Source organism: Engraulis encrasicolus, chromosome 15 (assembly GCF_034702125.1).
Source record: "Engraulis encrasicolus isolate BLACKSEA-1 chromosome 15, IST_EnEncr_1.0, whole genome shotgun sequence".
In the NCBI taxonomy this organism is placed as follows: Eukaryota; Metazoa; Chordata; class Actinopteri; order Clupeiformes; family Engraulidae; genus Engraulis; species Engraulis encrasicolus.
Window position 1 is genome coordinate 44,285,564 of NC_085871.1, and position 72,089 is coordinate 44,357,652.

At 42.7% G+C, this 72,089-nt stretch overlaps 3 protein-coding genes across 5 annotated transcripts in view; 2 read left to right on the forward strand and 1 right to left on the reverse strand.

Moving 5' to 3' along the window:
- Positions 1 to 1,172: 1,172 nt before the first annotated feature.
- thoc1 (THO complex 1) lies at positions 1,173 to 43,976 on the reverse strand. 3 transcript variants are annotated; one of them, XM_063217542.1, is made up of 23 exons: positions 43,913 to 43,976; positions 43,434 to 43,507; positions 41,789 to 41,849; positions 38,583 to 38,649; positions 34,937 to 35,055; positions 34,120 to 34,168; positions 32,766 to 32,861; positions 22,654 to 22,736; positions 20,326 to 20,405; positions 19,201 to 19,312; positions 18,128 to 18,249; positions 17,849 to 17,861; positions 15,627 to 15,727; positions 14,632 to 14,698; positions 13,645 to 13,695; positions 12,478 to 12,548; positions 10,645 to 10,740; positions 10,143 to 10,208; positions 8,925 to 9,008; positions 6,555 to 6,702; positions 5,123 to 5,210; positions 3,379 to 3,476; positions 1,173 to 2,960 (listed from the first exon to the last, which is right to left on the reverse strand). In XM_063217542.1, exons 1-23 carry the CDS (start codon positions 43,943 to 43,945, stop codon positions 2,775 to 2,777), a joined length of 1,965 nt encoding a protein of 654 aa, XP_063073612.1. In that variant the 5' UTR covers positions 43,946 to 43,976; the 3' UTR covers positions 1,173 to 2,774. The 3 variants fall into 3 exon arrangements, with proteins under 3 accessions (XP_063073612.1, XP_063073613.1, XP_063073611.1); XM_063217543.1 differs by lacking the exon at positions 17,849 to 17,861 and adding an exon at positions 7,176 to 7,226 and having other exon boundaries at positions 6,555 to 6,651; positions 18,115 to 18,249; XM_063217541.1 differs by lacking the exon at positions 17,849 to 17,861 and having other exon boundaries at positions 18,115 to 18,249.
- Positions 43,977 to 44,261: 285 nt separating this feature from the next.
- Positions 44,262 to 60,178, forward strand: angel2 (angel homolog 2 (Drosophila)). Its single transcript, XM_063218106.1, has 10 exons — positions 44,262 to 44,698; positions 45,163 to 45,389; positions 46,512 to 46,581; positions 52,240 to 52,411; positions 54,121 to 54,370; positions 54,955 to 55,069; positions 55,861 to 55,894; positions 57,120 to 57,268; positions 58,310 to 58,510; positions 60,060 to 60,178. The coding sequence occupies exons 1-10, from the start codon at positions 44,353 to 44,355 to the stop codon at positions 60,071 to 60,073; spliced, it is 1,578 nt and encodes a 525-aa protein (XP_063074176.1). The 5' UTR covers positions 44,262 to 44,352; the 3' UTR covers positions 60,074 to 60,178.
- Positions 60,179 to 71,240: 11,062 nt separating this feature from the next.
- The window catches only part of LOC134464761 (uncharacterized), a 3,194-nt gene continuing 2,345 nt past the window's right edge, over positions 71,241 to 72,089 (forward strand). The window contains exon 1 of the mRNA XM_063218107.1: positions 71,241 to 71,515. The gene's annotated coding sequence lies outside the window, so the exon portion shown is untranslated. The remainder of the gene's footprint in view (positions 71,516 to 72,089) is intronic.

Genomic DNA, 72,089 nt, shown 5'->3' on the forward strand with positions numbered 1-72,089 from the left:
ACACACACACACACACACACACACACACACACACACACACACCTGCTGGTGTACTTGACAGACCTATTTTAATTTATTTTATTTTTTTTCAAAATGCTACTTTTACTATGTCAGAACGCCATAAAGGATTTTTAGGAAAAGCACAACAATTACCTCCTCCTAATGTATGTTCTCTACAAGTCTTCTGTTGTCCAGTCTTGCACTTTAAATGTCTGTATGAGCACTGTCTATGTCCATACTGTCTTATGCCCATGTATAAGTACTGTCTATGTCTATACTGTCTATGTCCTTACCTAGATTAGTCTATGTCTGAATGGGAAAGCAAGAAATGTAATTTCAAATTCTTTGTATGACCAGTGCATGTAAAGAAATTGACAATAAAACCTACTTGACTTGACTTGACTACAGCCATTGGGGGTCATTAGTCTATTTCTTTTTTTAATACTAAAGGGGGGAGTTGGAAGGCTTATGATGAAGTCAAGGGGCCGGTGGGAGGCTTATGATGTGGTCCAGGGGGCGTGTATACAAAAAAGGTTGAGAACCACCTACGTATCCAAGCATTAAGACGACCAGGTGTTGGATTAGATGTGAAATTTGGAAGAGAATCAGTGATGATCTGAGGGTGCTTCAGCAAGGCTGTAGGCTAGTCAGGCAGATTCATTTTACATTACATTACATTACACTTAGCTGACGGTTGCTTTTATTCAAAGCGACTTACAGTTATTATTTGTTCAGGGTATTGGTTACAGTCCCTGGAGCAATGTGGGGTTAAGTGCCTTGCTCAAGGGCACATACAGTAAGCCATGCATGGAGATGTAAGGAGAGGTCTGGGAGATTCGAACCTGCAACCCCTAGATTGAAAGATCAGCTCTCTAACCGCTAGGCCACGGCTGCCCCATCTTGTGTGGACAGGACAGGAGACTGAAGCTACTACAGTGTTAGCTAGGAAGAAACTCGGAGGTTTGTTTTCTCTTTTTTTCCCCAGCAGTACAACGCTCCAGACAGCGCTGTATTATGAACCTCGTCAGTAGGGCTGGTGACCAGGGGCCTAAGGGTGTGTGTGTGTGTGTGTGTGTGTGTGTGTGTGTGTGTGTGTGTGTGTGTGTGTGTGTGTGTGTGTGTGTGTGCATGCTTTGCAAAATCAAGGCAGATGCAGAGTAATAAGACGTATGTTAAGAAATGAGCATGGTACTCAACCCTTTATTTCAGAAAAACAAACAATTATTCTAAAATAAAAAGCATTTTTATAAAACACATTATTTAAATCAGGAAACGCATTTCAAATGTACAGTGCTGCTCAAAAATCAGACTCAAACCTTTTCTCAATTCATCTTTTTTTTGCATTTGGTTTTGGTCATACAACATACGGTCATATTGTTTAACAACAGAAAAAAAACCCACACACATCCATCTCAAAGTTGCTGGACTAGCAAAGTTAAAATAAAATAGTGGAAAAAAAATAAGTCTGCGACACCCAAGCTCACGTTTCTCTTTTAAAATTGTAATCTTTCTGGCCGCATAGCCTCCAGACAACATGTTACACATTAAAGGTGGGGTTGCAGGTTAATCATTTTAAGAAAATGTACTATTATGACATCACGTTGGGGGTTCCGCAGGCTCATAGGAGTCTATGTAGAACCTTAGAATCCTGGGGGAGTTCCCCCAACGTGATGTCATACCTGCAACCCCACCTTCTAAACAAGAGACACGGGAGCTTGGTGTTGCGGAATTTATTGTTTTGCTATTCACCGTCATACATGCCAGATTGAATACCACAACGGACATCACAGCATTATTGTTTTTCCATTTACCAAAAACAAAATTATGAGCAAGGTCTTGAAATGAGTCGCTGATCTTAAGGGAAGGTAACAAAAAAACAAAAAAAAACGAATGCAATCTAATACAAATAATCTCTCCCTCCCGCCCTCTATATATAAAAAAACAACAACAAAAAACCCTCCTGCTAACTAACATTAGCCATTATGCATCGGAAGTGAACACTTGGTGATGGTGTGAAAGACGTGGGGTGCATCCCAATATGTGACCTTGCCTCCTCCACTTGCTTCTCGTCATGATGACATCACTGACAACAGCATTATATTTCAATATCTTGCAAAAGCTCAATTGTAAAGTCTTTTTCTCATTTGCAATTGGGATGGTGAATGAAAAACAGTCCCTCAAAAGTTGTTGTGGCGAGGCTGACAGCTGGGAAACTTTATCGTTTTCTCCACGGAGGAGGGGCCAGGAGGCGGGACGAGGAGACAAGCACAAGTGGAGGAGGCAAGGACACATATTGGGATGCACTCGTGGTGACGGGGTTAGCGTTAGCCGTTCCGTTATGCATCGGAAGTGAACACCTCCGCCAAAGAATCGTCTAGCAGAGAAAGATGATTCAAACTCCGCCCACCCAATGCAAAGGAGTGTGCTCAAGTTTGGACTCCTAAGGGCGCGCTGTCCCCTCCTTCTTCTCTGCGCGACCGCTAGCTACAGCGCTACGGGAACTCCATTAATTCTCAACTGTAAGACTCCAAAAGGTCTCCGAATTCCTAAAGGGGCGTTCACCTGACATCACATGGATCCCGGAAAAGTACACAGTAAATTCTGCAGTGTTCATTTAACACTTAGAGAGTTGATATGATATAATTTGGCCTTAAATGAACTCTTTAAGTGTTGAATTAACACCGCAACATTTACTGTGTACGAGCCTGAAGTATCTTACTCTAAATAGACGATTCTTCGCCACGGCGATGTTAGCATTAGCATTACCCGTTCCGTTACTCGTCGGAACTGAGCATGTCCGCGGCGATGGATTCGAAGCCGGCGTTGTTGAGCGCGGCGACGAGGCTCTCCACGGTTGCCTGGTTACCCGCCTGGTCCTGCCACGCCAACAGCAGCATCTTGGCCTGGGTCTCCACATCCTCATTCTCACCCTCGATCTCACGAAGCTCCATCGCCTTCACCTGGTGTGGAGAGAGAAAGATGACTAAAAATTAAAAAAATCAAGTGTGCAGGGAGGGAGGGATATTAGGGTGAGGTCATCTGTGCGTGTGTGTGTGTGTGTGTGTGTGTGTGTGTGTGTGTGTGTGTGTGTGTGTGTGTGTGTGTGTGTGTGTGTGTCTGTGTTACCTCTAGGTGTGTGACTAGGGTCTTCCACTGATCGCCCAGCTTTGGTGTGTGTGTGTGTGCGCGTGTGTGTGTGTGTGTGTGTGTGTGTGTGTGTGTGTGTGTGTGTGTGTGTGTGTGTGTGTGTGTGTGTGTGTGTGTGTGTGTGTGTGTGTGTGTGTGTGTGTGTTACCTCTAGGTGTGTGTGTGTGTGTGTGTGTGTGTGTGTGTGTGTGTGTGTGTGTGTGTGTGTGTGTGTGTGTGTGTGTGTGTTACCTCTAGGTGTGTGGCCAGGGTCTTCCATTGGTCGCCCAGCTTCGCTGCCACCTCGTCCATCTGTTCATTGGACACCAACTTGCTCTGCATGTCCGGGCCTGACAATCAAATACACAACACACACACACGGTTAGAAAGACGCAGTCCGCACACACACACACACAAAGTAAGTAAGCTGCAGCACGCATACACACTAGTGGTGTGGATCGGCACTGCCTACGATCCGATTCGATCACGATTCAGGAGGTAGCGATTCGATTCGATTCTATGCGATTCGATTCAATTCCACAATGCATTGCAATGCATTACATTTCTACTGACAGCAAAGCAAATGTTTAATCAGTCATGATGAGGCAATACAAGTAGTCAGACACTGAGCAACAATTTATTGGCTGTTTTCTGTATCAGTCTGTTTCTGTCTTGCAATGTTTTGCTTTTATTTAATTTAACATCCATTTGCTCCCAAAATATCCATGGAAGTAATTGAAACGTAAAAAAATTGGCGGATCGATTTTGGAACTTGCCGGAATCGATTCTGGATCGTCCATGCCCCGCATTGGATTGCATCGCCGGATCGATCATTGTTGACACCACAAACACACACCCACACACACAGTAAGTAAGATGCAGGATGCACAACTACTTAAAGTCATGTATGAAAAGAGAAAGTTCTAGAACTCACTGTCGTTGCTTTCTTTCATCTTAAAGTCATGTATGAAAAGAGAATGTTCTCGAACTCACTGTCATTGCTTTCTTTCATCTTAAAGTCATGTATGAAAAGAGACAGTTCTCGAACTCACTGTCGTTGCTTTCTTTCATCTTAAAGTCATGTATGAAAAGAGAATGTTCTAGAACTCACTGTCATTGCTTTCTTTCATCTTAAAGTCATGTATGAAAAGAGAATGTTCTCGAACTCACTGTCGTTGCTTCCTTTCATCTTAAAGTCATGTATGAAAAGAGAACGTTCTAGAACTCACTGTCGTTGCTTTCTTTCATCTTAAAGTCATGTATGAAAAGAGAACGTTCTAGAACTCACTGTCGTTGCTTTCTTTCATCTTAAAGTCATGTATGAAAAGAGAAAGTTCTAGAACTCACTGTCGTTGCTTTCTTTCATCTTAAAGTCATGTATGAAAAGAGAATGTTCTCGAACTCACTGTCATTGCTTTCTTTCATCTTAAAGTCATGTATGAAAAGAGAACGTTCTAGAACTCACTGTCGTTGCTTTCTTTCATCTTAAAGTCATGTATGAAAAGAGACAGTTCTCGAACTCACTGTCGTTGCTTTCTTTCATCTTAAAGTCATGTATGAAAAGAGAAAGTTCTCGAACTCACTGTCGTTGCTTTCTTTCATCTTAAAGTCATGTATGAAAAGAGACAGTTCTCGAACTCACTGTCGTTGCTTTCTTTCATCTTAAAGTCATGTATGAAAAGAGACAGTTCTCGAACTCACTGTCGTTGCTTTCTTTCATCTTAAAATCATGTATGAAAAGAGAAAGTTCTAGAACTCACTGTCGTTGCTTTCTTTCATCTTAAAATCATGTATGAAAAGAGAAAGTTCTAGAACTCACTGTCGTTGCTTTCCTTCATCTTAAAGTCATGTATGAAAAGAGAAAGTTCTAGAACTCACTGTCGTTGCTTTCTTTCATCTTAAAGTCATGTATGAAAAGAGAATGTTCTCGAACTCACTGTCGTTGCTTTCTTTCATCTTAAAGTCATGTATGAAAAGAGAATGTTCTCGAACTCACTGTCATTGCTTTCCTTCAGGAGGTTGTCACCGCTCTCGTCCTCGTCGTCCTCCTCTCCCGTCTTGATCTCCTCTGATGGGAGGTCCTTCTGTTTAGGCAGAGAGAGAGAGAGAGAGAGAGAGAGAGAGAGAGAGAGAGAGAGAGAGAGAGAGAGAGAGAGAGAGAGAGAGAGACAGAGAGAGAGAGAGACAGAGAGAGAGAGAGAGAGACAGACAGACAGACAGAGAGAGAGAGAGAGCATTGCATTACACAACAACCAGAACTCTGAATTCACTTTTTTCATACTTGGTCCAGGTAGACAAATGCTGAGGCACTCAAGGTTGCATTTTTTTTTTTATTTGGCTTCAACTCGAACCTGCAACCAGCACCACCAACATTAACCTCACTTAGGTCATCTGGCCACGTTCACCAACTACACACGGGGCGTTCTCTGTATCTTGATACCAGATGGCGGAAGTAAGGTAACACCAACATTATGCATTACACTACAATACTACTATTTGATTACATTTGGCAGACGCCTTTATCCACCATTGTCCTTCTGTTCGGGCAGAGACAGCACCAACATTGGATTACGCTACAGTAATATTAATATATAAATAATAATACACCACAATAACATTAATAATGTTCTACTGACCGGAAGTTCTTTGGCCAGCTTGATGAAGCAATCCTCATGAGTAAATAATAATAATAATTATAATAATAACAATAATAATAATTTACTCACTGGCCAGTTCTATAACCATGCTCTCCAGATAGTCCTCATTAGTCAATAATAATAATAATAATAATAATAACAATAATAATAATAATAATAATAATAATAATAATAACAATAACAACAACAACAACAACATTCCACTAACGGGCAGTTCTTTCGCCAGCTTGATGAACATGTTCTCCAGATAATCCTCATTAGTCAATAATAATGATAATAATAATAATAATAATAATACCGGATCCTACGAAAGGGTTGAAACACATAGCCTACTCACAAACGCGGGCCCTTTTTATCATGTTGGCTCAAACTATTTTGACTGAAAAGCCTCGGCTACCGGATCCTGGATCCTGGAACTGGATCCGAATCCTGTGAAAAACCCTATTATCCTGCCAGATCCGGAACCGGATCTTGGATCCGGTGCATCAATAATAATAATAATAATGTTCTACTAACGGGCAGTTCTTTCGCCAGCTTGATGACCATGTTCTCCAGATAATCCTCATTAGTCAATAATAATAATAATAATAATAATAATAATAATAATAATAATAATAATAATAATATTCCACTAACGGGCAGTTCTTTCGCCAGCTTGATGACCATGTTCTCCAGATAATCCTCATTAGTCAATAATAATAATAATAATAATAATAATAATAATAATAATAATAATAATAATAATAATAATAATAATAATGTTCTACTAACGGGCAGTTCTTTGGCCAGCTTGATGACCATGTTCTCCAGATAGTCCTCCAGGTTCTTGAACTGCTGGTTGGTTGGCTGGAAGAAGTGAGGGCTGCGCCTGGACAGCAAGCGCAGCGCACGCCAGCCGTAGTTGGAGTTTCGCACCACCCTGCAATGGGACAACACAAGAGCAAACCAGTCAGAGCACGCCAGCCGTAGTTGGAGAGATATTTTCCGTTGACTTATTTTTTTAATTTGTCGGCCAAAATACGCCAGCCGTAGTTGGAGTTTCGCACCACCCTGCAATGGAACAACACAAGAGCAAACCAACTCAGTCAGATCTGGCAACCGGTAGAGCAAGCGCAGAGCACGCCAGCCGTAGTTGGAGTTTCGCACCATCCTGCAATGGGACAACAAGAGCAACCAACTCAGTCAGATCTGGCAACCGGTAGAGCAAGCGCAGAGCACGCCAGCCGTAGTTGGAGTTTCGCACCACCCTGCAATGGAACAACAAGAGCAACCAACTCAGTCAGATCTGGCAACCTGGACAGCAAGCGCAGCGCACGCCAGCCGTAGTTGGAGTTTCGCACCACCCTGCAATGGGACAACACAAGAGCAAACCACTCAGTCAGATCTGGCAACCTGGACAACAAGCGCAGCGCACGCCAGCCGTAGTTGGAGTTTCGCACCACCCTGCAATGGAACAACACAAGAGCAACCACTCAGTCAGATCTGGCAACCGGTAGCCTGGCCAGGGCCAAAATACACAGCCGTAGTTGGAGTTTCGCACCATCCTGCAATGGGACAACAAGAGCAACCAACTCAGTCAGATCTGGCAACCGGTAGAGCAAGCGCAGAGCACGCCAGCCGTAGTTGGAGTTTCGCACCACCCTGCAATGGGACAACACAAGAGCTAAGAAGGTTGGCGTCTGTGCCTTAACTTAGAATCAATCGCTTGTTGCTTGTTGCTTGTTGCGACTGCTCACCAAAAATAGTGATACTAGGACAGTCAAAAAAAGATGAGGCGCACACAAGGCTTGCAGGTTCAAAAAGTGTATTGTGGCCGACAAATTAACAAAATTAGTCAACGGAAAATATCTGGAGCCACAAACGTTTCGGACTTAGTCCATAATCCAAACGTTTGTAGCTCCAGATATTTTCCGTTGACTTCTTTTTTTAATTTGTCGGCCAAAATACACAGCCGTAGTTGGAGTTTCGCACCACCCTGCAATGGAACAACAAGAGCAACCACTCAGTCAGATCTGGCAACCGGTAGCCTGGCCAGGGCTAGTTGCAGGTGTGTGTGTGTGTGTGTGTGTGTGTGTGTGTGTGTGTGGTTGGGTCAAAGACGTCCAAAAAGGAATTGTCATTCAGTGTAACGGATACCTTCTGCTGACTGTAACTGTAAAAAAAACATGATTTTTAAATTGTTTCAAGTGAATGGATGACAGCCGAGGCTTTCATGGATTCACTGGAAAAAAAATAAAAAATAAAAAAAGAGTCATGTTTCTTAGTTACAGTCAGCAGAAGGTATCCGTTACACTGAATGAGAATTCCTTTTTGGACGTCTTTGACCAGCGTGTGTGTGTGTGTGTGTGTGTGTGTACACGTGTGTGTGTGTGTGCGGAACCATTAGGAACAGTAATACAATCTGCAGAAAACTCATCGGATCAAAAGTGCCTGTCTGACATTTATAGAAAACCCCACACATGTACTGTCACTAACGCTGAACACACAATGGCAGAGATAGGTTAAAAGGATACATTACTCAAAACCTAGCGCCACATGTTTCGATTTAATTGCACTAGGACTGTAAAGATATTGTATCGAACCGAGAAATCGTGATACAAAGACTCACAATACTGTATCGTGATACAAGGAGGCAGTATCGTGATACACCCTTTCAAAGTTTTGACACCCATCAGTCCAGAAAACTACCACATGATATGAAGTGATGGTGCTTCGAAAATTGTGTGCAGCCTCTTGTAACCTATTCTACCTACAACTTGTCATAGTTTTATTCATAATCTTATTTTATAACATTGGCAAATGTGAAATCGTGGGGTGTATCGTGGGGTGTATCGAACCGTAGGTCAAAAATCGTGATACGAACCGAATCGTGAGTTGAGTGTATCGTTACAGCCCTAAATTGCACAGATAAAAATGAGGTAATTTGCAATATGTGGCACTGGATTGTAAACAATTTGTCAGTTGCACAACTTTTTTGGGAATCGAGGCGATTTCTTGCTGAATCGGGGGTCAATCATGAGTCTTGCATCGTGTAGTGTATATGGCAGGGCCGGCCTAAGCCTTTATGGCAAAACAAACAAATAGCCAAAACAAACAGAAAATCATCCATTTCACAGCAAGACAATAAGAATTGTGACATACTTGTACTCATCTTCCACCATGTTGGCTGGATCGGCTTGTTCGATGGCCTCCTCGAAGAAGTCCTCCAGAGATGGCACAAACTCCCTGAGGGAAGAGCAAAGCCTCATTACATCCACAAACTACCTGGGTCTATAAAAACAAAGGAAATACGCCTTCCGAGCTTCTAATTTGACAATCCGATGCAACCAGAGCAGGACTAAATAATAAGTGCAAAGGGAAAAGAATCTGGTGCCACACGGATGTCTATTTTCTGTTATTTTATTTTTTCAGTGCAGGAGGACTCTGATGAAGACGCATGTCGAAACGTTAGTCTTACTGCACTGAAAAAATAAAATAACAGAAAATAGACATCCGTGTGGCACCAGATTCTTTTCCCGTTGTACCTGGGTCTATACTAAGAATCTGGTTCAGGATTAAACCAGGATAAGTTAAGTGGTAAATCATCTAATAGAGCCTGGAATCCTTTCGAGAAGAGCCTGGAGTCCTCATTTCCTGAACTTGCTACAAAAGGCTTATTATATCATACATCTGCACTACGTTGTTACATCGGCATACAAGTAGGGCTGGAATAAATAACAATACTAACAAAACTTAACAATTCAATTTAATTCAACCCCCCCACTCCCCATTTAAATAATTGGTCCCTGTTCGTACATAATCAACAAAAACGCAAGGGTTTGTAAGGGATTTTATATCAAAGTTATAGCAAAACGAAAGCGGAAGCCCAACTGGGAAACTCCCACTCCCATTGTCATTGTGACTCAGCACTCAACGAAGTTGCATTTATGCCTCACCCGTGCAAGGGGGCATCCCCCAATGGTGCCCCAAGGGAGCAGAGCGGCCGGACAGTACCATGCTCAGGGTACCACAGTCATGGAGGAGGATGGTTGAGAGCACTGGTTAATTACTCCCCCCACCAACCTGGCGGGTCGGGAGTCGAACCGGCAACCTTTGGGATACTAGTCTGCCGCCCTAACCGTTTACCCATGACTTCCCAAGACATGCACTAATAGTAAACATCCCTACAAAATGAGTGTGTACTGTGTAATTTGCATCCAAATTAAGCTGTATGGGGCAGGCGATAAAGAAAATAAATTGAAAAAAAAAAATCTCAGCAGTTATTCCGAATTACCAGTGGTCCACAAGTTATAAAAGTACTGTGCAAATCGGGCTTAAGTGTGTTCGATTAATGTAATAATAATAACTTAGAGATCCTACCGGTTATCAGACTTGCAGGCTTCCATGTTGTCGTGGCTGAGGTTCCATAATCTTGTCAGTTCATCACTACAAAGAGCACAAAAAACAACAATCAACATGACAAATAACACAAAAAAAAACCCAACAGTTGTTTACAAATGACACATCAACACCAAACAGCTGTTTAAAAATAACACAAAAGAGAAAAAATAAACACCCAACAGTTGGTTGAAGGACAACAAAAATACAACTGAGAGAATAGGCTCAGAGGAACATTTGAAATTACAGTTGTTTGCATTTGACCATTTGTTCTCACTTCCCCATAAAGATCTTGGTCCTAGGTGCCTTGCCCAAGAAAACAAACACACATGCACGCGCACACACACACACACACACACACACTTTGAGGGGAGTGTGTTACTTTCCCATGAAGATCTTGCTGCCAGGGGCCTTACCCAGGAAAACATGCACGCACGCACGCACACACGCACGCACACACACGGGGTGTGAGGGGTGTTCTTACTTTCCCATGAAGATCTTGCTGCCAGGTGCCTTGCCCAGGAAGTCCTTAGGTGAGGGCCTCTTCCTTGTGGGCCGAGTCGGCTTGGTCTCTGGGGGCCTGACAAGGAGACATCCAAGATGACGGACAATATACAGGAAACTTGTCTAACAGCGGCCAATATTACATTACATTACGTTTCACTTAGCTGACGCTTTCATTTGTTCAAAGCGACTTACAACTATTATTTTTCAGGGTATTGGTTACAGTCCCTGGTGCAATGTGGGGTTAGGTGCCTTGCTCAAGGGCACTTCAGCCATGGATGGAGATGTAGGGAGAGGTCAGCGGGGATTTGAACCGGCAACCCCTAGATTGAAAGACCAACTCTCTAACCACTAGGCCACGGCCAGAGACATGACATGACGATATACAGTACAACCGTCTAATGGCAGACTATATCAGTGGCAGACAATGTCAAGTAATCATACACCACAGTCGTCTCATCTAATGGACTACTAGCGAACAAGATCAGTAGACAATATCAAGTTGTCTAGTCAGGCCAAGAGCAATGTAAATATTGTTTCTGATTTCCCGAAAAACAGGAACTCCACCCACTTTGTTGGACACCAGTCAACCAGTCGCAAACCTAGGGAGGCGGGTCAATCATGGCATTTGGGAAACGTTAAAGGCCAACTTCCGATAAAACTCACTTTTACTCACTCCTTTCGAAGATCGGACGGTCACCCCAAGTTAAACTCACTTGCAAGGCTCTCATAGCGGTGCGTCAACTCTCCTGGCTGTGTTTCCCGGTGTTTCCCAATTTACATAAATAATGCAGAGAAACGAGCGAATCACAAAAGCCTTTCTGTGTTTCGTCACGTCGAAAGAAGGCGTTGCCCACAAAGGTTTATATCGACCCATTTATCTAAAAACATGTCGAGTAATTTTTTTCTGCTTGTTTTCAAAACAAGCAACGTCTGGTGGCCCGAAACATAGCTTAGCTTAGCTATCAGCTGGTTGCTACTCTCAGGTACACACACAGCACAAAGCCTCATACATAAAGCCAACTCACTCTGGTTGCTCCGTGCCTGCAGCAAGCCTAGGGGTCGCTGTCGAAAGAGCACAGCCCTGAATGGAGCCTGCACGCCTCCGCTGGCGCCCCTATAGTGCAGTACCACCAGGGGAAGTGGCGACTCTGTTTGCCATTACATTCTCTCCGAGAACTGGAGGACTGAGCCAATCAGAGACGCGTTTCTTCGAGAGCAGGAGGAGTGAGCCAATCAGAGACGCATTTCCACGAGAAACACGGAACACTCTCTCGTTTCTCCACAAGCCACCTTGCCAGCTTGCAAAAACGTCTTGAAACAAAGCAACCAGCGCGTTTTTTAAAACAGGACCAACGCGTAACACATTCAATAACATTGGGGAACACGGCAGTATTAATGAAATAACGTTGAGAGGCGATCTTTAATTGTTTTGGTCTTGGACAGACCAAGTCTCAAGGAGATTTGAAAGTTGATGATAATCAGGCTAGGACAATATAAAACTCTGGAATGCATTTGAGGGCCGAACTCAAGATTTATTTTTTACAGAAATCGACTGTTATTAACTGGCTAAAATTGTGTCTGCATGCAAAAAGTTTCATGCATACTCTTCCCCATCATGATAGTTCAAATGTGCCTGCACCATATGGCCTTTCATTGGCACACCAAATTTCATGTTCAAGCTTTGTTACACTATACATTAATACTGTATACATGTGGGCCAACATTTGAAATTATGTCTCGGGCCGAAAAAAGATTACTATGTGGGCGAGATTTGGCTCCCGGGCCTGAGTTTGACATTGCATGTTCGTACCTCTCCTTCACAAAACTGGGGCATCCCTCGTTTTTCCAGGAGTTCCAGTACTCTTCCTTGTTGAGGATGTGCTGAAAAAACCAACAACACAGAAGAAGGCGCTTAGAGAAACATCAAGTCAAGTCAAGTCAAGTTAATAGTTACTTTCTTCATATGCACAGGTCATACAAGGGAATTGAAACTGTGTTTCTCTCCAGCAACAGAAAACAAAACAAACATTCTCTTGTTTAAGACAGGCATTTTTTTCCTGTTTGCCACACGTTTTAAGGGATTGTCAGACATGTACAAGGTTTTTTTTTTACTGACATGTTTTAAGTCATTCAGCTTCTTCTGTTTCAGAAGGAGACATAATGAACGCAACAGTTATGATCATCTGGAAAGTAAACTGATTAGGGCTGCAGATAACGATTATTTTAATTGTCAACTAATCGATAGATCTAGTCACGATTAGTCACCTAAAAAAGAAGACTCGCACCAGCCTCCGACAAACCTTCCCGACAAAATTCTCACAGCTCACAATGATCTTTAAATCATGATAATAGCTTATTTACTCGTTCAATTCATATGTGCTGGGCAATTTTAGGTTTCAATAAAGTAATAAAGCATTAGTAAAGCAAGTAATAAAGAAATTATTAGTCGACAATGAAAATTCTTGTCGACAAATTTTTATAGTCGATTAGTCATGATTAGTCGACTAATCGTTGCAGCCTTATCCACTTCAAAAAAGACTAGGCCAGGGATGACTAAAGCACTCAGATACTTTTTAGTTATTTTAAAAATAAAGACTGTCGTTTCGGCACAGTGCGCGTCTTCTTCCAACGGTTTGACCCTGAAGAAGACGTGCACTTCGTCGAAACTGCCTCAGTCTTTATGTTTGCACCACAATAAAATAACCAAAAAGTATCTGAGTGCTCCAGTCATCCCTGGCCTAGTCTTTCTGAAGTGGACCAGTTTACTTTCCATTATCTATCTCAAACCGAAGTTGCTTACTACATTAGCTACTTTGTTATTTTCAATGCATTTTCCCATTGGCAACTACCAAAGTTGCTAACAGGCTACCAACTTCTCTCTTGAGAAACTCACCCCAGGGGACTGGAAGCACCAAGAAGGTTAGAGCGCAAGTGACTTCCCTTTTACAAGTGAGGATCATACTGTATGTTTACTAACCTCCGCCATAGCAGCGAACTTGTCTCCCTCTGGTGGCGTCTCTCGAATCAGCTGAGAACAGAGCAGCACACAAACAGTTACTACACAATAACAAATAAAGAGGAGGAAACTGTGGACTCCGGTTGCAATACATTTTTTAAAAAAAACTTTTTCTCAAAGGCAAATAGACTGCCCGACGCGTTTCGACCTACACAGTAGGGCTGCACAATTAATCGAAAAATAATCAAAATCGTGATAAAATAGTGAAATCGAACTCATGATTTTAATCGTGATTTAATCGTGGCAATAGTGACCTACTTTTGAGAGCGTCCTTGAAGCCAGAACATACTGACAGGCTGGTGTTTCTGACCAGAAATCTGTCCACCTAAGGTTCATGCTATTGCCTTTACATAATTATTACAATTCATTTTATGTTGCTCATCCCGTAATTATATAATTCATTTTTGGTTATATTTCATCTTGTTATAATTTTCCAAAAATCTGCAAAAATCAATAATCGGGATTAATAATCAGGATTATGATTTTGACCAAAATAATCTTGATTATGATTTTTTCCATAGTCGTGCAGCCCTACTACACAGTCTTTGTCAGGGTGCTTCTTACTACACAATAACAACAGCATCTGACCATCTATATCAATATTATATACATACACAAAAACAGACACGATTCACACACACACACACACACACACACACACACACACACACACACACACACACACACACACACACACACACACACACACACACACACACACACACACACGCACAACCACTCACACAACTACCCCCCCCCCCCACACACACACACACACACAGATGTGCCCAAACACACATACACACAGAGTCTCTCTCTCTCAGACAGTCAGACAGACAGACAGACAGACAGATACACGAACGCACGCACGCACGCACGCACGCACGCACGCGCGCACACACACACACACACACACACACACACACACACACGACGATGGAGACACACCTGGAAGACTAGTTTGGAGGTCTCATCTATCCAGGTGCACTGGTCATCATTCAGAACACAGCTGGAGCTGAGGAGGAGGAGAAGAGGGGGGAGGGGAGGGGAGGGGAGAGGGGGGAGGGAGGAGGGGAGGGAAGAGGGAGGAGGGGAGGGAAGAGGGAGGAGGGGAGGGAAGAGGGAGGAGGGGAGGGAAGAGCGGGGAGGGGAGGGAAGAGGGAGGAGGGGAGGGAAGAGGAGGAGGGGAGGGGAGGGGAGGGAAGAGGAGGAGGGGAGGGGAGGGAAGAGGAGGAGGGGAGGGGAGGGGAGAGGGGGGAGGGGGAGGGGAGGGAAGAGGGGGGAGGGGAGGGAAGAGGGAAGAGGGGGGAGGGAAGAGGGAGGAGGGGAGGGGAGAGGGGGGAGGGGGGAGGGGAGAGGGGGGAGGGGAGGGAAGAGGGGGGAGGGGAGGGGAGGGGAGAGGGAGGAGGGAGAGAGGAGAGGGAGGAAGAGGAGAAGAGAGGGGAGGGGAGGGGAGGGAAGAGGGAGGAAGAGCAGAGGGGACAGATGGCACAGCCAGAACGGACAAAAACAAATATTTATTTAGCAATTACATTTACATCGCACAGTAATTTTCAAACAGTGAATCATATTTAACATCGCACAGTGATTCTCAAACAGCGAATCATATTTTACATCGCACAGTGATTCTCACACAGTGAATCATATTTTACATCGCACAGTGATTCTCAAACTGTGAATCATATTTTACATCCCACAGTGATTTTCACACTGTGGGCTGGGTCTGATTGAGACTGGTCTGAGACATAAGTGGCATAAGCCAACACTTTGGCAGCACACACACAGGCAAGCGCACACGCACGTGTGCGAGCACACACACACAGGCAAGCGCACACACCCACACCAATCAAAGAACATTTTCTGGGAGGGCGACATGTTAGAAAAATAATGTAATATTTAAATTAATAAATAAAAAATAATTACATTGAATTGAATTGTGTTACCTTTTGAACTTGACCTGTCCCTTGAGGTACTGGAAGAGGATGAGGTATTGCATGAGGATGTGGCGCCGGAAGTTGCTGTCGCTCAGCTGCAGATCCATCAGCTGCGGACACAAAAACAAGATGGGAACCAATCAGAAGCCAGTTATGCACATCTCTCAACCAATTAGGAGACAGTGATTCACATTTTTCAACTTATCAGAAGCCAGTAGGGATGCAAATTATCGATTAATTCATTAATCGTTAGTTGATTGCCTTATCGATCTACTTGCGGTTAATTGATAAGCAGCGTTTTCCCCCCGAAATCTCAATGTTTCTCGAAAAAAACCCTACTAAATGTAAAAATTTAAATAAAAAATTGAGACAAAATACTAAATTAAATTCATTCTATTTAAAGGGACAGTTTGGTCAATTTCAACATGCAGTTGTATTGCTCACGCTACCCTTGACAGTACCTGGTGATGCCACATTTCTCGGCTCAGCCCTTTCCGAGATATGAGCAATTCTAATGGGGGCAGCGTTTGTTTACATTTTTTAAAAATGAAACATAGGCCAACTCCAAATATTTTCCCAAAAGGTACTGCTGTTTGCTAGTTGTCTGCTGATGTTTTATAACCTTTTAGATGTTTTTGGGAATAAATGAAAATGTTTTTTTGAAATGTAAACAAAGAGCTGCCCCCATTACAATGACCAAGATCTCGGAAACGGCTGAAGAAGAAGAAAAAAAAAATCTCAGGCACTGACAAGTCCAGGGTAGTGTGAGCATTACAACTGCATGTTGAAATTGACCAAACTGTCCCTTTAAGTTCTTGAATCCAAAGGTGATTTAAATATTCCCACTACTCACACCCCTCTTCACACACACGCTTCACAAGCCCATTTCACCTGAATCTCTTGTCATTTGAATTGGCGATGAATTGCAATTAAAGTTTTTCAATCGATTAATGCATTGATCGATTAAAGTCTATTAATCGATTTATCGTTTGCATCCCTAAAAGCCAGTCATTCGCATTTCTCAACCAATCAGAAGTCAGTCATTCACATTTCTTAACCAATCAGAAGCCAGTCATTCACATTTCTCAACCAAATCAGAAGCCAGTCATTACTGTACATTACATTAGATTACCCATAGCGGACTCTTTTACAGGGTATTGGTTACAGTTACTGGAGCAGTGTACACTAGAGCATGACACAGGAGTGGATTTTCACTCCCGTCCCGTCCCGGTCCCAGAAAAAAATCCCATCCCATCCCATCCCATCCCGGACTGGAGTAAAAGAAACAAATCCCATCCGTCCACTCCTGAACAGAATTTTTCCCAATCCTGCCCACTCCCACTCAAAATCAATCCCACTCCCGTTTCGTCAAAATCCGAGGCTTTTTTAAATGAAAAAAATCATCTATTTTAGGCATTCCCGCTTCCGTTCATTTTTATTCCCGCTCCTGCCCGCTCCCATTCATCTTTATTCCCGCTCCTGCCCGCTCCCATTTATCTTTAAAATTTTGACTCTCATCCCGTGGGAATCCCACAGGACCCGCAGGACCCACGGGAATTCCTGAAAAATGTCATCCTCTAGTGTACACCAAGGCCCTTGATACGCTTGTAGGAGGATACTCGCGCAGGGTAACGTTTTAGTGCAATTTCGTCAAAATCGCTGGTTGGTTTACTGCTTCTACAAAGCAAGTATGTGCCGTCGGTTGCACACGGTGGCGTGCATCATTTTAGGCTCGCGGCAAGTATATAGAGGGCCTTAGTTGACGCTTATTATCCAGAGCAACTTACAGATTTTTTACATTTAAGCACAGGGTATTGGTTACAGATCCTGGAGCAGTGTGGGGTTAGTTGCCATGCTCCAGGGCACTTCAGCCCTGCAGTGTGATCGGGAGTGGAAGGTTTGGGTGGGAATCGGACCTACAAGTCTGATCTAAAGCCCATCTCCTTAACCACAGGTCCAAAGCTGCCCATATCACCACTTCATAACATTGTGTGTGTGTCTTTACCTTCTCGCAGGTCAGGAACTTGGTAAAGTAGACCCCCTCTCCCCCGGCTATGGACCTGTGTGTGTGTGTGTGTGTGTGTGTGTGTGTGTGTGTGTGTGTGTGTGTGTGTGTGTGTGTGTCGCTCTCTCTTTACCTTCTCGCTGGTGAGGAACTTAGTGAAGTAGACCCCCTCTCCCCCACCTGTGTGTGTGTGTGAGTGTGTGTGTGTGTGCGTGTGTGTCTTTACCTTCTCGCTGGTCAGGAACTGGTTAAGTAAACCCCCTCTCCCCCACGTGTGTGTGTGTGTGTGTGTGTGTGTGTGTGTGTGTGTGTGTGTGTGTGTGTGTGTGTGTGTGTGTGTGTGTGTGTGTGTGTACCTTTTCACTCGTGAGGAACTTGGTAAAGTAGACCCCCTCTCCCCCGGATGTGTGTGTGTGTCTCTTCACCTTTTCACTCGTGAGGAACTTGGTAAAGTAGACCCCGTCTCCCCCGGCTGTGTGTGTGTGTGTGTACCTTTTCACTCGTGAGGAACTTGGTAAAGTAGACCCCGTCTCCCCCGGCTGTCCTCAGCTCGCTCAGCTTCTGTTTGGAGGCCTGGGCATCATCCAGCTTATAGCTCTTCAACACGGCCAGAACCTCGTCAGAATACTAAGGGGACATACAGAGAAACAAGCAAACAACGTATGAATGAAGTCAACATAGCAAGTTTTACAGCATAACAATTCATGAACTTTTGTTGTTTTATTAAGTTTTTTAAAATTTCAGTTTAAAGCTCTTCAACACCGCCAACACCTCGTCAGAATACTAAGGGGACATACAATACAATTCATGAACTTTTGTTGTTTTATTAAGTTTGTTAAAATTTCAGTTTATAGCTCTTCAACACGGTCAGCACCTCGACAGAATACTAAGGGGACATACAATACAATTCATGAATTTTCCTGACTTAAAAATTGAGGATGGTATTCTTTTTTGAATATTTCTTTCAGTTTGTGGCTCTTCAATACAGCAAACACCACGTCAGAATACTAAAGGGACATGCGGAGAAACAATTAATGAATGAAGTCAACAAAGCAAGATTTAGTATTTTGGTTTTTTTTAAGGTTGTTTAAAAGTTTAACGTTTGTACTAAGTACTAAGGGGCATACAAACAAATAAAAATAAATAAAACAAGAAAGGAATTGTCAAAGAAATTAGCAATATAACTCATAAACTTTCGGATCATTTGGACAGGACCATAAGGGAGACAGGAAATAAGTGGAGAGACAGAGATACTATTTACACATTTATTTTTCATGCTTGCGCAGGCAGGCACAGGTACACACTCACACACCTTGAGGAACGAACTTGTCATAGCACTGCACGCACGCACACGCACGCACGCTGTAGCGAAGGGGAGTAGAGTTGCCCAGCTGGGACTTGAACCCAGACCTTCTGGAGTAGTAAACTGGGGCTCTGACCGCTACACCAAAGAGCCAGGCTCGTTGGCATGTTAGTCAGAACACACCCACAACCCTAGTGATGGTCACTCCATCACACATGCGCACGCGCACGCACACGCAAACGCACACACACACACGCACACACACACACACTCACCTTGAGAAAGGTCATCCAAGAGAACTTGTCGTAGCACTGCACAGGGTCCCTGAAGTAGTTCTGCAGGGTCCAGAACTTTCTGTAGAGGTTGTAATCGATGGGCACGGAAGTGCTGAAAAAGAAAAAAGAAAAAAAAAGATTGATAGAAACAAGGTCAAAAGGTCAACATTCAGGCTTGGGGACAGAGGCCAAACAGATTAGATTCTTTATTGCCCTGAAAATATAACTTTAATTGTATTGCAAATGTAATTTCTAAGAATGCTTTACAAATTATTTCATAACAATAACAAGAAAAATATATCGGGGGCAGATATGAAACTGGAAAAAGACTATTAAAAAGTGAATGCAGTAGAACTTTGTTTATTTTTTTTTTTAAATACCTCTGATATAAAATAACTAAGTTCAAGCGTCATACAAGCATCTGTAAATGGTATCGGAGCCCTACTTGTAGGAGACCCACTAGTTTGACGCCCTCTCGGTACTTCACATGGTAATCAAACATTTCAAACAAGCAATTTAAGGTTAGGTTTAGGGTTAAGGTTAGGGTTAGGGTAAGGATTAGGGCTAAGGTTAGGGTTAGGGTTTAGGTTTAGGTTAGGTTTAGGGTCGTATGACGTAAGCACTAAGTACCGAAAGGGCGTCGAATTAGTGAGTCCCCTACTTGTAGGTACTCGCTGATACCGACACCACCATTTTATTGCGATGCGGGCCCTGTCCGGTACTGGTATAGGCATCGGTGCAACACTAATGGCCCGTGTATACCAGGCGCTTCTACGCGACCCAGGTAGCTGGGGTGGTTGAAGAAGTTTCTGTTGAATTTGCTGTATTCGCTCTGGACGCGGCATCGATATGTTTGACTCAGCTAATCACATAACGGCTCTGTCTTGACAGCCTGGGACATTCGTCGATATGAACGTTACAATTGGTTTTCGCCGAACCTCGTCATAGCGAATTCGCCTATGATTAACTTGAGTTTAATCGTCGAAATTTGCTCTGGTCGCTCAAGAAGCTTCGCTCCTGGCGAATTCGCTCTGGTAGCTTTATTCGCCTTCCATCCATAGAGAAAAAATGACTTCCGCCGTTCAGGTTGCGTAGTTCGCGCATCAGTGCAACACTAATGCTTACCTTGTGGGTGCTGGTTCATCCTCATCTCCCATCTCCCCCTCCTCCACTCCATCCATGCCATCCTCCTTCTCCTCAGAGTGCTGAGAGAGAGAGAGAGAGAGAGAGAGAGAGAGAGAGAGAGAGAGAGAGAGAGAGAGAGAGAGAGAGAGTGAGAAAGAGAGAAAGAGAGAAAGAGAGAAACAAAGAAACAAAGAAAGTAAGAAAGAAAGAAAGAGAGATAGAGAGAGAGAGAGAGAGAGAGAGAGAGAGAGAGAATGATAGGGAGAGGGAGGGAGAGAGAGAGAGAGAGAGAGAGAGAGAGAGAGAGAGAGAGAGAGAGAGAGAGAGAGAGAGAGAGAGAGAGAGAGAGAGAGAGAGAGCTATTACACATCCGGTAAGATGTGGTGGTGTTGTGAAACACTTGGTCACCGTTCCAATGTACTTACCTCATTGGGTACAATGGATAAACAGTCTAATAACATGCAGGTACAACAACACTACATGTTACTACACTGTATCAACCAGTGAGCAGACGGAACGTCTTCTGATTGGCTGAGCAGGTGTCCTTTATTCCCCGGTAGCAGGACACCTATGATGTCATGCGGGCGTGCGGGCGTCCAAGTTGCTTCTTCTCTAACTTTCTGGCAAAGTGCCGTTACTAGTTCTATCGCATCTGGTTGTCTAGTCAAGACCGCGTCGTTAGTTCTATCGCATCTGGTTGTCTAGTCAAGACCCCTGCGCCGTCGGGCTGTTTAGAACGCTCCACCTCGTCCATTATTTCCCTTGATATCGGGACACCTCGTCGGCCGCTATTCCATACGTATCTAATGAGGTAGGTACACCAGGTAAGGGGTTCTGTCCATAATGCTAACTCCCGTCCTCCCTAGTGATTGTGACATCATTGATGACAAAAGTTTAATTTAACATCTTGAAGAAAAAAAAAGCAATTCAAAGGTCATTTTCTCATTTGCAAGCAGGATGTTGAATGGGGAAAAGTCCTCAAAACGTTGTTGTGGCTAGGCTGACAGTGAGGAAATTTTACTCGTTTTCTCCATGAAGGCAAGGGCATCAGCGAGTTCACGATGCCACAAGCACTGGTGGAGGACAGGAGTGTCATAAGTGTTCTTAAGTTCTAATAATAAAGCGTTGAATGGGTTTATGATACATTTGTACCTGTTGGTCAAGAGTTAAATGCAGAAGTGTCAAAAGTTAAAGTAAAAGTCAATTTGTGGTGTAAGTTCAACACTAGCGTGTGATATTACATTAGCCTCGCGAGCCATCCTACGTACTTCCGCAAAAGGATTGGCTCCACAACGGTAGTCTGGTCCCCCTTTTCTGTGGAGTGTCTGGAGCGGTTACGATTTTGATGCGCAGAAAAGAGCCAATAAGCGAATAAGCGTCCCACGTGGGGGAAAAAGGGGGAGGACGCTCGTAACGATGACGAAAACGTCTGCGCCAATGGCTCTGGTGTGCGCTATGTTGTTGTTGTTGAGTAACTGTCGGCGATTGGGTGAGAGCTGTCCAATCATTTCAAACCATAACTGAGTGCAAACTTCCTGCTTCCTGCAATCGTGCCAGATCACACAATCTCCAGACCACGAATACGAAATGAAATGGTAGTATTATGGGATGGTCACTCAGGACCTGGCTAATATTACATAGCAGTTATACCATTTACTCCATTGTACTTAATGGGGTATGCCACTATTTTGGGACTCAATACAGTTAAAATCATTGGCTGGGGTTTATAAAGGTGGTAAAGCGTCTAATTTTTCATGTTAAGCATTGTCTTGCTTTAAGACAAGTTAAAAGAGGGAGTATGTCGCTAAGCTAGTGAAAGTCAATGGATCCGTGTAGCATTGCTACATGCGACACGGATCCATTGACTTTCACTAGCTTAGCGACACGCTCCCTCTTTTAACTTGTCTTAAAACAAGACAACGGCTTACATGAAAAATAAGACACTTTACCAGCTATATAAACCCCGGCCAACGATTTTAACTGTATTAAGCCCCAAAATAGTGGCATACCCCTTTAATGGGATAGACAGACTGTGTTGTTACTGAAAGACACTAACAAGTACACATGTCAACTGGTTGCTCATGAAAGTGATATGTGTTGGACAGAGGTGCATCTTGACACCAGGCAAGGCAGGCAGCTGCTTGGGGCCCCCAAGCCCCTATATAGTGAATAACAGCCCACATTTTATCACAGTAGTGGCGATTTTGGTTCAAATGTTCATTCTTTTGCATTTTCGCTTGGGGCCCCACCTGACCCTCGAATCGCCTCTGGTGTTGGAAGGAAACTGGGTCTGTTCTGGGTGTGTGATGCATACAGTACAGTACGTACCTGCTGGCCAAGTGTGCTCTCCTGCTCGGTCTCATTGAAAACTGTAACGTTGTCCACATTGAACTGGCTCTGCAGGTTCAGGCCTGAGAAGCAAAGAGAGCAACAAACTCTTAACGCAAGGGTCCAAACATTTTGGAAATGTGCGAGACCGAGACTGACTTTTCTCCTGTTCTTCTAACCGCTCTTGAATTCTGGCGAATAACTTTGTAGCATGCATTAGAGGTGCTCCGATCACCATTTTTTGGCCCGATCACCGATACCGATCACCAAAAATCTTTATCTGCCGATCACCGATCATTGCCGATCACAGAAATTATTTCCTATTTTTTTAATAGCCTATTAATTATCCTTATTGAATACCATTTCTGGCCATAAACCAATCAATCTTAATTTGCACATGTCACTTTCACAATGTAGGCCTATTATTAGGCTATTATTATTATTATTATTATTATTATTATTATTATCTTTCAGCTCTTTCAGACTAGTGTTGGTAATATAGCCTACAAGTAAGTCTACAGTATTAATCAATTTATAAGTTATTGCATATAATTACTAAACTATTTAAGATTGAATTGAAGCTCAGACAGTCTCTCGTCTTCTGTATACGATAAAAAAAAACCTGTCGCTTTAAATGAGCAGCCTCGTGAGGAGAGCCCCTCCCTTCTCTGTCACTCACTGTCCACAGCTGCAGTGCTCCGCTACCGTTCTGAGTCTGAGCTCTCTCCCTCTCCCCTCACCTGTCGCCGTTTGGCGTTTCAGCGACTATCAAACTAATCGACTGACTGTCAATTACAACTTTGAAAACAATAACGTTGGCATACTTGTGCGGACAACGTGAACTTGTCGCGTGCTGACCGAGGCAACTACACAGGTTATAACGTAAAATGGCTAACTGGCGAGAAGTAGTCTATCGCAAATTACATTGTGACTGAAACACTTGAGATTCTACATACACAAAACAAGAAAAAAAACTTCACTTGAAAGAACAGGCAACATGCACAACACAGCGTGTCTGCGAGGAAAGCTCTTTCTCTGTAACACTGTCATAGATTGTAGAATTCCCTGCACAGACTCATGAGTTTCACCGTCCACTCTACCTCTGTTGCTGTTTGGTGTTGCAGCGACTACAAACTAATGACCTGGCCATTAGGCTACAACTTTAAAAACAATACCGTTGATGATTGTTTTGGAAACGTTGTTGTTGCGTGCTGACAGGCTGTAACGCAAAATAGCGAACATGGCGAGACTGACACGTCATTAAATTACAAGCGTCATGTAAACGGTGCATGGATCGGAAAATCAGATCATTGTTGATGCAGATGTGATTATAAATGGTGAAAATGAAGGAGGGCATTCCAAAAAGTTAAAGACAAGTAAAGATGCCTTATTTTGATGCAGCAGCTGTGCAGAACCAGCACCTAGGCTACATGCAGGCAGCGCCAGGTGTAAAGGCAAAATGGTTGCGTGAGGAATTTAATATCTCTGGATCGGTTTTTTGATCGGCATGTTTTTCCGATCACCGATCAGGCTATTTTTGGCCATTATCGCCCGATCATGATCGGCAGCCGAGCAATCGGAGCACCTCTAGCATGCATCATTTGTGGACAATACAAACGATTTCATGAACCGAGTGTGTGTGTCAGTGTCTGTGTGACTGTGATGCCTAGTGTCATCTGTGTTGTTTTATACTGTATGATGAGATGTATAGACAAGTTGCACATGTGGATGATTTCATTTTAATCGAAATAATAGATGTCCGCAACACTGTTAATGCTCCCAGTGGCACAACATTTCGGACCTTAGTCCTTCATCAAAAGGTTGCAGGATATTTGTTGTTGACAATTTATTATTAAGCGGGCTTGCGGAGCAAGGACCATGCAGAGCATGGCCCTTGCAGAGCAAGGCCCGATTCTAGTAATCTCTAAGTCCTGTTTCTTATTATCGTTCTTGTGCAGGGCAGCAGTAAAATAGAAAATGGATCTCCTCCTAGGCCTTTCGAGATAGAGACACCGTTCAAACACTAAAACGACCGGCTCGGCTTGGAGATCGCGTCTCGTTATAGGCTTCTCTGTGTCTCTTGTCGTTTTCCCGTTTTTGGCGATTTTGTTAAAGCCTGGGTCTCCATTGAAAACAGTGGTGGAACCTCCATGAACCAAGGTTCCGCCACTCTAGAGATTAGAGTGTAGGAGGCTTTTTCGGTCATAAAACATCAACACTTTCACCTAGAAGTTTAGTTGACGCGTTGTTAGCGAGCTCTATGGGATGTCTCCAAATTGTCAAAGTTTCATCTCCCAACTCCCAATACTTTTTAAATGGCAGGTTTGTAAAAAAAACAGGCCTGGCTCTATGGAGAATCCCATTCTTTCGAAAAGTGCATTTTTCAAGAGATCAGCGCATGTCCCACACGGAGGTCCATTTGTGCCTGAAAAATTTAACCTATAAACTTCATTCAAAGACTGTTAGAGAGATCACAAGCATGACTCCGATCTGTGAAAAGGACACGTGCCAACTCCTTTTAGTTTTTTTACAACGATGTTGTAAAGACAAAAAACTCATTCTCATTTTCTCCCCTGTTAAAGGCTCAATACTAACTGTCTTTCAGTCAATCACAACAGGTGCAGCCAGTGAAGGATTCCATTTCAACTGTCACTGTCTCAAGATTCCATTCTTAACGAGCAGGTGCGAGCAAGCATTCTAGAAGTCTATTGTTGAGCTCTGCAATGCAATGTAATATAGTCTTGCTGGACTATGCATGACAATTAGCTGCTTGGCTTAGTGGTAATGCATGCTGCTGCATTAGAGATATGGAGGTTGAGGGTTCGAAACCCACCTGAAGCCATGTTGATTTTCTAAATTATATCATATGCAGCGTTCCTTGGCCGACTTAAAATGCCATGTATATCATTTAGTATGGATGGCAAATGTGCTGAATTACAGATATTGAGGTTGGGGGTTCGAAACCCAGTCAAAGCCATGTTGATTTTCAAAATTACATCATATGCAGTGTTCCTTGGCCAACTTAAAATGCCATGTATGTCATTTAGTATGCATGGCAAATGTGCTGGATTACAGATATGGAGGTTGGAGGTTCGAATCCCAGTCAAAGCCATGTTGACTTTCAAAATTATATCATATGCAGTGTTCCTTGGCCAACTTAAAATGCCATGTATGTCATTTAGTATGAATGGCAAATGTGCTGAATTAGGGATATGGGGGTTGGAGGTTCGAACCCCAGTCGAAGCCATGTTGATTTTCAAAATGATATCATATGCAGTGTTCCTTAGCCAACTTCAAATATCATGTATTGTATGTCATTTAATATCAATGGCAAAGGGGTTGGATTACAGATATGGAGGTTGTGAGTTCTAATCCCGCTCGAAGCCATGTTGATTTTCAAAATTTTATCATATGCAGTGTTCCTTAGCCAACTTAAAATACCATGTATGTCATTTAGTATATCCCCAAATCGCAGAGCTACAACACTTTCAAGATGGCTGAATCCAAGATGGCTGAATTGTTTGGCCTATGACTTCTGACTGGGTGGATGGAGTTTTTCTAAGATTTCTTTTAGCTTTGTTTTCTCAATAGTACTTTGTTTCATCTCTGCCCCAAAAGGCAAGCCCGCTTCCAGCATTTTCTGTGAGAATGCATTTCTAGTTAAGCGGGCTTGCGGAGCAAGAGCAGAGCTCTTGCAGAGCAAGGCCCGTTTATAGTAATCTCTAAGTCCTGTTTCTTCCTGTTTTTATTAAGCGGGCTTGCGGAGCAAGAGCAGAGCTCTTGCAGAGCAAGGCCCGATTATAGTAATCTCTAAGTCCTGTTTTATTATTATCGTTCTTGTGCAGGGGGACAGCAAAAATAGAAAATGGATCTCCTCCTAGGCCTTTCGAGATAGAGACACCGTTCAAACACTAAAACGACCGGCTCGGCTTGGAGATCGCGTGTCGTTATAGGCTTCTCCGTGTCTCTTGTCGTTTTCCCGTTTTTGGCGATTTTGTTAAAGCCTGGGTCTCCATTGAAAACTATGGTGGAACCTTCATGAACCAAAGTTCCGCCACTCTAGAGATTAGAGTGTAGGAGGCTTTTTCGGTCATAAAACATCAACACTTTCACCTAGAAGTTTAGTTGACGCGTTGTTAGCGAGCTCTATGGGATGTCTCCAAATTGTGAAAGTTTCATCTCCCAACTCCCAATACTTTTTAAATGGCAGGTTTGTAAAAAAAACAGGCCTGGCTCTATGGAGAATCCCATTCTTTCGAAAAGTGCATTTTTCAAGAGATCAGCGCATGTCCCACACGGAGGTCCATTTGTGCCTGAACCCTTTCACCTATAAACTTCATTCAAAGACTGTTAGAGAGATCACAAGCATGACTCCGATCTGTGAAAAGGACACGTGCCAACTCCTTTTAGTTTTTTTACAACGATGTTGTAAAGACAAAAAACTCATTCTCATTTTCTCCCCTGTTAAAGGCTCAATACTAACTGTCTTTCAGTCAATCACAACAGGTGCAGCCTATGAAGGGTTCCATTTCAACTGTCACTGTCTCAAGATTCTATTCTTAACGAGCAGGTGCGAGCAACCATTCTAGAAGTCAGCTCTGCAATGCAATGTAATATAGTCTTGTTGGATTGTGCATGACAGCTAGCTGCTTGGCTTAATGGTAAAGCATGCTGCTGCATTAGAGATATGGAGGTTGAGAGTTCGAAACCCAGCTGAAGCCATGTTGATTTTCAAAATTATATCATATGCAGTGTTCCTTGGCCAACTTAAAATGCCATGTATGTCATTTAGTATGCATGGCAAATGTGCTGGATTACAGATATGGAGGTTGGGGGTTCGAATCCCAGTCAAAGCCATGTTGATTTTCTAAATTATATCATATGCAGCGTTCCTTGGCCGACTTAAAATGCCATGTATATAATTTAGTATGCATGGCAAATGTGCTGGATTACAGATATGGAGGTTGGGGGTTCGAATCCCAGTCAAAGCCATGTTGATTTTCTAAATTATATCATATGCAGCGTTCCTTGGCCGACTTAAAATGCCATGTATATCATTTAGTATGGATGGCAAATGTGCTGAATTACAGATATTGAGGTTGGGGGTTCGAAACCCAGTCAAAGCCATGTTGATTTTCAAAATTATATCATATGCAGTGTTCCTTGGCCAACTTAAAATGCCATGTATGTCATTTAGTATGCATGGCAAATGTGCTGGATTACAGATATGGAGGTTGGGGGTTCGAATCCCAGTCAAAGCCATGTTGATTTTCAAAATGATATCATATGCAGTGTTCCTTGGCCAACTTAAAATGCCATGTGTGTCATTTAGTATGAATGGCAAATGTGCTGAATTAGGGATATGGGGGTTGGAGGTTCGAACCCCAGTCAAAGCCATGTTGATTTTCAAAATGATATCATATGCAGTGTTCCTTAGCCAAATTGAAATATCATGTATTGTATGTCATTTAATATCAATGGCAAAGGGGTTGGATTACAGATATGGAGGTTGTGAGTTCGAATCCCGCTCGAAGCCATGTTGATTTTCAAAATTATATCATATGCAGTGTTCCTTAGCCAACTTAAAATACCATGTATGTCATTTAGTATATCCCCAAAACGCAGAGCTACAACACTTTCAAGATGGCTGAATCCAAGATGGCTGAATTGTTTGGCCCATAACTTCTGACTGGGTGGATGGAGTTTTTCCAAGATTTCTTTTAGCTTTGTTTTCTCAATAGTACTTTGTTTCATCTCTGCACCCAAAGGCAAGCCCGCTTCCAGCATTTTCTGTGAGAATGCATTTCTAGTTATTATTGGTCTTGTGCAGGGCAGCAGTAAAAATAGAAAATGGATCTCCTCCTAGGCCTTTCGAGATAGAGACACCGTTCAAACACTAAAACGACCGGCTCGGCTTGGAGATCGCGTATCGTTATAGGCTTCTCCGTGTCTCTTGTCGTTTTCCCGTTTTTGGCGATTTTGTGAAAGCCTGGGTCTCCATTGAAAACAGTGGTGGAACCTCCATGAACCAAGGTTCCGCCACTCTAGAGATTAGAGTGTAGGAGGCTTTTTCGGTCATAAAACATCAACACTTTCACCTAGAAGTTTAGTTGACGCGTTGTTAGCGAGCTCTATGGGATGTCTCCAAATTGTCAAAGTTTCATCTCCCAACTCCCAATACTTTTTAAATGGCAGGTTTGTAAAAAAAACAGTCCTGGGTCTATGGAGAATCCCATTCTTTCGAAAAGTGCATTTTTCTAGAGATCAGCGCATGTCCCACACGGAGGTCCATTTGTGCCTGAAAAATTTAACCTATAAACTTCATTCAAAGACTGTTAGAGAGATCACAAGCATGACTCCGATCTGTGAAAAGGACACGTGCCAACTCCTTTTAGTTTTTTTACAACGATGTTGTAAAGACAAAAAACTCATTCTCATTTTCTCCCCAGTTTAGAGCTCAATACTAAATGTCTTTCAGTCAATCACAACAGGTGCAGCCAATGAAGTGTTCCATTTCAACTGTCACTGTCTCAAGATTCCATTCTTAACGAGCAGGTGCGAGCAAGCATTCTAGAAGTGTATTGTTCAGCTCTGCAATGCAATGTAATATAGTCTTGCTGGACTATGCATGACAACTAGCTGCTTGGCTTAGTGGTAATGCATGCTGCTTTATTAGAGATATGGGGGTGGAGGGTTCAAATCCCACCCGAAGCCATGTTGATTTTCTAAATTATATCATATGCAGTGTTCCTTGGCCGACTTAAAATGCCATGTATATCATTTAGTATGGAAGGCAAATGTGCTGAATTACAGATATTGAGGTTGGGGGTTCAAAACCCAGTCAAAGCCATGTTGATTTTCAAAATTATATCATATGCAGTGTTCCTTGGCCAACTTAAAATGCCATGTATATCATTTAGTATGCATGGCAAATGTGCTGAATTACAGATATGAAGGTTGGGGGTTCGAATCCCAGTCAAAGCCATGTTGATTTTCAAAATTATATCATATGCAGTGTTCCTTGGACAACTTAAAATGCCATGTATGTCATTTAGTATGAATGGCAAATGTGCTGAATTAGGGATATGGGGGTTGGAGGTTCGAACCCCAGTCAAAGCCATGTTGATTTTCAAAATGATATCATATGCAGCGTTTCTTAGCCAACTTCAAATATCATGTACAGTATTGTATGTCATTTAATATCAATGGCAAAGGGGCTGGATTACAGATATGGAGGTTGTGAGTTCGAATCCCGCTCGAAGCCATGTTGATTTTCAAAATTATATCATATGCAGTGTTCCTTAGCCAACTTAAAATACCATGTATGTCATTTAGTATATCCCCAAAACGCAGAGCTACAACACTTTCAAGATGGCTGAATCCAAGATGGCTGAATTGTTTGGCCCATAACTTCTGACTGGGTGGATGGAGTTTTTCCAAGATTTCTTTTAGCTTTGTTTTCTCAATAGTACTTTGTTTCATCTCTGCCCCAAAAGGCAAGCCCGCTTCCAGCATTTTCTGTGAGAATGCATTTCTAGTTATTATTATTGGTCTTGTGCAGGGCAGCAGTAAAATAGAAAATGGATCTCCTCCTAGGCCTTTCGAGATAGAGACACCGTTCAAACACTAAAACGACCGGCTCGGCTTGGAGATCGCGTACAGTTATAGGCTTCTCCGTGTCTCTTGTCGTTTTCCCGTTTTTGGCGATTTTGTGAAAGCCTGGGTCCCCATTGAAAATAGTGGTGGAACCTCCATGAACCAAAGTTCCGCCACTCTAGAGATTAGAGTGTAGGAGGCTTTTTCGGTCATAAAACATCAACACTTTCACCTAGAAGTTTAGTTGACGCGTTGTTAGCGAGCTCTATGGGATGTCTCCAAATTGTGAAAGTTTCATTTCCCAACTCCCAATACTTTTTAAATGGCAGGTTTGTAAAAAAAACAGGCCTGGCTCTATGGAGAATCCCAGTCTTTCGAAAAGGGCATTTTTCAAGAGATCAGCGCATGTCCCACACGGAGGTCCATTTGTGCCTGAAAAATTTAACCTATAAACTTCATTCAAAGACTGTTAGAGAGATCACAAGCATGACTCCGATCTGTGAAAAGGACACGTGCCAACTCCTTTTAGTTTTTTTACAACGATGTTGTAAAGACAAAAAACTCATTCTCATTTTCTCCCCAGTTTAGAGGTCAATACTAACTGTCTTTCAGTCAATCACAACAGGTGCAGCCAGTGAAGTGTTCCATTTCAACTGTCACTGTCTCAAGATTCTATTCTTAACGAGCAGGTGCGAGGAACCATGCTATTGTTCAGCTCTGCATTGCAATGTAATATAGTCTTGCTGGACTGAGCATGACAGCTAGCTGCTTGGCTTAGTGGTAATGCATGCTGCTGGGTTAGAGATATGGAGGTTGAGGGTTCAAAGCCCACCCGAAGCCATGTTGATTTTCAAAATTATATCATATGCACTGTTCCTTGGCCAACTTAAAATGCCATGCTTGTCATTTATTATCAATGGCAAATGTGCTGGATTAGAGATATGGAGGTTGAGAGTTCGAATCCCACTTGAAGCGATGCTGATTTTCAAAATTATATCATATGCAGTGTTCCTTAGCCAGGTTAAAATACCATGTATGTCATTAAGTATCAATGGCAAATGTGCTGAATTACAGATATGGAGGTTGGGGGTTCGAACCCCAGTCAAAGCCATGTTGATTTTCAAAATTATATCATATGCAGCGTTCCTTGGCCGACTTAAAATGCCATGTATGTCATTTAGTATGAATGGCAAATGTGCTGAATTACAGATATGGAGTTTGGAGGTTCGAACCCCAGTCGAAGCCATGTTGATTTTCAAAATTATATCATATGCAGTGTTCCTTGGCCAACTTAAAATGCCATGTATGTCAATTAGTATGGATGGCAAATGTGCTGAATTACAGATATTGAGGTTGGGGGTTCAAAGCCCACCCGAAGCCGTGTTGATTTTCAAAATTATATCATATGCAGTGTTCCTTGGCCAACTTAAAATGCCATGTATGTCATTTAGTATGCATGGCAAATGTGCTGGATTACAGATATGGAGGTTGGGGGTTCGAATCCCAGTCAAAGCCATGTTGATTTTCTAAATTATATCATATGCAGCGTTCCTTGGCCGACTTAAAATGCCATGTATGTCATTTAGTATGAATGGCAAATGTACTGAATTAGGGATATGGGGGTTGGAGGTTCGAACCCCAGTCGAAGCCATGTTGATTTTCAAAATTATATCATATGCAGTGTTCCTTAGCCAACTTCAAATATCATGTATTGTATGTCATTTAATATCAATGGCAAAGGGGTTGGATTACAGATATGGAGGTTGTGAGTTCTAATCCCGCTCGAAGCCATGTTGATTTTCAAAATTTTATCATATGCAGTGTTCCTTAGCCAACTTAAAATACCATGTATGTCATTTAGTATATCCCCAAAACGCAGAGCTACAACACTTTCAAGATGGCTGAATCCAAGATGGCTGAATTGTTTGGCCCATAACTTCTGACTGGGTGGATGGAGTTTTTCCAAGATTTCTTTTAGCTTTGTTTTCTCAATAGTACTTTGTTTCATCTCTGCCCCCAAAGGCAAGCCCGCTTCCAGCATTTTCTGTGAGAATGCATTTCTAGTTTAAGCTATTTTTTTCCCAGCACCTGTGCCACTGATCTGCGTGTATTCTCTACTTCTCTGAAAATGTAAGTTTCCCTTAAAGGGACACTGTGCAGGAAATGGTCAAAAAATGCTGCCCATTGAAACTGGGCTGCCTATTGCCAAATTTGATCTTTACATGAAAGTTTACTAAGTAATAAACAAATATTTTCTAGTATGGCCCAAGTACAGTCATTTTTGCAGCTAAAAATGGCTATTTTTAGAAATTCAAAATGGCGGACCATGGAGAAGATCCCCCTTTTCATGTATGAAAAGTGCAATTTTTCTAGTCATAATGAATACTTAGAATTTGATGCTGGTGGTAAGTATTCATGAAAAAGGTAACGTTAGTGAATGGGCAGCATGAATTCTGGAAATAAACAACAAAAAATCTCACACAGTGTCCCTTTAATTGATTTGAAGGTGGAGTTACCTGATTTCTCCGAGAGGGGAAACAGCCTTGCAAGAAAGAGCTGGATTCGTCCACAGAAAACCGTGTTCTGTGACTTGGAGAGCCGTCTGAGGAGATCTGCAAAAAACCCCATTACATTACATTACATTACATTACGCCTGGGAGATGGTTTACATCCAAAGCAACTTAGTTATTTTAAGTACAACAGGGTATTGGTTACAATACTTGGAGCAGTGTGTGGTTGGATACCTTGGAGTGAGATCAAGGGCCTATACAACTATATTCTAAGAAAATGAAGACTCCGGGCTCTTCTATTAGATGATTTACCTCTTAACTTAACCCAGTGTTTCTCAAACTTTTTCAGACCGAGGACCTCTTTGTCTGCCCAAAAATGTTCAGGGACCATCTGTCAACTGAATTGACAGTTGAAGGGTGCTAATTTGACACTGCTAATTTCGATGCAGATTACTCAAATTTTATTCACATTGTGGTGAAAATAAGACTTCAGCTATGTTTAGCTTTGTAATTATGTTACAAATATAGCCTACTGCTAGCTCGTCTTGGAAAAGTAGAAATCCCCTCACGGACCACCTTAGCTCTGTCGCGGACCACAGGTGGTCCCCGGACCACACTTTGAGAATCACTGACTTAACCTGATTTACTGAACTCCTGACTTTGTAGTAGAGTCCCCAGGAGTGGAAGGCCGGGATTCGAACCTGCAACCCTCTGATCTACAGCCCATCCCCTTCACCACTAGGCCACCCACAACTGCCCCAAAAACGTAAAAGTAAACGTAAAGTAAAAGTCAATTTGTGGTGTAAGTTCAACACTAGCGTGTGATGTTACATTAGCCTCGCGAGCCATCCTACATACTTCCGCAAAAGGATTGGCTCCACAACGGTAGTCTGGTCCCCCTTTTCTGTGGAGTGTCTGGAGCGGGTACGATTTTGATGCGCAACGCCCTCCCCAGAAAAGAGCCAATAAGCGAATAAGCGCCCCACGTGGGGGGAAAAGGGGGAGGACGCTCGTGACGATGACGTCACCACTAGGCCACCCACAACTGCCCCAAAAACACATTTCCAATCAGGTGGGATTAGGTTTCTCAATACTAGTATTCGCTGCCACTGTTAGTAAAAGCAAGACTGCTGAAGTGCATTTTACATTTTGCAGATGGTAGGATGAACATATCTGTACAAAAGATCCTCCTGGTCCCACGTCTGTATGTGTGCCGTTTGCTTTTTGCACATCTGTATGTATGTTACTGCTGCAACGAATGAATTTCCCCATTGTGGGATAATAAAGGGCATACTTGTCTAATCTTATCTTACATATCTAAGGTGATAAACATACAAACATTTTTAAAACTTGGAATTACCGTTGCACATTCTTAGCAGGTAATTCTTCCCAGCAGAGTAAAAAGAACTCTGTTGACAGATAAACACATTATATTTAGTTAAAAACAACATAAACAGTGTTCACTGGACATGTCTGTGTAAACTAAATAATATACAGAACAGTAAATTAATTTCTCTTAGCCACTCAGAGACATTTATTCTGAAAATGCAATGGAAATGTATAGACCACCTGTATGAATATAATTACATATTTAATTGCATATACATATTTATAGCAAAATAAATTAAAAAGAATCGGAGCAAATAACGCTCTTGTTTTGAGAATAGATTAACATTGGTAGCAGAGGATGGCAACAAATGATAAAAATCCCCTGACCTTCAACGTGTCTGACGGGTCTGGACCAGGGCTTGACATTAACTTTTTCGCTTGCTGGCCACTGTGGCTAGCGGTTTTCCTGAGTCAATAGCCATGCAGCTATTCTACTAGCCACAAATTTGATTTTTTTTTTTCTTTTATCATGACACTATACATCTAACCTCAGAAGATGAGGTGCTTAAAGCGAGAAGATGAGTGCATGGGTTTCTACGTGGAAATAAAACAAATAGAAAATGAGTAACTGAGCTTTTTCTTGAACTTAAATACAAACAATTGTAGAATTGTACAACAAGGGGGAAAGTGGAGAATATACGCTATCCTGATATGTCATACCATAGAATAAGCTACCTGCCAAATTGGCCAGTGACATTGGCCAGTGAAATTGTTACTAGCCACAGCCAAGTTTTACCAGCATTTGGCCGGTTGGCAGGTGCCAGTGTCAAGCCCTGCTCTGAACCTACCGATTTCCATGTTGAGACGTTTTCCTCCACGAATGAGAAGATTTTGTCGCACTGGGCCAAAGGGAGAGAGTCCAGCACATCGCCCAGCAACAGAAACGGGGTCGTTGCAGAGCATACTCCTGTCAGAGGGCGAAACATGAAAAGTTAGGGTACATCATCCCACTATCCAAGCCTCCTCCTCCTACTCCTGTGAGAGGGCGAAACATGAAAAGTTAGGGTACATCCCTCCATCCAAGCCTCCCAGAGGGCAAGACATGAAAAGTTAGGGTACATCCCACTATCTAAGCCTCCCAGAGCATACTCCTGTCACAGGGCGAAACATGACAAGTTAGGGTACATCATCCCACTATCCAAGCCTCCCAGAGCATACTCCTGTGAGAGGGCGAGACATGACAAGTTAGGGTACATCATCCCACTATCCAAGCCTCCCAGAGCATACTCCTGTGAGAGGGCGAAACATGAAAAGTTATGCCGTGTCCAGACCAAGAGCGAACTACGCTGCCTGCTAGCGTGGGTAGCAGAAGAAGTTTCGCCTCGAAATCGCTGTAGACGCAGCATTGACATGTTTGATTCAGCTAATCACATAACGGCTCTGGCTTGACAGCCTGGGACATTCGGAGATATGAACGTTCCGATTGGTTTTCGCCGAACAGCGTCAGAGTGAATTCGCCTGCGATTAGATTTAGTTTAATCGTCAAAATTCGCTCTGGTCGCGCAAGAAGCTTCGCTCCTGGCGAATTCGCTTTGGTAGCGCAGGTCGCATGCCCTCCATAGAGAAATAATGACGCTTCATTCGCTCCGTTCGCTCCTGGTCTCTACACGGCATCAGGGTCCGTGCAGCCTCTTACTGCAGATGGGGTCGCCTTCGGGCCTATTCACTATTGGATGAAAATACTCAACTGCATCATAACAACACTGCTAGGACAGTACAGTAACAGAGTCAGGGCTCTAAATTAACACACGCAAACCCGCCAAACACGGGTGAAAATTAATTTTGGCTAGTAGAAAAAAATACCTACCCGCCAATTTGGCTAGCGCCCGAGTACAGTAAATTATGAACGGTAAATCGCTGCTATGACGAACGTTAGACGGCGAGATTTCCTACATTACCCATGGACGCTAGCGTCACATGAAAAGTTAGGGTCCGTGAAGTCGCTTACTGCAGACGGGGTCGCCTTCGGGCCAATTCACTATTGGATGAAAATACTCAACTGCATCATAACAACACTGCTAGGACAGTACAGTAACAGAGTAACAGATCAATACAATTTTGGTGACAGCAAGGTTATAACATAGGCTCTGGGGTTGAGGGGTTATCCAACGTCCCGTCCTCATCTTAAAAAGCCCACCAGAGCATACTCCTGGGAGACAAAGTTAGGGTCCATTTCATTATCCAACCTCCCATCCTCATCTTTTAAGACCTACTTCCACTGAAAACCAGATTTACTCGCTCCTCTTTGAAACACGGAGGGCCTCCCCTAGTTTCCCCAAGTTTTCTGAATTTCCCCCTGGGGATTAATAAAGTTACTCTACTCTACTCTACTCTGCTCTGCTCTGCTCTGCTCTAGTTACAATACATTACATTACATTACATTGCATTTGGCAGACGCTTTATAACCAAAGCGACTTTCAAAAGAGGACATAATCAAGCCAACATCACAAGCAAATAAAGTGCACAGGAGATATACAGAACAACAAGTGCAGTTGCAAAGAGGGTTAGTTTTTTTTTTTTTTTTTTCATAAAAAGTAAATACCGAGTACACATACACACACACACACACACACACACACACACACACACACACACACACACACACACACACACACACACACACACACACACACACACACACACACACACACACACACATACACACACACGAACTAAACTAAACTAAACTAAACTAAACATCATGTCAGGAGTCTGCCCTGGGGCAAGGCCAGTTCAAGCATTAGTCTAGTAGATTCTCTCGAAAGAGGAATGTCTTTAGTTGTTTCTTGAAGGCTGCAAGAGATGTGCTTAGTCTTGCTGCCTCTGGGAGACTGTTCCACCACTTGGGTACCACAACGGAGAACAATCTTGACTGGGAGTACCTAGAGCGACTGGATGGCAGAGCCAGGCGGCTTGTGCTGGATGAGCGCAGTTCTCGTCCAGTAACATAAGGCGTTAGTAGGTCCTTCAGATAAGCTGGGGCCGTTCCTGTGATGGTTTTGTAGGCAAGGGTCAATGCCTTGTGCTTGATCCGGGCGGCGATCGGTAACCAGTGCAACTCAATAAATAGAGGAGTAACATGGGTCCTTTTGGGTTGATTGAATATCAACCTTGCCGCCGCATTCTGGATCATCTGCAGAGGCTTTAGCGCACAAGCAGGTAGACCTGTCATGAGTGAGTTGCAGTAGTCAACGCGGGACAGGACCGTGGCCTGGACCAGTCGTTGTGTAGAATATTGTGTCAGCACAGGTCTGATATTCCGTACGTTGTACATCTGGAGTCGACAGGTCCGGGTGACCGAGTTGATGTAGTTGGAGCATGACAGCTCATCATCAATCATGACGCCAAGGTTTTTGGCGACTTTGTTTGGGGTCACGATGGTGGAGCCTATCTTGAGGTTGATGTTGTGACTGAGCGACTCTTTAGCTGGGATCACCAGGAGCTCTGTCTTGGCCAGGTTCAGCTGTAGGTGGTGGTCCTTCATCCATGTTGACAAATCGGTGAGGCAGGCAGAGATGCGTTCCGAAACCGTGGTGTCCTCTGGACGGAACGACAGGTACATCTGGGTGTCATCAGCATAGCAGTGGTAGGAGAACCCATGTGTTTGAATGACACGTCCCAGGGAGGAGGTGTATATTGCAAACAGAACATTTACATACAGTAAATGTTTAGTGTAGTTACATACACATGCTGCGATTCCAAGTGGTGTTTCACCTCCACTTCCTGGCTGTGTGTCCCAATCACAGAAATACAGAGCAAGGAGCGAATCATGAAAAGCCTGTTCCTGACAACGCCACAAGGAGAAGGCACTGCCCACTTTGGTTTACACCCCTCCCCAAAAAAAGATGTAACGCTGCATTTCAGAACACAGCTTAAAGGGACACTGTGTGACATTTTTAGTTGTTTATTTCCAGACTTCATGCTGCCCATTCACTAATGTTACCTTTTTCATGAATACTTACCACCACCATCAAATTGTAAGTATTCATTATGACTGGAAAATTTGCACTTTTCATACATGAAAAGGGGGATCTTCTCCATGGTCCGCCATTTTGAATTTCCAAAAATAGCCATTTTTAGCTGCAAAAATGACTCTACTTGGACCATACTAGAAAATATTTGTTTAATACTTAGTAAACTTTCATGTAAAGATCAAATTTGGCAATAGGCAGCTCAATTTCAATAAGCAGCATAGTTGCAGTACCTTTTTTGACCATTTCCTGCACAGTGTCCCTTTAAGTATTTTTTTTCCCCCACACATTTTCAAAACAAGTGGCGGCCGACCTCGATTAGCCTAGCCATCTTCAATTCTTCTGCAAATTGTTCTTGACCAAATAATGTAGGCCAGGGTTATTTGTAATTAGTAACTGTCCCACGAGGGATTTTAATAGCCAGGTGGCGTGATCATAAAAAGTTTCATGGCATCCCACTGACCTTCCACAACTCCGTCAATACTGAGGGAAATCAAGGCAAGGAATTCCTCTGATTCCGACTGCTTAATCTGCAATACAAAGAAAACAAAACATGAAACAAAAAAAGGTTATTATACGCAGGGCTCCAAGTTAATACCAATCAACCAGCCAAATGCTGGTGAAATTTCAGTTTGGCTCGTAGAAAAGACCAACTTACTAGCCACTTTGACCATTAGCGAGTGCAAACAACCCCAGTATGAAACAAACAAAAGGTTATACGAGTTATTGGGCAAGAGCTTAAAGACAGTTTGAAGGCAGACCAGTGCAATAGTGTCCTGTTGGATTCCAATTTCACTTTAATAGAGGATTAATGATAGCCCCTTGAGATGAATTATCTTGTTTTCAAGGGGGTCCATCAATACGTACATGACATCTCCTTTTTGAAATAATAACAAATATACTAGACAAAACACAAACACATTCACACTCAACATAACTAACATTGATCCCCACACCACCCACCCCCATCCCCATCCCTCGTCAACCACTATGTTTTCAGCATGTAAGCATGTACTGTAAAAAGATCAGATACAGAGAGTACTACATTTGTAGACGTGTGAACTGTACACAACACATAAAAAACAGTTATTAGGGATGCACCGATACCGATACTGGTACACTCATGAACGTCCATCCGGGTACTTTGCTCGTAAATGTGCGTTACGCCCCTTTATGGGTGAAAACAAACCGAATGTCTCATCAACGTACATGCTACATCGGCTTGTCTAAATGAACACAGTCCATGCTTCAGCCACGGCTGTTTGGCTCTATTATTTGAACAGCCGGCACCAGAACACGTTTTCGGCATGTTGCGCGTGAACAACGCTAGTCTACAGGTCCGTATCTTTCGTTTATTAAACCCCAACATCACCAATTGACTTGCATGGGTTGTTTTCCCCCATAAATGGGCGTAACGCACATGGAACACGTCACGCCGTTCATGAGTATCGGTATCGGCACCCGATACTGCTCATTGTACTCGCACTCGTACTCGTCAAGCACTTGCCGATACCAGGAACAATACTGCTATATCGCAAAACAATGTAAAATCTTGTCACGTTCTGTGGACTTGAAAGCAGCATGGAAAAAAGTGCCACCTCATACATTTACTAACGTTTAAATCTACATGGAAATGGACAATTAAAAGATCACGGGTGGAAAAAAACAAGGCCATGCATTTATTTCCATTGTATTTTGGTGGTAAAAGGTATCGGTATCTGCAAGTACACACATTAATGTACTCGTACTTAGGGGTCGACCGATACAGGTTTTTTAATGGCCGATGCGATACCGATATTTTTTCCATCACCCTTGGCCGATACCCGATTTCCGATACCCGATACGCCGATACCGATATTGTTAAAAAAGTGTTAAAAATGACAAAAATCAGTTCTGTATCATTAAAAAAAAAATCCTATCCCATCACATTTTCATCACACCATAACATGAATAACAGGAAAATAACTGTCATGTACAAAGCACACTGAGCAAGTAGTTTTTCAAGCATCTGTAGCCTATACTGTATTATAGCCACCTAAAAAGGTATACATAAGGCATTAAAATTTCAAAGGACTGTTGCTTGACAGTGGTACAATAGCATAGAGCTTGACTGTAAATTTGAAAAATGTTGGGGATGACCAAGATTATTATGGGTTTAAATATGCATGCCTATTTTTTCACCTGTATAGGTGTACTTGATTTACTAGGGCCTTTCACAAAATAAATCAAATCAAATAAATAACAAACAAAAGCCCAAAATAACAAACCAAAGAAATGCAAACAAAACACATAGACAAGTAAAACCATTTTCTTATTTTCATATTATAAAATACATTGCAAAGAATGCCACCAGTAAAAAACACCCCTGTTCAAAATGGTTTGGTCCGCCAAACGGCGGACACCCCTCTATTTTACTCATATTGGAACATTCACTTGTTGCTGAACGAGGAAGTGGCAGCATGCCGGTGACCTGATCTGTTAAATGTTACAGAACTGTTTTACACAGTATCTAACCAAATAAACGTATATGAATTGAAATAGCCAGTTTGCAAGTGATGTTTGTTACTCATTAGAGATCGCTAAACAGATGGAAGTTGATAAATGAATGACGCTACGAAATGCGCATTTTGAAACGCGGTGGAAATTTACACTGAAACATGCTGGAAGGCACTCGTTACAACGCTAGGCAAATGGATGTGATAAATGACCGAACAATGAACCAGGGAAATAAAAACAGTAGTTTACCCTCGTTGGAAGAGCTGGTTGGTTGCTCAACGAGATGGCTGCATTATGCAGTCTGCATGCTGGTGAGTTGAATGCTACAGAAATGTTTTACAAGAGGCTATTTTAATTTAGCCAGTTTGCAAGTGATGTTTGCTACCTATTAGATGTCGCTAAAACAGATTGAAGCTGATCCATGAATGACGGTATGAAATGCGTGTTTTGAAAGGCGGTGGAAATTAGACACTGAAACATATGCCGGTAGACATTCAGTTTACAACGGTAGAAAGATGGCAAATGGTGATTATTGACTGAACAATGAAATTAAAATCAGTACAGAAAATGCATGGAGCTGAAACATTCTCCCTTTTGGCATATTACATGCACATGCCATGTCATTCAGTGTCCACATTAAAATAGGATGCATCTGAAAGTCTAAAACTTTGTGGCAGCCTGCAAGGCTGTTTACTTTACTTAATGAGTGGGGGAGGGGTGACGCAGCTGCGTGCATTGCGGGTCTGCCAGCAACACAGAGCTGCCCGTCTGTAGTCAAAATCTCGGGGTGGGCGTATCGGCCAAAACCGCATGCGTATCGGCCGATGCGATACACTTAATAAACGCAAATATCGGCCCGATATAGGTCGACCCTTACTCGTACTTGTATCGGTTTTCAAAAAAGTGGTATCGGTGCATCCCTACAAGTTATAGACCCAGTCAGCACCTCTGTGACCGCCCATGAGACTGCTTGTTTTCCCCCACGTTTGTTCCACCTGCTGTATGTAGTGGCTAATCAATATGTCTAATGACTGGCAGTGATTGACATCGCATGAACAGCGGGTGGAACATTCGGAGGGGAAAACATGCAGTTTATGTGCGGGTCAAACGTGCCGACTGAGTCTATACACTTCTCTCTGAGGAGAAAAAGGCAAGAGGCAGATAACAACTTACAATCTCTGATAGAAGGAATCCCCGCAACGCCTGGTCCAGGGAGCTCTTCTTCTCTGTTTCACTAGAAGTGATGGGACATGACATGTTAGAAAAAATGGACAGGATTTTCACACCGTTTGCCAAAGACCTATTTATTGAGGACAGCAACGTTCCTATCACGATAGATAGATAGATAGATAGATAGATAGATAGATAGATAGATAGATAGATAGATAGTTTATTTGTCCTTTCGGAAAATTGTTCTGTATAATTTTCAGTGCATCTGATACGATTACAAAGACATTACAATAGACAAAAACACAATAGACAAACACAACACCCACCCTCCCTCCCTCTAGCACAAAAAATACAGGTTGACAAGAAAAACCCCAACTTAAATGCAGTACTACTAAAGTGTAGTTATTCAGTACCAAAGTGCAATTACCAAAGTGCAAAGTGCAGTACCAAAGTGCAATTCAGTACCAAAGTGCAATGTGCTATTCAGTCTTGTTCTATATTACCAACAGTATTCGCTAACCTGCCTTGACTCACATATGAATTCCAGTGCCATCCCATTCCTAACCCATAGGTTTCAACATGATGTCTGTCTGTCCACCTTTTTGCAGCGATTACAGTTTCAACTCTTTTGGGAAGGCTGTCCACAAGGCTGAGGATGGTGCTTATATGATTGTTGACCATTCTTATAAAAGCGTGTTGGTTGCATATTGGGAAGTTCCTACCGCTCGGGAACACACTGTCAGTCTCCACTTTCATTCATCCCAAAGGTTTTACATTGGGTTCAAGTTAGGACTCTGTACAGTGCAGGCCAGTCAAGTTCATCCACACCAGCCTCGGGCATACGTGTCTTACTAGACCTTACTGAGTGCACTAGTATAGTCATGCTGGAAGAGGAAGAGGCCCATTGCAAATAGTTCCCACAAAGTGGAGAGCATGCAATTGTCACTGTCGTGCCGAAAAGCGAGTCCCTGCCAGAACACGAGTGCCCTCATTGAAACCAATGACATTTTTTGAGAGAAAATTATACTAATTTTTCAGAATGAATTACATAATTTATTAACTAAAAAGATGCTTATGAAACATTACTCGTCCTCCACTTAATATGAGCTATTTAAATTAAACCGTAACATTTGTTATGACAATTCTTCGATTCTTCTTTATGGAAATAATACTGACATTGTAACCAGCTCTTTGTAATATTTCCAGATGGAATGTAGATGCTTTATTGATAAGCTTTCCATCTTAAATTGTGTCGGATTTGTCTGCAAAAATGGGTCTTTAGTTTCCATTGGTTTCAATGAGGGCAGTCGTGTTCTGGCAGGGACTCGCTTTTCGGCACGACATCCCCAATGTTTTGGCATCCTGAAGCTGTAATAGCCGACATCACACTGAACCGTATGGGTTAGAATTAGAAATAGGATGACACTTAAATTCTAAGTTCACGTGAGTCAAGGCAGGTTAGCAAAAACTTTTGACAATACAGTGTGCAGATCTTCTTTGGGCATTTTACAAACGTTACAAGACGGTCAAAATAAGTTGTTTGACCACAGAAGATGCATATGAATAGCAATTATTATCATTGGCAATACAATGTCTGATATCACACAGGGCTTGACAGTAACTCTTTCCCCCCCCTCACAACACTTACTTCCCGTGGAGATGGTTGAACGCATGTGTTAGTGGTTTGCTGTTTCTGGCTTCCAACGCCACAGAAATCGCAGCCTGCAAATCATACAATTATTATCAGAAAACATTTTAGACCGCCAGAGATTTGACACAAGTCATCGATGATTAGCCAACCCAAAGTGATAGCCTAACATCAATTGATTACAAATTACACGGAAGAGACGAAACATTTCATATAAAGGAGAACGAGATCTTTAACTAGTACGATAACGCGGACAAAGGAACCTAAAAGCCGACAAAGGAAGCTAATTGCAATTTGTTGTGGTATGGGGTTTAGCAAATAGCAAAAAGATGATGGTAAACATGTGTGGGGTTAGTTTGGTATGCTGCTAGAACATATCTCATACAGCTAGCCAAGATATGAAACTCATTCTGCAATAAATCCGATGTTAAATTTGACACAGATCATTTCGGGCTATAAAACGTTATTAGAAAACAAACCGTAAATTCAGAATTCAGCAAAGACGGCGGCATCTCGATGTTCCCTCAGTCTACCTGAAATCAGCAGCAATAGGCTAAAGTTTGGAAAAGCCACTTCCTGCGAAGAGATTGTTCTAAATAAAAGTTGCTCTACAAATCGGTAGCGCTTTCTAAAAGGGGGACTTCAAAGCAAGGTGCCTTGAGAGGACAAATGATCCGAGGAAAACCTATGGATAGACACCAGTTTATATTTATCTCGGATATCCCCAAAAAGAAAACAAACATAACATACCCCAGCCACTTTTATTTGAAGTGCGTTTGTTTACATCTGACCGGAAGTGTAAGATTCCGACGCTCGGCGTGTTTGTGTCTCTGTGACAGTGAAATGAAATGTCTGTTTACATGACTTCTTGAAGACGGCACTCTTTATTCATACATCCTCTTATTCATTCGTTAAGCCAATGACCACATTCAGGTGGAGATTTCATTTTCACAGAAATACGTGGACACGGATCAATCCTCTTTGGCTCTCGAGTGGCTGTCTGTTTGATTGCCACGTTCTTGGAGCTTCGCTGCACTACAGACGCACGTTGAAGGATAACCCAGCTTTTAGATTGTCATTGGACTTCTTAACAACAGCTAGGAGTTACAGTCGCAATAGGAATATGAACACGTCTGACGAAGATCCTCCTGCTAAACGGAGGAAGTCTTCTTCGGACTCGGACCATCATTTGCAAAAGGACAGACTTTCCCCAAACGGCAAAAGTCCACCTCGGAAAAAAGGAGCTGCATCAAGTCCCACTGCAGGCAGGTTCTCTTAATCCAACTAACCTTAACAATAACTGGAATTACAATAAATAAAAAAAATAAGCCTGACTTGAATCACTGATTTATGCAGTATGTGCTCGCTGAGTGTTTTGATTTCAAGTACTTTTGCTTTTGACTCTTTTGGCTGCTCTTTGCTATGACACTCAGCTATGGCACATATGTGATGAACCACTCTGTGGGAGATAGAGATAGAGAGAGAGAGAGAGAGAGAGAGAGAGAGAGAGAGAGAGAGAGAGAGAGAGAGAGAGAGAGAGAGAGAGACAGAGAGATTTGACTTTGGCTAAATGTTTGTAAGAAGCGTGTGCTGTATGGTGAATATATGTGCAATGATGTGTCTGTATGTTTTTTTCTTTATTTCTTTCTGTATGTATTCTACTGGACAACTTAATTTCCCTTGGTAATTAATAAATCACACTCTACTCTCTACTCTGTTTTGTTTACAGAGGTAGGGAGACGATGGGAAGAGTTCACACACGCGCGTGGAAAACTGCCCGGTGCCTCAGGAGGAACCAGGCAGCACTTCGACTTTTCCGTAATGTCTTATAACATCCTCTCGCAACAGCTGCTGCATGAAAACTCCTACTTGTACAGGCACTGCTCCGTGCCCGTCCTGGACTGGAAATACCGGTATGCCAACATCATGAAAGAAATAGAAGAACACAACGCAGATGTAAGTCACTTCACATTTCTCTCATTTCTCACTTGATCTCATGTCTTCCAATGTAATGAGGATCAGGACAGCCCCCCCCCCTTTTTTTTTTACACAATTTGCACAACACATTTTGGTTGCTGTGCTGATACTACATCAATGTTGTGACCGCTTACTTAAAGGGACAGTTTGGTCAATTTCAACATGCAGTTGTAATGCTCACACTACCCTGGACTTGTCAGTGCCTGAGATTTTTTTTTCTTCTTCTTCAGCCGTTTCCGAGATCCTGGTCATTGTAATGGGGGCAGCTCTTTGTTTACATTTCAAAAAACATTTTTATTTATTCCCAAAAACATCCAAAAGGTTATAAAACATCAGCAGACAACTAGCAAACAGCAGTACCTTTTGGGAAAATATTTGGAGTTGGCCTATGTTTAATTTTAAAAAAATGTAAACAAACGCTGCCCCCATTAGAATTACTCATATCTCGGAAAGGGCTGAGCCGAAAAATGTGGCATCACCAGGTACTGACAAGTCAAGGGTAGCGTGAGCAATACAACTGCATGTTGAAATTGACCAAACTGTCCCTTTAACCCATTGATGCCTAAAGCACCTGCAAAAAACGCCTGCTGAATGCCTAAGCCCTTGTAGGGATAGTTGCCCTCACCCTATAGAAACCTAACTATCTTAGCCTCTGATGCACATAATAATATGAAATAAGTTGTATTTAAACCCAAAGACCCTCATCTTGCATTAACAATACCCATATTTAAAAAGCTAACATCTTAAGTCTGAATGCAGTGTATATGTGTCTCCAGGCACCAAAGGTCAAACAATACGAGTCATCAGGTTAAAATGGGTTAAACCACACATATGGTCTACTCACACACCATCATACCCAGAGGTCACAGTGATGCTGTCAGATGATCCCCATATAACTTAGATCTTGTTAAGTCTTATTAAGTCTTATCGTTATTATTAGACAATCTTCCAGTCATACATGCCACCATAAGATGTGTTGACTTTTCCACAGTCATTCACAGCATCATAGGCATGATCTGCACAGTGTTATGAGTGTTTCACAAGTGTGTTGCGTTGATGTGTAACTGTATGTTGTTTGATTTTTTTTCTGGGTGTCTCTAGATTTTGTGTCTTCAGGAAGTTCAAGAGGACCACTATGTTTCACAGATGAAGCCCAGTCTAGAAGCCTTAGGTACTGACTTCATATTTATATATTTTCAAGACAACTAGAAGCCTTAGGTACTGACTTCATACATATATCTTTTAAAGACAGAAGCCTTAGATAATGACGTCATGTTCATGACTTCTCCTTATTTCCATCTAGAAGCCTTACTTTTTCTTTATCCATATCTTAGTATTATATCTGAAAGACATCAACCATTTAAACACAGCCTAGAAGCCTTACGTACTGAATTGAATCATATCCATACCCATTACCCTTTAACCCCTTAATGTACGCCATACTTCCAGTGGCACACTGTAATAGACATTGAAAAGTTCACTACCATAGTACAACACTACCATGATAGTCCGGGAGCCGTGGGGTTTGAACCCAGATTTCTTTGATAAAGTTCTTTTTTTTGCTTTATCTGATAGATTTTAGGCAAGTCTTCAAGATTTCAGACGATGCCCGGTGATACCACTTGAGCATTTTCAGATTTTGAGCCTTTATTGTCCCATAAATGCAAATTATGACAAAAAACTAAAGACACCTAATATTACTGTGAATAATGTTACAAAATGTACCAAATTGCTTATATTACCTGAAAAACATTCACATTGGACTGCTTTAACACTGCCCTTATTGAAACAAACCCAATATGGGGTAATAATTAACCCTTTCATAACAGCAATCCCACAAATAAGGCGAGACACTGTGAATAGGGTATTTTTTAACTTGCAGATATCAATATGAAACTTTATCAGATGATTACTCGTATGAATTGGAGAAAAAAAGGTATTACAAGTTTTCTATATTTTATGTTTAAATATGCTAATTAGGCTATTATCTAATTAAATATGCACTAATTTGCATTATATTTTGATGCAATGAATCTGACCACCTGAAAATGCCAGCTTCAAAATTCCTTTTTTATTTTGTTAATATCGTACATACAAGAATATTTACTGTGGTTAATTGTGGCTATCTCCTTTTGTTATCCAGGTACAGAGAAAATACTGCTAATAACCTTAAAAAATGTGATTTCGGCCTATTTTTATGCATTTAGTTATATAAATCAGGTCATGAATGACAAATCAACAAATGCCTCAGTAAAAACATTCACAACATTGCTTAGAATATGACTGTAAAGTATGGAACGGATTGTGCATTATGAGATCCTGCATAATATCACATCATGACAACATACATGACAACATCGCCGGTAGGTAGCCTACCACAAATAGCCAACATAAAAAAAAAGAACAACAGAGTGTGGTGGTAACTGGTGAGCAGTCGTTGGCTGTTCCAAAAAATGAGTAAAGAAATGACATACAGTGCCATGAAAAAGTTTGGGCACCCTTTTCGAAAATCACTAGATCGGTTTATTTCTCGTTGAACTTTTAAAGTAGCAAATTCATTTTAACATATGTTAAACTGTAGGGAAAGAGAAACATTTCAGCAGTGGAAGAATTTTCATAGGTGTTATAGATAGAATTTTATGTGGATTTACACAAAAATAGGCGTGTGCATAAATATGGGCACCCCAAAGAAGGTATACCATTGATATGAAATAGAGCTCACCTTTGCCGCACAAACTGGTTCTAATGACTTTGTAATCCCTTCAGTCACCAAGACAGACATGATTGGTCATTACAATGTTATTTATCATACACAATTATAGACGAGGCTTGTCCTAAGTTCTGTCTTGGAGAGTGGAATATGGTGGGCTCTGAACAAACTGTAGTTTGTTGAAAAATAGTTAAAAGGGCATGGCTAAAGGATGGTAAGAATTGTAACAGGCACACTACAGAACAACGCCATAGAATTACAAGACCATAGCTGCTGACAGTGCAGACTTAGACATGGGTCCTTCTACGTATGCTTTTCACAAGGCAAAAGCTCATTGGATGGGTGACGAATAAAAAGGCTTTCCTGTGTATCCATCAGAAATAAGTTGTTAAACTTATGCAGAAAGCTTATCTGGACAAGCTAAAAGCTGTTTGGGAAACCATAGTGTGGTCAGATGAGACTGAGCTAGAGTTATTTGACCTTAACAATGGGACGTGGACATGGCAAAAAATGCACCCATAAATTCTATGACCTCTGGTCTAAAACACACCCTACTATAGGTCTGTGTGGATAGTATACACACTGTAAAACTTATTACAGTTAAGGACCTCACTAATTCTATTCAAATAGCATATTTTTCAAAAACATGTTCAAGTGTCAGTCACAAAATTAGAGCTGAGCAGAGTTTGGACTTTCCAGAAGGACAGTGTTGATCAAAATTCAGCAATGAGTTCATGCAAAACAACAAGTACGATGTCTTGAAATGGTCATACCAATCTTGAGATAACACCCATCATTGAAAAAGAATTAATTTATTTGAACCAGGATGTCTACAGAAGACAGATGAGTAATCTGACTGAATTAGAGGGGTTCTGGATAGAATAATTGGCAACTATTCAGTAGCACCAGGCAGTTGAAACTTGTCTTCTTGTATAGCAAGTATCCAAAGGCCATTAGATCAGCAAAGGTGAGCTCCACTTCATATTAATGGCATACCTTCTTTGGGGTGCCCATATTTATGCACACGCATATTTTTGTTTAAATCCACATAACATTCTTTCTATAACACCTATGAAAATTCTTCCACTGCTGAAATGTTTCTATTTCCCTACAGTTTAACATATGGAAGTTGCTACTTGAAAAGCTCAACGAGAAATAAACCGATGTAATGATCTTCCAAAAGGGTGCCCAAACTTTCTCATGGCACTGTACATCCAGTGTATCCAGACTGGTATTGAATGATCACTTAAATCCATAAAGCCATCAAATAAGATCTGTACATGCATTTAAATTTACACAGAAAGACCTATATACACTGCAACATACAGTACCGCACGCTCAGAGACAGTGAGAGAGAGAGAGAGAGAGAGAGAGAGAGAGAGAGAGAGAGAGAGAGAGAGAGAGAGAGAGAGAGAGAGAGAGAGAGAGGTCTAAACATAGGAAAACAGCTATACATTATATATACGGTTGAGTCAAAAAATTAAGTCAATCCAGAGTATCCTGACTGGTATTAAATGATCACTTAAAAGTCCATGAAGCCATCAAATAAGACATGTACATGCATTTAAATTCGCACAGAAAGACCTGTCTACACCTATACAACATACAGAGTCCTTAACACCTAAAACACCTATAGCCTACATTATACTACACGCACATGCGCACGCGCACGCACACGCGCACACACACACACACACACACACACACACACACACACACACACACACACACACACACACACACACACACACACACACACACACACACACACACACACATACACACACACACACACACACACACACACACAGTAAAGCTCACACAACATTGGTTTGGCAGCATCCCAGCCGAAAACATGCACAGAAAATGGTGCAAGGCACAATGTTTACAGCACAGCTACATTTCTTAGAATTGCAGGGGCTTTTACTCTTGCAACCACATCTGATCATCTGTAAAATGTAGTCTGGTGCCACTTTGACATTTTCTGGAACACTTATTGGTATCAGTGCTTTGTTGCATGGGTCTTTCTTCCATCCAAATGCTTCAGGAGATAGTTCAGGTGGAGTGTGAACCAATGTCCTCCACAATATTGCTTGAAAATGAGCCCTTTTCACATTCTCAAGAAATGCCTCTGTTGTTGGTGGAAGAGCAGCCAGGTTAGGTGAAGATAAATGACCTTTCCCATTCTTTTTTCCCCATACCACCAACCTTGTATGTGACATGCTGATACTGTCTGGAATGCCATAACATGCCGACACAAAGTTAGTGTCCTCACTGGAAAGTTGTTGGAATGGTGCCAGCACATTACCAATTGATGTCAAGTGATATCCAGCTTTTAGGGTCTTGATAACAGAGCCCTTACCAATACCAAAATAGGATGCCACAGCGTCACACCCTGATATGGCATGGGCTGGTAAAAGGTCAATTACAATGTCATTTTGTGGATTTACATTTTTAATTTTATCTCTTTCCATGTTAATACGACCACCACTGAAATTATGTACTTTGTAGGCAAACAAATAATCAGCCAAAAATTATGTAATTATTACTTACAATTTTTATTTTGTGTTACAACAGCACAGGAAGAGTAAATAGCAATGTATGAAATGGTGAAATTCTGTGTTGAATTAGTAATCCTTTCTGGGTATGTCTAAGCTGACACCACCAATATTCACCTAAATGTTACATATTTCTGCTTGACAAACAGCTAGTTATGTAATTGTCTAAAATTTATTTGGTACGAGGACACTTTCTCCACTTTGATGTGGCAGGCCTACCAACCAGAATGCTCTATGGTTAATCATAGTGCAGTTATGAAGCTGTCAAAAGCTTGTGGGCTATGGCTGCAGCGAAATCAACATGAAAGGGTTAATATCTGAAATTGGCACATCACCCACTCTTATCCTGATGGGTAAGTGTTGGACAACTACAAACAGCAAAACCAAACAACCCACTATGAGATATAAAGCCACGTTTGGCGAAATGTTGGCCTTTGTGTCTCCGACTTGGAAAATCAGGCTTTTTGGGTGAATGCCCCGCCCCCAAACATGCATGACCCCACCCCCACTGATGTCCATACCTCACCACCTGTTCTTATACACATCCTACCATGTAAACAAACACAAAATAAGTATGGTATAGGGTATTTGGTCAGCATAACATGATTTGGGAGCCAAAGACTGTTGTAATCTATGGCTGCAGCACATCAAGCATAAAAGGCTCAATATCTGAAAATGCTCAAGGGATATCACCGGGCATCGTCTGGAATCTTAATAGGTACACCTTAGGCAACCACAAACTGCAAAGAAAAAAACTTTATCAGACGAAACTGGGTTCGGCTGATATTTGGCTTTTGGCTGCCGGACTATGACATAACACAGGGCCTTTAGTAATGCACTGGTAATGCCTTGTTCACAGCAGATTTATAGCGCAGTGTCTTAACGGGTTAATAAAGGCTTTTTTAACTTCTGTAAGGGGTGTCGGTAACGCTTTAGAATAAGGTTCTTCTAATAAGCGTTTATAGTCACTAGTAAGCAGGTAGTAATACCCTTACAAGTGCCCAATAACATGTGCCCAACAAGTGCCCAATAACGCGTTGTTCACCAAATAAACTACCAGCAAAGATACCAGTGTGCGGTGATTCATCTTTCATTTGCCCAATAACATGCTTATTAACTTTGTTAACATGCTTATTAACATTGTTAACCTCTGATGAGTAACTCTATTTGAGTAAAAGCATGAAAATGGGTACACGTAGAGTAGAGAGTAGAGTGTCGTTTATTGATTCCAGGGGGAAACGAAGGTGTCAAGTAGCATACACACACGTGGCAGCCATCTTGAAAATTAAGGTTTTTTTTTCGCAACGCCTCCATATCTAGTATTAGTCAGCATATCAAGATGGATATGTGTACCGATATAAATAATAAGACAAAAAAATAAACCACTAAAAACACATAATAAGCAGATTATAAGATGTTAGCATGTTATTGGGCACTTGTAAGGGTATTACTACCTGCTTACTAGTGACTATAAACGCTTATTAGAATAACCTTATTCTTAAGCGTTACCGGGGTGTCTAGAAAGTTGTTTTATTTTTTACCTTGACCTTCGCCCCCCCAGGCTACCAGTGCGAATATAAGAAGCGTACGGGTGGCAAGCCGGACGGCTGTGCGGTGGTGTTCAAGCGTGACTCCTTCGCCCTGCTCTCGGGCCACCCTGTTGAGTACCTGAGGCCCGGCGTACCCCTCCTGGACCGCGACAATGTGGGCATGGTGCTGCTCCTACAGCCCAAGTAAGATTAGATCACACTACATTGCATTACAGAACAATATAGTGCAGCCTTGCGTGGTGCGCAAACTCAACCTACAGCCCAAGTAAGATTAGATTACTGACATTACATTATATTTATATTACATTGCACACACTATTGTACCCATTACATCACACTACACAAACTCCAACGCCCATGGAGTACTTGAGGCCTGGCGTACCCCTCTTGGACCGCGACAACGTGGGCATGGTGCTGCTGCTGCAACCCAAGTAAGATTAGATTACACTACCGTTAACTACACTACACTACATTACATTAAACTTGTATTACACTTCAATTGCACAAACTAAATTACTGCACCTTAACATTCCACAGGTAGGGTTTTCAGGCCGACCAGAACGGAGCAGGTGCCCGTACTAGTTACGTTCGGCACTAAAGTAGTTATCTGCGAACCGCCCATGTTCATACCGGGCTCCGAACTTTTTCCGCACGTGACGGTGTTACCCGGATGAACCTGCTGATGGCCACGCTGTCGTCATGGTTCACGGAGGAAAACCTAGTATTTTGCGGTTCGCCTTGCGAACCAACTTTCCGGTTCGCGACTCAAAAATCTGTGGCGTGAACATGACGGCCAGTTCCATTAGGTGCGGGAACGGGCACCGGCACGGTTCTCAGTAAGCCTGAATGCGCAATAGGTAACACTTTATTTGAATGGTTCACTATTACAGTGGATCTACCACATTAGGTACAGTGTAATAGCCGGTGTAGAAATATTTCATACCATGTAATACCAGTGTAACACCATGTACCAATTTTTTACTTACACCATGTATTTGTGTGTAACTGGTATAATATGATATTGAATATTGTTACACTGGTATTGCCTGCTATAAAATATTGTTACACTGGTTATTACACTGTACCCAATGTGGTAGATCCACTTTAATAGTGAACCATTAAAATAAAGTGTTACCTTACAGTCCACTACACTACACATTATATCACATTACACTACACTACACTACACTACACTACACTACACTACACTACACTTCACTACACTACACATTACTGTAAAGGACACTACACTACACATTAAATTATACAGTACCGGTATATATTGCACCCATTACATTACACTACACATCCCATAACACTACACTACAGTTCAATACGCTACACGTTACAGTACTCTACACTACACTACACTAAACTACATGTGTGGCCAACACACACCTGCCCTATATCCCTGGTTGCGGGGATGTCAAACTGGACTGTAACCACTATAACTCTAACCTTTTGTCGCTTTAGATAACATTGTCTTTTCCTTTAACCATTAGGCCACGGCTGCCAACCACCACTGTCACATCCACCACAACGCCGCCTCCGCTGTGCGTGGCCAACACACACCTGCTCTACAACCCTCGCCGTGGGGACATCAAGCTGGCCCCACATTGCTCCAGGGACTGTAACCATTTAAACTGTGAATTCTAACAAAAAACCCTGTCTTTTCCTTTACCCATTAGGCCAACCACCTCCACCACCACGCCACCTCCGCTGTACGCTGCTACAACCCTCAAGCTGGCCCAGGTGACCATGCTCCTGGCCGAGCTCTGGCGCGTGGCCTCGCGTCCACCACACCGCAGCTGCTATGTGTGGCTAATATACCGCTCTTTTCCTTTTCCCTTTAGGCAACGGCTGCCAACCACCACTGTCACAACCACTGCTGCCACATCCACCACCATGCCATCTCCGCTGTGCGTGGCCAACACAGACCTGCTCTCAAACCCTCGCCGCGGGGACATCAAGCTGGCCCAGGTGGCCATGCTCCTGGCCGAGCTCCGGCGCGTGGCCTCGCGTCCCGACGGCACACTCTGCCCCCTGGTGGTGTGCGGTGACATGAACTCGGTGCCCTGGTCGCCCCTCTACCGTTTCCTTAGAGACGGCAGGCTGGATTATTATGGGATATTTCGGGGAGAGGTGAGTTGGTGCTTAAGGATGTGTGTGTCTGTGTCTGTGTAGTCCTGCATATAGGCCTTGTATTTGTTCTGCAGGATATTGTTCATAGGAGGCAGCACTTGCTGACTGCATACATAAGCCCATGAGCTCTCAAATGTATATTGTCCTGAGTTGAAGCCTTCAAATGTATTTTTCCCTCAACATAAGCTCTCAAATGTACACATTTACAGCTACATATAACCTTCAAATGTATACTATCCTGAATATAAGCTTTCAAATACTGTATGTATTGCCCTGACAGTGTTTCCCACAGAAATTTTGGAAACTATGGGGGCAACCGGGATTTTTTTTTTGAGGGGGGGGTAAATGCAAAATGCGGCGTGAATGCAAAACGGCAAAACAATGAGTAAAGTATGACATTGGCGCATGGAGAACCTAGAGGCCTACATTTCAGCCATTTCAACCCATTTCAACCCATTTCATTGTCATTTTTTTTACATTTTCGGAAACTATGGCGGCCAAATTTAAACTATGGCGGTGCGCCATAGTTTCCTCAATGTATGGGAAACACTGCCTGAATATATGCTCTCAAATGTATATTGCAGGTATCGGGGCAGGATGCTGTTCCCAGGAGGCAGCACCCGCTGACCGTGCCCCTCTGGCCCCACACGCTGGGCATCAACGCACAGTGCCAGTACCACTGCCAGAGCAATACATCAGGTAAGCTAAGTAAGCTTATTACATTCCGCAACACACACACACACACACACACACACACACACACACACGTATCAACGCGCAGTGCCAGTACCACTGCCAGAGCAATACATCAGGTAAGCTAAGTAAGCTTATTACATTCCGCAACACACACACACACACACACACACACTCACACACACACTCAACGCGCAGTGCCAGTACCACTGCCAGAATGGTGCCTCTGGTAATCTCTGCCCATTTCAATACCTTACATTATTACATTACATTACACTTTGCATTTATCCAAATCAACTTTCATTTTGGCAATAGGCAGCCCAGTTTCAATGAGCAGCATAGTTGCATTACTTTTTTTGACCATTTCCTGTACAGTATCACTTTAAGGCAAAGGTTACACATTAAGAACCCGTGCCCTAACTCAAATAGGATGCATCAAACACCCCCGACTTTGCATTCTTCTTTTGCAGTGTTCTATTGCTGTACTCTACTCTACTGTATCTGCGGTAACTGCAGACCAGTTACTCAGTAAAGTTGGCAGTTTTGCAACTAATTTGGCAGACCAACAAAACCAGGCAGGAGCATACAGTTAATACCCTAAGCAAGACACACAGCTGTAATGCAATATCAACTACACAGTATGTCAGTCTATTTTATGACTATAAATACAAAGGAGAACACAGGGGTTTTTTATTGTTTTTTTTTACAATAAATGTGATTTTATGATGTGGTTTAGTAAGTAAATGGATTTGGTAAATATTAACAACCGATTTTTCTGTCTATAATATGACTTCCAGGCCTAACGATAGAAGAGTTTTACAGGATCAACAGGTATGTTTTTTCCTACTTACAAGATAGACTCAACAATTTCAGTCAGCTTTTGCATCCAACTTTGGTATTTTTAATATTTCTATAAAACTACACCAATGGGGGTATTTCAATAACCTGGATAGTATTTTAAAAACACGGTAAGGTGATAACCCTGGCTAGGTTAACCTGCATGAAGTAGTTCGTCTGCAGCCAAGAGATAGTCCACAGTTGTCCTTGTAGCACTCCAGGCTTTCTTATCAGAATATTTACCACAACCTCAAGGTTAACTTAACTTGGATAACTGATTAGCTAGATACTCCCCTGACTCAGTAGTGAACCAGACTTAGTTAACCATGAATTAGTGGTAAATCATCTAATAGAAGAGCGCAGAGTCCTCTTTTTTTAAACTAAATGACACATGTGGGCTATTTCTTAGCAGGTTTACCACTTCCTGTAGGGTCACTTAGCCAGGTTAATCACCTAGCCATGTTCTTGGAATACCTACTGTCGTGATCACTAATGCAATCAGAGAGGTTACACACCAAAAACCCATATACATGGGTATTAAATTTGTGTTTTAACCTGACTGAGCGAAACTCAATTGTCGATTGTTGGAAACCGCTGTCGGTCAAAAACAAAATCGTTCACGTGGTTGGCTGCCAGTGTCTTGCCCTTCCTCACAATACTGTGTTGATAAACAAAAAAATCATCTATACCAGTGTTTCCCAACCAGGGGTAGGTGTACCACTAGGGGTACACGAGCACACTGCAGGGGGTACTTGAAAAAATGTAATTATTATAACAAATGAATGGAGCAGTCACATCAGGACAGAGAGATCAATATAGAAAATGAATTAGGGGGTACTCATGGTACAACTAAGAGGTTTAGGGGGTACGCGAGACAAAAAAGGTTGGGAAACACTGATCTATACCTTCTCTATTCTCCTGCATTATCTACTGTACTGTCCTGTACTCTACTGTACTGTAACTGGTGAACACATCGAGCTGCATGTCCTGTATGAAAGTGTGCTATATAAATACAGTTTTTATACAGTTATATTACAAATTGTTCTCTCCTGTGTTTCCCCTCTCCAGTAGGCATTGTATAGAGCACGGGTTCAGCTTATTATTGTTATTGTTATAATTATTGTTATTATATGTATTGGCAGGTTTACCACTTTGTGTAGCTTCACTTAGCCAGGTTAATCACCAGTTTCCTCTCTCCTGTGTTTCCCCTCTCCAGTAGGCCTTGTATACAGCACGGGTTCAGCTTCAGCTCTGCATACTCCCACCGCTCCTCCAAGCGAGGGGAGCCAGAAGTCACCACCAACAACATGCAGAGGCCCCTCACCGTGGACTACATATTCTACACTGCCGCCTCCAGATTCACATCAGGTAATATGATATATAATATATAATAATTAATAATTAATAATTAATAATAGTTTAGAATAATAATAATAATAGTCACCCTCAACACCAATAACATGCACAGGCCCCTCACCGTAGACTACATATTCTTCACCACCGCATCCAGGTTCACATCAGGTAATATAATATAATGTTTAATATATAATTAGTAATAGTTTATAATAATAATAATAATAATAATAATAGTTTACAATAATACTCACTACCAATAACATGCAGAGGCCCCTCACCGTAGATTACACATTCTACACCTCAGCCTCCAGGTTCACATCAGGTAATATAATATATAATAATTAATAATTAATAATTAATAATAGTTTATAATAATAATAATAGTCACCCTCAACACCAATAACATGCAGAGGCCCCTCACCGTGGACTACATATTCTACACTGCCGCATCCAGATTCACATCAGGTAATATAATATAATGTATGATATATAATAATTAGTAATTAATAATAGTTTATAATAATAGTTTATAATAATAGTCACCACCAATAACATGCAGAGGCCCCTCACCGTAGATTACACATTCTACACCACCGCATCCAGGTTCACATCAGGTAAAGAATGAATGAATAAATAAATAAATAATGATAATAATAATCAATAAATAATACTCATCTGGTCAGAAATGCTTTGCTTTATGGGTTTTATTTCCTAAAACACCAGCAAAAAAATACCTGTTAAAAGACACCATTTTGGGAATAGGTACTGTCAGCCTCTGAAGAACATTTGCTTTTTTGTTCATTTTTTCCCTCTTTTTTGTCACATTCTTGATAGAAATCAGCTTCACAGTGAGTCACAGTGAGTGACAAGTATGATCATTTTACAGTATATTTACTTTGATCCGTTGTTTGTTTGTTTAAAATTCCAGCGCCCTGTATGTCATGTATGATAATTTCCCAGTATATTTACTTTGATACTTTGTTTTAATACTGTTTGTCTGTTTGTTTGTCTGTTTGTTTGTTTGTTTGTTTGTTTGTTTGTTTGAAATTCCAGATCCCAGCTCCCTGTATGGGGAGGGTCTGCAGCTGCTGGCGCGTCTGTCGTTGTTTGACGTGACTGATCTGAGTACAGTGGGCGGGCTGCCCAACGCCAGCCACCCTTCAGACCACCTACCGCTGCTGGCCCGATTCAGACTGCACAGCCGCCAGCAGCAGCAGCAGCAGAGGCAGTGGCCAGCACCACCACCACCCTCAGGTAAAAAGCAAAGATTTTCAATATATTAGCATGTGACACCAATGCAACGAAGTGGGAATGTGGGTGTTGGCAGCACAGTTGCAATGAGCAGCTTAGTTGCAATACCTTCTCTGACCACCACTCCACATACTGCACCTATTAACCCATTATCGCAGCACTATGGCTCTCTGTAATGTCATAGCAATGTTCTTATGATGTAGTTAAGCATTTTCAGCAAGTGAATAGGGTCGACGGCGACCCCTGCTGCAGTAAGAGGCTAAAGCCAGACTGCTAACTCAGAATGAGAGACAGACATGCTACCTAATAACTTGAAAGCCAGAATGCTATCTTAGATGTCAGGAGACAGATGGGCTATTAACACATTGACTCCCAAGCCACGTAAAAATATGTTTTTTGCCTCTCATGCATGGGCTCCCAAAACGTAAAATTAAGTTTTTCCGTTTTTTTTTAATGGATTCTGAATCTACACATTCTAATGCACATTCTGTGTGATTTTCGTAATAATGTGATGTACACTGACATAGATCATGAAAACTCCTACAAAGTCAAAACCCCTACAAAGTCAGGATCTGGATATTTCATCATCTGTGCATTTTATTAAACATGGGTGAGTATGGGCAGTCATGGGTGAGTGGTTAGGGCGTCAGACTTGCATCCCAGAGGTTGCCGGTTCGACTCCCGACCCGCCAGGTTGGTGGGGGGAGTAATCAACCAGTGCTCTCCCCCATCCTCCTCCATGACTGAGGTACCCTGAGCATGGTACTGTCCCACCGCACTGCTCCCCATGGGGCGCCACTGAGGGCTGCCCCCTTGCACGGGTGAGGCATAAATGCAATTTCGTTGTGTGCAGTGTGCAGTGTTCACTTGTGTGCTGTGGAGTGCTGTGTCACAATGACAATGGGAGTTGGAGTTTCCCAATGGGCTTTCACGCTTTCATTTGAGTTTTATTATAGCGAATCAAACCACTTCCTGATCATGTCACGTCACGTCTCAAGTTAGTGTTACTTCTTAGAGAATCAAAACATGTCCTGTCAGTGCCTTGCTAGCTAGCCTATTCCTAAACATATGATGGAAGGATAAGGAACAAGCTTTCGAACAAGCCCTGACATGTGTCTGTAGGTTTAAGACAAAATATTCAGTGGCTGTTCAAAAAATGACAAAAAATTATGAAATTGGCTGGGAGTCTACAGCTAAAATTCCAAAAAACGGCTGGTATTCAATGTGTTAAGTGATCATAAACATAGCTTGCTTAGACGTCAGGAAGCAGACACGCTACTAAGAGAGCTTAAAGCCAAAATGCTTGCTCACCACCGGCTTCTAATGGGTGTAAATAATAATCGAAATGTATCGATGCATGGAAATATCAACCAGCGATTTAATCGAATCCACGTGAGGCAGTATATATAAAAGAATGATTAGGTTGAGTAGTACACATCAATAAATTATAACACAGTACACATTAATAAATTATAACATCTGAAACTGTCAGTGTTGTTGTACTTTTAGATCTTGAAATCAATGTAACACTACCCTTTTTTTTTTCCACCAGCAAAGGTCGACTGATGAACCCCAATGACAACTCATGAACATCTCAACCATAGAGGTAGAACAGAACACTGGAGGGGTCATGACCCCAGTTGTCACGGCAGTCCTGGCAGCCATTATTTGGAGGTTGACCTGTACAATGTAAATGAATGGAGAAACGGGCTCACCTCTGTCAAAAGAAATGGCTTAATTCTAGTGTGAAAATTCCCATTGACTCACTGCACAAAGACAGTAGTTGAAATGTCCGGCTAAATATCTATGTGCACAACTAATATGAAGAGATTTTTAAAATGTACAGTATTTTATCAGTTTATATTATTTAAGCAGATATTTAGCCTGACATTTCAAATCTGGTTCTTTTTATGATTACCGATAATGTATTCACACAGTTTTAGGCCTGTTTTTGACACAGGTGGGCGTGTTCTCCATTGATTTGCATTGCCTGAAGAGCACAGGTCTACTTCCACAAGATGGAGGCTGTGCTTGCCGCTGTTTCTGGTGCGGTCGTGAATTTCTGAGTCCCCTGTAGTGTTGGGTTGCTTCCATTATCCCAACTCCCATCCTCCCTCTAGTGTTGGGCTGCTTCCATTATCCCAACTCCCATCCTCCCTCTAGTGTTGGGCTGCTTCCATTATCCCAACTCCCATCCTGCCTTGTGCTTGTGGCCTCATGATGACGTTGCGAGACATCATTGATGACAGAAGTTTAACTCAATAATTAAAGTTCAATTTTCTCATTTGCAATTGTGACAAAGACAGAAGTTTAATTTGAAATCTTGCAAAAGCGTTCTTCGAAAGGTAATTTTCTCATTTTCAGTTTTGATGTTGAATTAGGGAAAAGTCCCCGAAGTTGCTGTTGCTAAGCTACCAGCGGGGTAAACTTTATTGTTTTCTCCACGGAGACGGGTTTGAGCGAAGCGCGGGGCCACAATCCCAGGTTGAGGATGGGAGTCAGGGTAGTAGAAAGAACCTGTTATATGTTCTACCTCCATGATCTCCAAGCTGAAGCCTCTCTGACCTCCTGGTGACCTCCATGGCAGCTGTTGACCATCTCCACCAGGCTGAAGCATCTGACTTCCTGTGTCGCCCCGGAGACCCAGGTCTCACTTCCTGTATATACTGTGCCACGAAGTAGACCCAATTCTATATTCTTATACGAACAAAATGTGTAGTGTAGCACTCCATACAGATGTGCAGACACAAGGAGAAAAGGCGGGGGGGCGTGTGAGGTTGGAAGGATATTGACAAGGATGGTTACTGTACACTGTGTGCCCACATAACAGAATTACAGATTTAGCAAGGCAATATTACAATATAATGTTAATGGCCTTCAAGTGATGACCCCCGTGTCACCAGGGCCTTAAGACCATCCTAGCACTGTGGTTCTCAACCTTTTTTTTTTTTAACAAACACCCCCATCACCACATCGTAAGCCTGTCAATGCCCCCCACTCTGATAGTACACCCCACCCCTCCCCCTCTTTCCTCCTTCTAATTCTAGAACATGAATTCTGGAACTGTATTTGATCTGAACTGTGTTTTTAAATGTGTGGGAAGCAAAACAGAGGAGGCCGTTGACTGCACCTTACGTTATTTGCCAATTCATTGATGAATCAGTTTTATGTACGAGTGGAAAAGTTTTTCTTTATACTGCACTATATTTTTTCTTCCTTTGAAGTGATGCCTATCTGTGTAAAATGGACTGGACCAGGTCTTATTGGAACACTCAAGGCGCTTTCAGGCCGACAGAGAACAGTGCCGGAGCCCTTTTCCCGTTCCCGTACCTAATCTCAAACGAGCTGGTGTGTTCAGGAACTGGAAAGTTGATTTGCAATGTGAACCGAAAAAATACTTTGGTAACACTTTATAATACTGACTCCTTGTTAAGCATTAGTTATGCATTTGTTAAGCATTATTCAAACCTTAGATAACCCTTTGTAAAACATTTGTTAACCATTATCTCTTCATTATTTCCTATTACTTAATCATTAACATACACTGTTAATGGTTTTTGATACTGATACATGTCTGTGAGAGAGTCGGGGAAGGATTGACAAATGATGGTAAAACAAAGAATGGTTTCTGTGTATCAGGCTTGTACGAAATTCCGATTGTAATGAATTTGAATTCGAAGTAATGCCATAATACGAACACTAGGTGGTGTCATTACCTTGAATTTCTTTGAATTTAAGCTACACCACCCATTGAGAGTACATAGAACACCACCACCTAGTGTTCATATTATGGCATTACTTTGAATTCAAATTCATTCAATTCGGAATTTCGTACAAGCCTGCTGTATATCCTTCCCCAACTCTCTCACACACACATGTATCAGTATCAAAAACCATTAACAGTGTATGTTAATGATTAAGTAAGTGTTTTTTTCTTTTTCTTTTCTGCGAACCGTGACGACAACAATGGACGTCAGCAGGGTTATCCAGTTAGCTAAACACACAGTCACATACAGAATAGTTCAGAGCCCAGAGTCCAGTATGAACGCTGGTGGTTCGCAGGTCATCTATCTCCAGACGTAACTGGTGTGGGACCGGGCACCGGCACTATTCTGGTTGCCCTGACAACAGTATCCGTGGACCTTCCAAATACCCTTGAGTACAGGCCTTAGGTTCAGGAGGGAACACACACACACACACACACACACACACACACACACACACACACACACACACACACACACACACACACACACACACACACACACACACACACACAAAGGGTCTATGAGCAAATACAACACACACACACACACACACACACACACACACACACACACACACACACACGGTCCTTGTAAATACAACACACACACACACACACACACACACACACACACACACACACACACACACACACACACACACACACACACACACACACACACACACACACACACACACACACACACTTGTATCTTTTTTTAACAGGTTGAAAATAAATGTACAGTGTGTATAAAAAGTCTACAGTGTAAAGTGTATAGACTTTTGAGAGCCACTGTATGTCTATGACATTCATCATGTGTTGAAAGCTACTGTATGTACAAACCATTTTTGAGTGCAAATAATTTTGGAGTGCTATTAAAAAAAAAGATTTTTAGAAAATGAGATTGAAACTTGTTTGTGATCTGCTTATTTGGGTAAGGTTGTTGTTGTTCGCCATGAAATTTAAAACCTATAATAAATTAGGTAAAAAGGTAATAAATTAATAAATTTACTAGTATGACCGTAGTACAGTAAGTTTTGCAGCTAAACATGTCTATTTCTGGAAATTCAAAATGGCAGACATGGAGAACATCCCCCTTTTCATGCATGAAAAGTGTTTTTTTTCCAGTCATAATGAATACTAATGTAATGGTGGAGGTAAATATTTGTGAAAAAAGGTAACATTTGTGAATGGGCAGCATGGATTCTGAAAAGATATGGCTAAAATATTACACAGTGCACCTTTATCAGGTAGGGCAGGGGTCCGCAACCTTGCTGGGTCTGAGGGCTACCAAGGGCTACTCGAGGACTACTGAGAGCTACCCGAGAGCTACTTGTTTGTTCAAAACCTCTAGTGATGTCTTGACATTATTCCCAAATCCATACCTGCAAACTCGTCACCTTTTGGTGACAGTCACCTTTTCCCCGGCCAATTAGGTCATTCACATGAATCATGTAGAACCGGAGAGGTTTTTGGGGGGGTGGGGGGTGGGGGTCACCATAAAGAACACTAGAAGATTGGAAAAATGTTGCCTGCTCTGATGAGTCTTGATATCTACTGCAACACTCAGGTGGAATAGTAAAAATTTGGCGTCAGCAACATGAAAACATGGGTCAACCCTGCCTTATATCAATGTTTCAGACTGGAGATTTAATAGGATGGTCTGCTGGAGACTGTCACCTTTTTTTCTTTGACGAGTCTCACTATGATTGTTGATGATAATTTGCTTCATAGTCTCATATTTAAATGAAGAAAAACATTAACTGTGACTAAAATCTTGTAGTCGTCACTGTTTACTAACATCCTTAATGGACACATCAGAAGCTCCTGGAGGGTTACCTGGCGCCCACGGGCACCACGTTGGTGACTGACGCCTGAGGCAGGGTGTGACATTTGCATGCAAAGGCAAAACTGTACAACACAGGCTGTTGTGGTGCCGGAAGATAAGTAATCATCAGTTTTCTACTGTTTCAGAAGTGTAAAAGTTTTGTCCTTTACCTGACATGTTTCCACTGTGTATAGGCTAAGTCAGTGTTTCTCAAACTTTTTCCATCATTCCCCCCCTCAGAGGGTCTGAATGTTTCCGAGCCCCCCCAAGCAACAGAAGGCTACTCGCGGAGACTGATTTTGCGATCGCTGCGCAAAATCAAAGGAAGGTGACTGGTGTGATTAAACAAAGAGGGACTGCAGTCGAATGTGTGTGTTCATTTCCTATGCTATTCAAATTCATGACAACTAATAATATAATGTTGGTGAGGGCTTTAAACTTAATGACTTATTGGCGAGACAGGGAATAATTTCCTTGGGGCGAAAAAACCCAAATTAGATGTCACACGCCCCCCCTGAGATGACTCCACGCCCCCCCAGGGGGGCTTACGCCCCACTTTGAGAAATGCTGGGCTAAGTGCTGTCTTCTGTCATCAGAAGGTCACACTTTTCACCCTTTAGAACGTTTACATGTCTGGAAAAAAAAACATAAGACTTGAATAAGATTAGATGACAAAATTAACTTAATGAATATAGTACACCTGTGGTGCAGAGAGTATTTAAAAGTACGCTGTGTAAGATTTTTAGTTGTTTATTTCCAGAATTCATGCTACCTATCCACTCACTTATGTTACCTTTTTCATGAATACTTACCACCACTATCAAATTATAAGTAGGCTATGAATGGGAAAATTCTCAATGGTCAGCCATTTTGAATTTCCAGGAATTCTGGTCATTTTCAACATGCAATTCTATTTCTTACACTACCCTTTACTTTTTACAACAGACAACACAGCATTTTTTGTTGTTGTTGTTCGGCCCTTTCCATACAGTATAAAACAGGTAGCCTTTGTGGATGACTGTTTTTTTTTTTTTTTTTTTTTTTTTTTATTTGATCAATTTGATTGTTTTTTTTTTTGTTTTTTTTCTAAAACTCAGATTTTTTTCGGACACTTGTCTAACCAAGCTGTAGTGACATGAACATGGTGCTCCTCTTTGCCATCAGGCCTGCGTGCCAGTCCTCACCTACATTTGCACAATACTACCACAAGGTGGCAGTGTGTCCAAATATTTAGCAAGACCACTCGACTCTGATGTGTAGGTGCTGATTACACGTACGCGGATATTATTGTATCCGTTTATGTGTAAACACGACATGTGTATGAAAATAAAAACCACATTGTAACAGCTGTGTTTCCCCCCCTAAATGGGATATTTCTAAAACTGGGGTTTTGAAATGCAAATTGTAAAACTGTTTACATGTATAAACGAGAGACCAAAACCAATGTTTTTTTGTTTTGTTTTTTCAAAAAATATCCACATACGTATAAACAGCACTTTAGTCTCCCTTGTCTCCAGGGCTGCTGACAGCTTTGGCTGGGCCCAGGACAAAGTCATCTGAAAGGGCCCGCCACCCAATACATTCAATGTAATGAGGACCCAATTATGGCCCCCCCTATTTTTCAGGGCCTGGGACAACTGACCCCTCTCCCCGTTCTCTCAGATGAGATGTGGATTAAGTCTGGAGATCTTAAGCAGACTGATGAGCAAACACTTACTCTGGTTCTGCATTTGCTTACTGCGTTGTGTGTGTGTGTGTGTGTGCGTGTGTGCGTGCGTGTGTGTGTATGTGTGTGTGTGTGTGTGTGTGCGTGCGTGCGTGTGTGTATGTGTGTGTGTGTGTGTGTGTGTGTGTGTGTGTGTGTGTGTGTGTGTGTGTGTGTGTGTGTGTGTGTGTGTCCTGTGTGTGTGGGGGTGGGTGGTGATGGATTTGTGTGTGTCTAGTCTCAAAGACTGTCTGTGATTGTTAGTCTGTTTGTTTGTTCTTCAATCTGAGGATCAGCTGTCTCTTATCTGACCTCTTTTTAAGTGTTGTGTTTGACTTCAGTGTAGGGTTAACTGTGCAGTTGTGACGTGTTGTGTTATGATTGCTATGTACAACAGTGAGGTTGTGAGTAGTAGTAACTAAGATGTCGTGTTTCACTGTAATGTAAAGTTAGCAGTGAGATTGGGTTCTCCATTGAAGTGTCGTGTCGGATGACAGTGGAGAGTTATCAGTGAGGTTGTGACGTCCACTAAAGTGTCCAAATAAAAAGAGAGAACGTCCGCCTCAACCAGGATTTGCACATGGAACTTTCAGCTGCCTTACTAGGCTATCTAGGCAATGTATTGTATCTGTAGTTTTCAAAGTGAGAAGTCCACAAACTTAAAATCCTTTTTGTTGTATTTTATTGTTTCATGGTAGGATTACGTTTCGACCTCAACAGTCTTCATCAGATTCTCGATGCTGTGAAACAATAAAATACAACCAAAAGGATTTTAAGTGTTTGGACTTCTCACTTTGAAAACTACAGTTGGCCTTCGTCCTGCACCTTTTCCTGGGATGTGCACAATCTTCACCTTCTCCTTCTCAGCTGAATCCTTTTGATCGTCAAACATTTGTATATGTCAATATAGACCACAGTTGGCATACATTATGGCAAAAAAAAAATAACAAAAAGGAGCTTTCAAAAAGGAAATTTTTTGGAGGACAAGAATGTATTTTTTTGGTCTTTTATGACTTTATTTGACAGGACAGTTTGAGAGGTGGACAGGAAGCGAATGGGGAGAGAGATGGGGAGGGGTCAGCAAATGACCCGGCCCGGGAATCGAATCCGGGTCGACCGCATGGCAGACGAGTGCCCTACCTGTTGGCCACGGCAGGGCCAAAAAGGACATTTTTTTGGTCCAGTAGGGCAAAAGGGCAGGTGCTTTAGCACCACCTCGTCCGTATCCGTATCTGTGCATGACTACTGAATGATTGTTGAAAGAGGCGAAGGACAGCACTCTTCAGATTTTACATGCTGAAGAAGGGCTCTGCCCAGTGTCGGAACAGTTGCATACAGGGCCCCAGGGTAAGACACTGATAGGGCCCCCAAAAAGGCCTGCCAACGTCACAATAGGGCCCCCAGATCCAATACAGGAAGGCACTGGGCCCTGGGGCAAATGCCCTGCTTGCCCCCTCTATAGCTCCGGCCCTGGCTCTGCCCGAAACGTCTGAGGTGAATAAACGAAGAAAAAATCTGAAGAGTGCTGTCCTTCGCTTCCTTCTTATTCATCTATTATATGTGGGATTCATCACCCAGTTAAAAACTGCATTAATCATTTGGCGATAGTGTGAGTGCGTCTTCTCCACTTAACACACCTTTAGGCTTTTGCACGACCTTGTCCCTATATGTGCTCGCCTATGGTTGTGACAATCCCTGGACTTGTAAAGGGAGACATGATTGTAAGGGTGCTGTGTGTGTGTGTCTGTGTGAGTGTGTGTGTGTGTGTCTGCGCATTTGTCTGTGTGTGTATGTATGTATGTATGTATGTATGTATGTATGTATGTATGTATGTATGTATGTATGTATGTATGTATTGCACTGAACTGCTCTCTCCCTCCCCCCCTCTCTCTTTGCACTGAACTGCACTGAAAGTCATGCTCTCTCTCTCTCTCTCTCTCTCTCTCTCTCTCTCTCTCTCTGTCTCTCTCTGTCTGTCTCTCTCTCTCTCTCTCTCTCTCTCTCTCTCTCTCTCTCTCTCTCTCTGCACTGAAAGGCCAGTGCAGTAAAGCCTGATGGGGCTTACACAGCCAACAGCTGTCCAGTGGCAAATCCAGCAGTCCCCGCCCCGTGTTGCCAGATTGGGCGGTAATCCCGCCAATTTGGGCAGCTTGGCATGGCCGGCTGTGGGTAAAAACGGTCAAAATCGGCCATTTGGCATTTTTTCCCCTGCAGTTTTATGACAGTAGAAATCAATGCAAAATGTTCTGAAAATTAAAATTGGCGTCTCCAGGCGGTTTTTGAGCACCATTTGGGCTGGAAATGGTCGACACATCTGGCAACACTGCCCCCGCCCCGTCAACATCTGGACCTGGACTTACATGGTGTATACAGTATCTGATCTTTCTCTCTCTCTCCCCCCATCTCTCTCTCTCTCTCTCTCTCTCTCTCTCTCTCTCTCTCTCTCCGGTCAACAGCAGGACTGAAATGTATATCAGATGGCAGAGAGTAGGCTAGAGGGTGGGGGAGGGGAGAGGAGAGGAGAGATGGGGGGATGAGACGGAGAAGAGAGGGGGGACTGGAGGAGAGGAGAGGAGAGATGGGGGATGAGATGGAGAGATGGGGGAGATGGAGAGATGGGGGAAGAGGAGAGGAGAGAAGGAGGGGAGAGGAGAGATGGGGGGAGCTGCAGGAGGGGAGAGGAGAGTAGAGAAGGATGGGAGAGGAGAGATGGGGGAGACTGGAGAGTAGAGGGAGTAGAGATGGGCGGAGATGTGGGGATGAGGGGGGAGGGGGGAGGGTAAGGGGAGGGAGGTGGAGAGAGGAGGAGAGGGAGGTGGGCAGGGAGGTGGAGAGAGGAGGGGTGGGAGGTGGGGAGAGGGTAAGGGGAGGGAGGTGGAGAGAGGAGGAGAGGGCAAGGGGAGGGAGGTGGGGAGAGGAGGAGAGAGTGGGAGGGAGGTGGGGAGAGGAGGAGAGAGCAAGCAAGGGGAGAGAGGAGGAGAGAGCAAACAAGGGGAGTGAGGTGGAGAGAGGAGGAGAGAGCAAACAAGGGGAGTGAGGTGGAGAGAGGAGGAGAGGGCAGAGGGAGGGAGGAGAGAGGAGGAGAGGGCCAGGAGAAGAGAGGAGGAGAGGGCAAGGGGAGGGAGGTGGGGAGAGGAGGAGAGAGCAGTCATGGGTAAGCGGTTAGGACGTCAGACTTGTAGCCCAAAGTTTGCAGGTGTGCAATGCATCTCTTTCACCAGCGTATGTGGCACGGATGTCTCCCTGTTCTGCAAACCTTGCCCCTATTAAATTATAATAGCGTTGCGTTGCGTTGTTGCAGTTGATATTTCACATGTTTAAGATCAGCTGTTCGGTAGCTCAGCTCGATGGGCAATCAGCCGCAGAACTCGCTGCGTGGAGATGCGCATGCGTGCGCATGCTCAGTAGCTAAAAGGAGCTCATCTCGACAGGGAGCTCATGCCGGTTCGACTCCCGACCCACCAGGTTGATGGGGAGAGTAATTAACCAGTGCTCTCCCCCATCCTGCTCCATGACTGAGGTGCCCGAAGAATGGTACCGTCCCGCCACACTGCTCCCTTGGGGTGTCATTCGGGACTGCCCTCTTGCACGGATGAGGCATAAATGCAATTTCGTTGTGTACCGTGTGCAGTGAACAATGACAATGGGAGTTAAAATTTCAGAGGAGAGACAGGAGGAGATGGGGGGGATGTGGAGGGGAGGGAGGGAGCGGAGTGATGACAGAGACAGAAGGGAGTGGGGAGGAGAGGTAATGAGAAGGGGTGGAGTGAAGGGGGGATGGGATGGGGAGAGATTGAGAAGGTAGATGGGTGGGAGAGGAGAGGAGAGGAGAGGAGAGGAGAGGAGAGGAGAGGAGAGGAGAGGAGAGGAGAGGAGAGGGAGAGGCAGAGGAGAGGAGAGGAGAGGAGGTGGGGAGGAGTAGAGGGAGGGAGGAGGTGTGAAGGCTGTACACTCCTCACACGGAGTGTGTTTACAACTTAAAGAGAAGACCACAGAGATGACAACAGTATCATCATCGGTCAGAATCCTTGATGTGGGTCAGTGACGTTTCAGCAGAAGCACACGTCAGAACGGCCCAACGACAGCCAGTGCCACTATTATATGATTTTTTTTGTTTGTTCATTGCAGCATATCAACCAATTACTAATTAATGTGAAAGTGAAAAGTGAAAGCCCATTGGGAAACTCCAACTCCCATTGTCATTGTGACACAGCACTCCACAGCACACAAGTGAACACTGCACACTGCACACAATGAAATTGCATTTATGCCTCACCCGTGCAAGGGGGCAGCCCTCAGTGGCGCCCCATGGGGAGCAGTGCGGTGGGACGGTACCATGCTCAGGGTACCTCAGTCATGGAGGAGGATGGGGGAGAGCACTGGTTGATTACTCCCCCCACCAACCTGGCGGGTCGGGAGTCGAACCGGCAACCTCTGGGATGCAAGTCTGACGCCCTAACCGCTCACCCATGACTGCCCATGTAATGTATGAGCATTACATGCTGTTGCGCCACCTGAGCCCCCCAAAATTAAAAATAAATAAATATTTGACCCTATACCTATATCTGTATAACAGCTGGCATGGTGGGCCTTTGGATAGGAATGTCTGCTAAACACGCGTTAAGCCCTCAACATATGAACTTGCATTGCCTATGGCATTAGGGTTTGAGTCTGGCATGGGTCCTTTGCCAGCCCTGCCCCATCTCTCTCTCTCTGTCTGCCACTCTTTTCCTGAAATACTCTCCACTGTCCCATAAGCAGACTCAAAAGCCCTTTTATGAAAATGTGTGCTAAAATGTAATGCAATAAACTAAGGAAATCAAAAATAAGGAGTGAAAGTGATGAGATGAGAGGAAGAGAAAAATGATCATATGATAAAAAGTGATAATAGAAGAAAGCATCAAGACATGACTCTGGTATACAATATGTTTGGCTGGAACGAGAGAGAGAGAGAGCAAGAGGGACGTCCATGATTGCTCACATGCCTTTTTCCCTCTATCACATCTAAAAATAAGCTTTAAAGTGGAAATGAAGCAGTGGCACACAAACACATTTTCAGCGGCTAATTTGTTTTAAAATGTGAGAGGCAAATCAGTAAATCATAAATTCAAGCGGTTTCGTTGGAAAATTACATTTTAATACCGACTTCGACCACTAGGGCGCCGCCATTATTTTTGCTTACGTCACCCGAATGGTATAGCTGACAACTTGATTCGATCATACCGCCGTTAGCTTGCATTCATTGTGAAGCTAAGCTATCAAACAAGTATGGCAAATATGGTAGGTGTTTATCGTAAGTGGGGGGGATCCTTTTGTATCGCCCCCGGATGCTCTAATGAGTACTACAGGGTCAAGTCGAAAGACATTCATTTTCATTTATTTCCTGATCCTGACAAAAAACCCGAAGCATTTAAGAGATGGCTGGCAGCTCTGAAGCGCAAGCACCCGCCAAGCGGAACTGGGCAGAGGGTCTGCAGTAAACACTTCTTAGAGAGTGATTATTTGAAAGAAGGATCATTTACGGATGAGGGGCAATTTGTTTGGCGCACTACCAGTCGTTTGAAACCAGATGCTGTACCCTCAATTTTTGACTTCAGCGGATACAGTGTCGGAGAGACTGACAGACCCACAACATCTGAGCTCTCAGGCTCTGCCATTGGGCGCCGAGACCGAGCACATAAACGCGCTTGCCAGGCAGAGGAAAGAGAGGTAAGCTGTTATTCTACCGACTTGAAAATGATATCAGTATCCATATCCAAGATGAAATGTCTATTTTGTTATTCGGCCAAGTTTCTGAGTCAGACCAACTGCTTTTCACTCCTGTCGAGAGATAGTGAATTCTCGGAAATGTGTTGTTAAGTTATATTCAAAGATGAAGCTAGCTATGAAGCTAGCTGTACAGCTAGAGCTACTATACTATACGGGATACAAGTTTGGCATGGGTCGACTGGTTTAGTTATTGGGGTCGTCACCGTTATGCATTCAGAAGAAATGAATATGGAAGGTCTGTTTCTTTAGCCATGTATAAGCGTTTGGGAGAACAGACAAGTGTGGCTGCTCACCACAACCGCTCGACTCACACTGGTGAATTATAAGAGCACTCCATTATCCAAGCTCCCGCCCTTGGCTTATGTTTATCGCTACTCATTCGGCGCCACCCCTAGAGAAAAGTGACGTTTTCCAGCCGCAACCTTTTGGGGTGCATTTTCCGTTCAACACCGTGAAGGCAAATGAGAAATTGACTTATGAATTGTACTTATGCAAGATACTGACGTAAACTTGT

Coding starts and splice junctions, on each gene's coding strand:
- angel2 (XM_063218106.1), top strand. CDS start 44,353: ATGACCACATTCAGGTGGAGATTTCATTTTCACAGAAATACGTGGACA. Junction 52,412..54,120: donor GTGCTGCTCCTACAGCCCAA/GTAAGATTAGAT, acceptor AACCACTGCTGC/CACATCCACCACCATGCCAT. Junction 55,070..55,860: donor CTGCCAGAGCAATACATCAG/GTAAGCTAAGTA, acceptor TATGACTTCCAG/GCCTAACGATAGAAGAGTTT.
- thoc1 (XM_063217542.1), bottom strand. CDS start 43,945: ATGCCGCCGTCTTTGCTGAATTCTGAATTTACG. Junction 43,508..43,912: donor TGCTGAATTCTGAATTTACG/GTTTGTTTTCTA, acceptor TATGATTTGCAG/GCTGCGATTTCTGTGGCGTT. Junction 12,549..13,644: donor AGTTCGCTGCTATGGCGGAG/GTTAGTAAACAT, acceptor TGGTTTTTTCAG/CACATCCTCAACAAGGAAGA.